The sequence below is a fragment of the Toxotes jaculatrix genome, chromosome 21 (assembly GCF_017976425.1).
Source record: "Toxotes jaculatrix isolate fToxJac2 chromosome 21, fToxJac2.pri, whole genome shotgun sequence".
NCBI classification, from domain to species: Eukaryota; Metazoa; Chordata; class Actinopteri; family Toxotidae; genus Toxotes; species Toxotes jaculatrix.
This window is the reverse complement of record NC_054414.1, coordinates 14124746-14196834: the sequence shown is the minus strand read 5'-3', so window position 1 is coordinate 14196834 and position 72089 is coordinate 14124746. Positions and strand designations below refer to the sequence as shown.

The 72089-nt window shown below is 37.0% G+C and overlaps 3 protein-coding genes across 3 annotated transcripts; 1 reads left to right on the top strand and 2 right to left on the bottom strand.

Annotated features, from left to right (window-relative positions):
* Positions 1-16100: 16100 nt before the first annotated feature.
* Positions 16101-28627, bottom strand: LOC121175418 (cadherin-related family member 1). Its single transcript, XM_041029180.1, has 18 exons — positions 28567-28627; positions 28309-28311; positions 28023-28118; positions 27501-27646; positions 27371-27421; positions 26924-27013; positions 26673-26759; positions 25448-25564; positions 24225-24368; positions 24052-24130; positions 23860-23960; positions 23565-23768; positions 22847-22999; positions 22206-22370; positions 21481-21548; positions 19757-19985; positions 18797-19051; positions 16101-17028 (listed from the first exon to the last, which is right to left on the bottom strand). Exons 1-18 carry the CDS (start codon positions 28625-28627, stop codon positions 16486-16488), a joined length of 2592 nt encoding a protein of 863 aa, XP_040885114.1. The 3' UTR covers positions 16101-16485.
* Positions 28628-31719: 3092 nt separating this feature from the next.
* Positions 31720-36527, bottom strand: ghitm (growth hormone inducible transmembrane protein). The gene is made up of 9 exons (XM_041029591.1): positions 36436-36527; positions 35916-36076; positions 35000-35102; positions 34673-34784; positions 34423-34564; positions 34108-34216; positions 33685-33873; positions 32783-32954; positions 31720-32349 (listed from the first exon to the last, which is right to left on the bottom strand). The coding sequence occupies exons 2-9, from the start codon at positions 36048-36050 to the stop codon at positions 32262-32264; spliced, it is 1050 nt and encodes a 349-aa protein (XP_040885525.1). The 5' UTR covers positions 36051-36076; positions 36436-36527; the 3' UTR covers positions 31720-32261.
* A 746-nt stretch (positions 36528-37273) lies between these two features.
* Positions 37274-47083, top strand: LOC121175760 (carbohydrate sulfotransferase 3-like). The gene is made up of 3 exons (XM_041029592.1): positions 37274-37491; positions 41227-41442; positions 41593-47083. Exons 2-3 carry the CDS (start codon positions 41363-41365, stop codon positions 42818-42820), a joined length of 1308 nt encoding a protein of 435 aa, XP_040885526.1. The 5' UTR covers positions 37274-37491; positions 41227-41362; the 3' UTR covers positions 42821-47083.
* The last annotated feature ends 25006 nt before the right edge of the window (positions 47084-72089 follow it).

Sequence of the window (72089 nt, the reverse complement as noted above, 5' to 3'; positions counted from 1 at the left end):
CCTTAAAATGTCATAAAAAACGTCATAGTATAGTAAGGCGTCAAAATCGGGAAAAAAAAGTCAAAAATTTTTTTGACCTCAAAATGTCATAAAAACGTCATAGTATAGTATGGCGTTTTTTTCGGGCAAAAAAAGTCAACATTTTTTTTGACCTCAAAATGTCATAAAAAACGTCATAGTATAGTATGGCGTTTTTTTCGGGCAAAAAAAGTCAAAAAATTTTTTGACCTCAAAATGTCATAAAAAACGTCATAGTATAGTAAGGCGTCAAAATCGGCCAAAAAAAGTTAAAAAAAATTTTGACCTCAAAATGTCATAAAAATGGTCATAGTATAGTAAGGCGTCAACATCGGCCAAAAAAAGTTAAAAAAAATTTTGACCTCAAAATGTCATAAAAAACGTCATAGTATAGTAAGGCGTCAAAATCGGCCAAAAAAAGTTAAAAAAAATTTTGACCTCAAAATGTCATAAAAAACGTCATAGTATAGTATGGCGTTTTTTTCGGCCAAAAAAAGTCAAAATTTTTTTTGACCTTAAAATGTCATAAAAAACGTCATAGTATAGTAAGGCGTCAAAATCGGCCAAAAAAAGTCAAAAATTTTTTTGACCTCAAAATGTCATAAAAAACGTCATAGTATAGTAAGGCGTCAAAATCGGCCAAAAAAAGTCAAAAATTTTTTTGACCTCAAAATGTCATAAAAAACGTCATAGTATAGTATGGCGTTTTTTTTTTCGGCCAAAAAAAGTCAAAAAATTTTTGACCTCAAAATGTCATAAAAAACGTCATAGTATAGTATGGCGTTTTTTTCGGCCAAAAAAAGTCAAAAATTTTTTTGACCTCAAAATGTCATAAAAAACGTCATAGTATAGTAAGGCGTCAAAATCGGCCAAAAAAAGTCAAAAAAAATTTTGACCTCAAAATGTCATAAAAAACGTCATAGTATAGTATGGCGTTTTTTTCGGGCAAAAAAAGTCAAAATTTTTTTTGACCTTAAAATGTCATAAAAAACGTCATAGTATAGTAAGGCGTCAAAATCGGGAAAAAAAAGTCAAAAATTTTTTTGACCTCAAAATGTCATAAAAAACGTCATAGTATAGTATGGCGTTTTTTTCGGCCAAAAAAAGTCAAAATTTTTTTTGACCTCAAAATGTCATAAAAAACGTCATAGTATAGTATGGGGTCAAAATCGGACAAAAAAAGTCAAAAATTTTTTTGACCTCAAAATGTCATAAAAAACGTCATAGTATAGTAAGGCGTCAAAATCGGCCAAAAAAAGTTAAAAAAAAATTGTGACCTCAAAATGTCATAAAAAACGTCATAGTATAGTAAGGCGTCAAAATCGGCCAAAGAAAGTTAAAAAAAATTTTGACCTCAAAATGTCATAAAAAACGTCATAGTATAGTATGGCGTTTTTTTCGGGCAAAAAAAGTCAAAATTTTTTTTGACCTTAAAATGTCATAAAAAACGTCATAGTATAGTAAGGCGTCAAAATCGGCCAAAAAAAGTCAAAAAATTTTTTGACCTCAAAATGTCATAAAAAACGTCATAGTATAGTATGGCGTTTTTTTCGGCCAAAAAAAGTCAAAAATTTTTTTGACCTCAAAATGTCATAAAAAACGTCATAGTATAGTAAGGCGTCAAAATCGGCCAAAAAAAGTCGAAATTTTTTTTGACCTCAAAATGTCATAAAAAACGTCATAGTATAGTATGGCGTTTTTTTCGGCCAAAAAAAGTCAACATTTTTTTTTACCTCAAAATGTCATAAAAAACGTCATAGTATAGTAAGGCGTCAAAATCGGCCAAAAAAAGTTAAAAAAAATTTTGACCTCAAAATGTCATAAAAAACGTCATAGTATAGTATGGCGTTTTTTTCGGCCAAAAAAAGTCAAAAATTTTTTGACCTTAAAATGTCATAAAAAACGTCATAGTATAGTAAGGCGTCAAAATCGGCCAAAAAAAGTCAAAATTTTTTCTGACCTCAAAATGTCATAAAAAACGTCATAGTATAGTATGGCGTTTTTTTCGGCCAAAAAAAGTCAAAAATTTTTTTGACCTCAAAATGTCATAAAAAACGTCATAGTATAGTATGGCGTTTTTTTCGGGCAAAAAAAGTCAAAAAAATTTTTGACCTCAAAACGTCATAAAAAACGTCATAGTATAGTATGGCGTTTTTTTCGGCCAAAAAAAGTCAAAAAATTTTTTGACCTGAAAATGTCATAAAAAACATCATAGTATAGTATGGCGTTTTTTTCGGGCAAAAAAAGTCAAAAATTTTTTTGACCTCAAAATGTCATAAAAAACGTCATAGTATAGTATGGCGTTTTTTTCGGCCAAAAAAAGTCAAAAAAAATTTTGACCTCAAAATGTCATAAAAAACGTCATAGTATAGTATGGCGTTTTTTTCGGCCAAAAAAAGTCAAAAATTTTTTTGACCTTAAAATGTCATAAAAAACGTCATAGTATAGTAAGGCGTCAAAATCGGGAAAAAAAAGTAAAAAAAAATTTTGACCTCAAAATGTCATAAAAAACGTCATAGTATAGTAAGGCGTCAAAATCGGCCAAAAAAAGTCAAAAAAAATTTTGACCTCAAAATGTCATAAAAAACGTCATAGTATAGTATGGCGTTTTTTTCGGCCAAAAAAAGTCAAAATTTTTTTTGACCTTAAAATGTCATAAAAAACGTCATAGTATAGTAAGGCGTCAAAATCGGGAAAAAAAAGTCAAAAAATTTTTTGACCTCAAAATGTCATAAAAAACGTCATAGTATAGTATGGCGTTTTTTTCGGGCAAAAAAAGTCAAAATTTTTTTTGACCTCAAAATGTCATAAAAAACGTCATAGTATAGTATGGCTTTTTTTCGGCCAAAAAAAGTCAAAAAATTTTTTGACCTCAAAATGTCATAAAAAACGTCATAGTATAGTATGGCGTTTTTTTCGGCCAAAAAAAGTCAAAAAATTTTTTGACCTCAAAATGTCATAAAAAACGTCATAGTATAGTATGGCGTCAAAATCGGACAAAAAAAGTCAAAAATTTTTTTGACCTCAAAATGTCATAAAAAACGTCATAGTATAGTATGGCGTTTTTTTCGGCCAAAAAAAGTCAAAAATGTTTTTGACCTCAAAATGTCATAAAAAACGTCATAGTATAGTATGGCGTTTTTTTCGGCCAAAAAAAGTCAAAAATTTTTTTGACCTCAAAATGTCATAAAAAACGTCATAGTATAGTAAGGCGTCAAAATCGGCCAAAAAAAGTTAAAAAAAATTGTGACCTCAAAATGTCATAAAAAACGTCATAGTATAGTAAGGCGTCAAAATCGGCCAAAGAAAGTTAAAAAAAATTTTGACCTCAAAATGTCATAAAAAACGTCATAGTATAGTATGGCGTTTTTTTCGGGCAAAAAAAGTCAAAATTTTTTTTGACCTTAAAATGTCATAAAAAACGTCATAGTATAGTAAGGCGTCAAAATCGGCCAAAAAAAGTCAAAAAATTTTTTGACCTCAAAATGTCATAAAAAACGTCATAGTATAGTATGGCGTTTTTTTCGGCCAAAAAAAGTCAAAAAATTTTTTGACCTCAAAATGTCATAAAAAACGTCATAGTATAGTATGGCGTTTTTTTCGGCCAAAAAAAGTCAAAAATTTTTTTGACCTTAAAATGTCATAAAAAACGTCATAGTATAGTAAGGCGTCAAAATCGGGAAAAAAAAGTAAAAAAAAATTTTGACCTCAAAATGTCATAAAAAACGTCATAGTATAGTAAGGCGTTTTTTTCGGCCAAAAAAAGTCAAAAAAAATTTTGACCTCAAAATGTCATAAAAAACGTCATAGTATAGTATGGCGTTTTTTTCGGGCAAAAAAAGTCAAAATTTTTTTTGACCTTAAAATGTCATAAAAAACGTCATAGTATAGTAAGGCGTCAAAATCGAAAAAAAAAAAAGTCAAAAATTTTTTTGACCTCAAAATGTCATAAAAAACGTCATAGTATAGTATGGCGTTTTTTTCGGGCAAAAAAAGTCAAAATTTTTTTTGACCTCAAAATGTCATAATAAACGTCATAGTATAGTATGGCGTTTTTTTCGGCCAAAAAAAGTCAAAAAATTTTTTGACCTCAAAATGTCATAAAAAACGTCATAGTATAGTATGGCGTTTTTTTCGGCCAAAAAAAGTCAAAAAATTTTTTGACCTCAAAATGTCATAAAAAACGTCATAGTATAGTATGGCGTTTTTTTCGGCCAAAAAAAGTCAAAAAATTTTTTGACCTCAAAATGTCATAAAAAACGTCATAGTATAGTATGGCGTCAAAATCGGACAAAAAAAGTCAAAAAATTTTTTGACCTCAAAATGTCATAAAAAACGTCATAGTATAGTATGGCGTTTTTTTCGGCCAAAAAAAGTCAAAATTTTTTTTGACCTCAAAATGTCATAAAAAACGTCATAGTATAGTATGGCGTTTTTTTCGGGCAAAAAAAGTTAACATTTTTTTTGACCTCAAAATGTCATAAAAAACGTCATAGTATAGTATGCCGTTTTTTTCGGCCAAAAAAAGTCAAAATATTTTTTGACCTCAAAATGTCATAAAAAACGTCATAGTATAGTATGGCGTTTTTTTCGGCCAAAAAAAGTCAAAAATTTTTTTGACCTGAAAATGTCATAAAAAACGTCATAGTATAGTATGGCGTTTTTTTCGGCCAAAAAAAGTCAAAATTTTTTTTGACCTCAAAATGTCATAAAAAACGTCATAGTATAGTAAGGCGTCAAAATCGGCCAAAAAAAGTTAAAAAAAATTTTGACCTCAAAATGTCATAAAAAACGTCATAGTATAGTATGGCGTTTTTTTCGGCCAAAAAAAGTCAAAAATTTTTTTGACCTTAAAATGTCATAAAAAACGTCATAGTATAGTAAGGCGTCAAAATCGGCCAAAAAAAGTCAAAATTTTTTCTGACCTCAAAATGTCATAAAAAACGTCATAGTATAGTATGGCGTTTTTTTCGGCCAAAAAAAGTCAAAAATTTTTTTGACCTCAAAATGTCATAAAAAACGTCATAGTATAGTATGGCGTTTTTTTCGGGCAAAAAAAGTCAAAAAATTTTTTGACCTCAAAATGTCATAAAAAACGTCATAGTATAGTATGGCGTTTTTTTCGGGCAAAAAAAGTCAAAAAATTTTTTGACCTGAAAATGTCATAAAAAACGTCATAGTATAGTATGGCGTTTTTTTCGGCCAAAAAAAGTCAAATTTTTTTTTGACCTTAAAATGTCATAAAAAACGTCATAGTATAGTAAGGCGTCAAAATCGGACAAAAAAAGTCAAAAATTTTTTTGACCTCAAAATGTCATAAAAAACGTCATAGTATAGTATGGCGTCAAAATCGGCCAAAAAAAGTTTAAAAAAATTTTGACCTCAAAATGTCATAAAAAACGTCATAGTATAGTAAGGCGTCAAAATCGGCCAAAAAAAGTTAAAAAAAATTTTGACCTCAAAATGTCATAAAAAACGTCATAGTATAGTATGGCGTTTTTTTCGGCCAAAAAAAGTCAAAAATTTTTTTGACCTCAAAATGTCATAAAAAACGTCATAGTATAGTAAGGCGTCAAAATCGGCCAAAAAAAGTTTAAAAAAATTTTGACCTCAAAATGTCATAAAAAACGTCATAGTATAGTAAGGCGTCAAAATCGGCCAAAAAAAGTTAAAAAAAATTTTGACCTCAAAATGTCATAAAAAACGTCATAGTATAGTATGGCGTTTTTTTCGGCCAAAAAAAGTCAAAATTTTTTTTGACCTCAAAATGTCATAAAAAACGTCATAGTATAGTATGGCGTTTTTTTCGGCCAAAAAAAGTCAAAAAAATTTTTGACCTCAAAATGTCATAAAAAACGTCATAGTATAGTATGGCGTTTTTTTCGGGCAAAAAAAGTCTAAATTTTTTTTGACCTCAAAATGTCATAAAAAACGTCATAGTATAGTATGGCGTTTTTTTCGGGCAAAAAAAGTCAACATTTTTTTTGACCTAAAAATGTCATAAAAAACGTCATAGTATAGTATGGCGTTTTTTTCGGCCAAAAAAAGTCAAAATATTTTTTGACCTCAAAATGTCATAAAAAACGTCATAGTATAGTATGGCGTTTTTTTCGGCCAAAAAAAGTCAAAAATTTTTTTGACCTCAAAATGTCATAAAAAACGTCATAGTATAGTATGGCGTTTTTTTCGGGCAAAAAAAGTCAAATTTTTTTTTGACCTCAAAATGTCATAAAAAACGTCATAGTATAGTAAGGCGTCAAAATCGGCCAAAAAAAGTTAAAAAAAAATTTGACCTCAAAATGTCATAAAAAACGTCATAGTATAGTAAGGCGTCAAAATCGGCCAAAAAAAGTTAAAAAAAAATTTGACCTCAAAATGTCATAAAAAACGTCATAGTATAGTATGGCGTTTTTTTCGGGCAAAAAAAGTCAAAATTTTTTTTGACCTCAAAATGTCATAAAAAACGACATAGTATAGTATGGCGTTTTTTTCGGCCAAAAAAAGTCAAAAAATTTTTTGACCTCAAAATGTCATAAAAAACGTCATAGTATAGTATGGCGTTTTTTTCGGCCAAAAAAAGTCAAAAAATTTTTTGACCTCAAAATGTCATAAAAAACGTCATAGTATAGTATGGCGTTTTTTTCGGCCAAAAAAAGTCAAAAAATTTTTTGACCTCAAAATGTCATAAAAAACGTCATAGTATATTAAGGCGTCAAAATCGGCCAAAAAAAGTTAAAAAAAATTTTGACCTCAAAATGTCATAAAAAACGTCATAGTATAGTATGGCGTTTTTTTCGGCCAAAAAAAGTCAAAATTTTTTTTGACCTCAAAATGTCATAAAAAGCGTCATAGTATAGTATGGCGTTTTTTTCGGCCAAAAAAAGTCAAAAAATTTTTTGACCTCAAAATGTCATAAAAAACGTCATAGTATAGTATGGCGTTTTTTTCGGCCAAAAAAAGTCAAAAATTTTTTTGACCTTAAAATGTCATAAAAAACGTCATAGTATAGTAAGGCGTCAAAATCGGGAAAAAAAAGTAAAAAAAAATTTTGACCTCAAAATGTCATAAAAAACGTCATAGTATAGTAAGGCGTCAAAATCGGCCAAAAAAAGTCAAAAAAAATTTTGACCTCAAAATGTCATAAAAAACGTCATAGTATAGTATGGCGTTTTTTTCGGGCAAAAAAAGTCAAAATTTTTTTTGACCTTAAAATGTCATAAAAAACGTCATAGTATAGTAAGGCGTCAAAATCGGAAAAAAAAAGTCAAAAATTTTTTTGACCTCAAAATGTCATAAAAAACGTCATAGTATAGTATGGCGTTTTTTTCGGGCAAAAAAAGTCAAAATTTTTTTTGACCTCAAAATGTCATAAAAAACGTCATAGTATAGTATGGCGTTTTTTTCGGCCAAAAAAAGTCAAAAAAAATTTTGACCTCAAAATGTCATAAAAAACGTCATAGTATAGTATGGCGTTTTTTTCGGCCAAAAAAAGTCAAAATATTTTTTGACCTCAAAATGTCATAAAAAACGTCATAGTATAGTATGGCGTTTTTTTTCGGCCAAAAAAAGTCAAAAATTTTTTTGACCTCAAAATGTCATAAAAAACGTCATAGTATAGTATGGCGTTTTTTTCGGGCAAAAAAAGTCAAAATTTTTTTTGACCTCAAAATGTCATAAAAAACGTCATAGTATAGTAAGGCGTCAAAATCGGCCAAAAAAAGTTAAAAAAAAATTTGACCTCAAAATGTCATAAAAAACGTCATAGTATAGTATGGCGTTTTTTTCGGGCAAAAAAAGTCAAAATTTTTTTTGACCTCAAAATGTCATAAAAAACGACATAGTATAGTATGGCGTTTTTTTCGGCCAAAAAAAGTCAAAAAATTTTTTGACCTCAAAATGTCATAAAAAACGTCATAGTATAGTATGGCGTTTTTTTCGGCCAAAAAAAGTCAAAAAATTTTTTGACCTCAAAATGTCATAAAAAACGTCATAGTATAGTATGGCGTTTTTTTCGGCCAAAAAAAGTCAAAAAATTTTTTGACCTCAAAATGTCATAAAAAACGTCATAGTATAGTATGGCGTCAAAATCGGACAAAAAAAGTTAAAAAAAAATTTGACCTCAAAATGTCATAAAAAACGTCATAGTATAGTATGGCGTTTTTTTCGGGCAAAAAAAGTCAAAATTTTTTTTGACCTCAAAATGTCATAAAAAACGACATAGTATAGTATGGCGTTTTTTTCGGCCAAAAAAAGTCAAAAAATTTTTTGACCTCAAAATGTCATAAAAAACGTCATAGTATAGTATGGCGTTTTTTTCGGCCAAAAAAAGTCAAAAAATTTTTTGACCTCAAAATGTCATAAAAAACGTCATAGTATAGTATGGCTTTTTTTTCGGGCAAAAAAAGTCAAAATTTTTTTTGACCTCAAAATGTCATAAAAAACGTCATAGTATATTAAGGCGTCAAAATCGGCCAAAAAAAGTTAAAAAAAATTTTGACCTCAAAATGTCATAAAAAACGTCATAGTATAGTATGGCGTTTTTTTCGGCCAAAAAAAGTCAAAATTTTTTTTGACCTCAAAATGTCATAAAAAGCGTCATAGTATAGTATGGCGTTTTTTTCGGCCAAAAAAAGTCAAAAAATTTTTTGACCTCAAAATGTCATAAAAAACGTCATAGTATAGTATGGCGTTTTTTTTCGGCCAAAAAAAGTCAAAAATTTTTTTGACCTTAAAATGTCATAAAAAATGTCATAGTACAGTAAGGCGTCAAAATCGGGAAAAAAAAATAAAAAAAAATTTTGACCTCAAAATGTCATAAAAAACATCATAGTATAGTAAGGCGTCAAAATCGGCCAAAAAAAGTCAAAAAAAATTTTGACCTCAAAATGTCATAAAAAACGTCATAGTATAGTATGGCGTTTTTTTCGGGCAAAAAAAGTCAAAATTTTTTTTGACCTTAAAATGTCATAAAAAACGTCATAGTATAGTAAGGCGTCAAAATCGGAAAAAAAAAGTCAAAAATTTTTTTGACCTCAAAATGTCATAAAAAACGTCATAGTATAGTATGGCGTTTTTTTCGGGCAAAAAAAGTCAAAATTTTTTTTGACCTCAAAATGTCATAAAAAACGTCATAGTATAGTATGGCGTTTTTTTCGGCCAAAAAAAGTCAAAAAAATTTTTGACCTCAAAATGTCATAAAAAACGTCATAGTATAGTATGGCGTTTTTTTCGGCCAAAAAAAGTCAAAAAATTTTTTGACCTCAAAATGTCATAAAAAACGTCATAGTATAGTATGGGGTCAAAATCGGACAAAAAAAGTCAAAAATTTTTTTGACCTCAAAATGTCATAAAAAACGTCATAGTATAGTATGGCGCTTTTTTCGGCCAAAAAAAGTCAAAAAATTTTTTTGACCTCAAAATGTCATAAAAAACGTCATAGTATAGTATGGCGTTTTTTTCGGCCAAAAAAAGTCAAATAATTTTTTTGACCTCAAAATGTCATAAAAAAACGTCATAGTATAGTAAGGCGTCAAAATCGGCCAAAAAAAGTTAAAAAAAAATTGTGACCTCAAAATGTCATAAAAAACGTCATAGTATAGTAAGGCGTCAAAATCGGCCAAAGAAAGTTAAAAAAAATTTTGACCTCAAAATGTCATAAAAAACGTCATAGTATAGTATGGCGTTTTTTTCGGGCAAAAAAAGTCAAAATTTTTTTTGACCTTAAAATGTCATAAAAAACGTCATAGTATAGTAAGGCGTCAAAATCGGCCAAAAAAAGTCAAAAAATTTTTTGACCTCAAAATGTCATAAAAAACGTCATAGTATAGTATGGCGTTTTTTTCGGCCAAAAAAAGTCAAAAATTTTTTTGACCTCAAAATGTCATAAAAAACGTCATAGTATAGTAAGGCGTCAAAATCGGCCAAAAAAAGTCGAAATTTTTTTTGACCTCAAAATGTCATAAAAAACGTCATAGTATAGTATGGCGTTTTTTTCGGCCAAAAAAAGTCAACATTTTTTTTTACCTCAAAATGTCATAAAAAACGTCATAGTATAGTAAGGCGTCAAAATCGGCCAAAAAAAGTTAAAAAAAATTTTGACCTCAAAATGTCATAAAAAACGTCATAGTATAGTATGGCGTTTTTTTCGGCCAAAAAAAGTCAAAAATTTTTTGACCTTAAAATGTCATAAAAAACGTCATAGTATAGTAAGGCGTCAAAATCGGCCAAAAAAAGTCAAAATTTTTTCTGACCTCAAAATGTCATAAAAAACGTCATAGTATAGTATGGCGTTTTTTTCGGCCAAAAAAAGTCAAAAATTTTTTTGACCTCAAAATGTCATAAAAAACGTCATAGTATAGTATGGCGTTTTTTTCGGGCAAAAAAAGTCAAAAAAATTTTTGACCTCAAAACGTCATAAAAAACGTCATAGTATAGTATGGCGTTTTTTTCGGCCAAAAAAAGTCAAAAAATTTTTTGACCTGAAAATGTCATAAAAAACATCATAGTATAGTATGGCGTTTTTTTCGGGCAAAAAAAGTCAAAAATTTTTTTGACCTCAAAATGTCATAAAAAACGTCATAGTATAGTATGGCGTTTTTTTCGGCCAAAAAAAGTCAAAATTTTTTTTGACCTTAAAATGTCATAAAAAACGTCATAGTATAGTAAGTCGTCAAAATCGGACAAAAAAAGTCAAAAAATTTTTTGACCTCAAAATGTCATAAAAAACGTCATAGTATAGTATGGTGTTTTTTTCGGCCAAAAAAAGTCAAAAAAATTTTTGACCTCAAAATGTCATAAAAAACGTCATAGTATAGTATGGCGTTTTCTTCGGGCAAAAAAAGTCAAAAAAATTTTTGACCTCAAAATGTCATAAAAAACGTCATAGTATAGTATGGCGTTTTTTTCGGCCAAAAAAAGTCAAAAATTTTTTTGACCTCAAAATGTCATAAAAAACGTCATAGTATAGTATGGCGTTTTTTTCGGCCAAAAAAAGTCAAAAATTTTTTTGACCTTAAAATGTCATAAAAAACGTCATAGTATAGTAAGGCGTCAAAATCGGACAAAAAAAGTCAAAAATTTTTTTGACCTTAAAATGTCATAAAAAACGTCATAGTATAGTAAGGCGTCAAAATCGGCCAAAAAAAGTCAAAATTTTTTCTGACCTCAAAATGTCATAAAAAACGTCATAGTATAGTATGGCGTTTTTTTCGGCCAAAAAAAGTCAAAAATTTTTTTGACCTCAAAATGTCATAAAAAACGTCATAGTATAGTATGGCGTTTTTTTCGGGCAAAAAAAGTCAAAAAATTTTTTGACCTCAAAATGTCATAAAAAACGTCATAGTATAGTATGGCGTTTTTTTCGGGCAAAAAAAGTCAAAAAATTTTTTGACCTGAAAATGTCATAAAAAACGTCATAGTATAGTATGGCGTTTTTTTCGGCCAAAAAAAGTCAAATTTTTTTTTGACCTTAAAATGTCATAAAAAACGTCATAGTATAGTAAGGCGTCAAAATCGGACAAAAAAAGTCAAAAATTTTTTTGACCTCAAAATGTCATAAAAAACGTCATAGTATAGTATGGCGTCAAAATCGGCCAAAAAAAGTTTAAAAAAATTTTGACCTCAAAATGTCATAAAAAACGTCATAGTATAGTAAGGCGTCAAAATCGGCCAAAAAAAGTTAAAAAAAATTTTGACCTCAAAATGTCATAAAAAACGTCATAGTATAGTATGGCGTTTTTTTCGGCCAAAAAAAGTCAAAAATTTTTTTGACCTCAAAATGTCATAAAAAACGTCATAGTATAGTAAGGCGTCAAAATCGGCCAAAAAAAGTTTAAAAAAATTTTGACCTCAAAATGTCATAAAAAACGTCATAGTATAGTAAGGCGTCAAAATCGGCCAAAAAAAGTTAAAAAAAATTTTGACCTCAAAATGTCATAAAAAACGTCATAGTATAGTATGGCGTTTTTTTCGGGCAAAAAAAGTCAACATTTTTTTTGACCTCAAAATGTCATAAAAAACGTCATAGTATAGTATGGCGTTTTTTTCGGGCAAAAAAAGTCAAAAATTTTTTTGACCTCAAAATGTCATAAAAAACGTCATAGTATAGTATGGCGTTTTTTTCGGCCAAAAAAAGTCAAAAAAAATTTTGACCTCAAAATGTCATAAAAAACGTCATAGTATAGTATGGCGTTTTTTTCGGCCAAAAAAAGTCAAAAAAATTTTTGACCTCAAAATGTCATAAAAAACGTCATAGTATAGTATGGCGTCAAAATCGGACAAAAAAAGTCAAAAATTTTTTTGACCTCAAAATGTCATAAAAAACGTCATAGTATAGTATGGCGTTTTTTTCGGCCAAAAAAAGTCAAAAATTTTTTTGACCTCAAAATGTCATAAAAAACGTCATAGTATAGTATGGCGTTTTTTTCGGCCAAAAAAAGTCAAAAATTTTTTTGACCTCAAAATGTCATAAAAAACGTCATAGTATAGTAAGGCGTCAAAATCGGCCAAAAAAAGTTAAAAAAAATTGTGACCTCAAAATGTCATAAAAAACGTCATAGTATAGTAAGGCGTCAAAATCGGCCAAAGAAAGTTAAAAAAAATTTTGACCTCAAAATGTAATAAAAAACGTCATAGTATAGTATGGCGTTTTTTTCGGGCAAAAAAAGTCAAAATTTTTTTTGACCTTAAAATGTCATAAAAAACGTCATAGTATAGTAAGGCGTCAAAATCGGCCAAAAAAAGTTAAAAAAAATTTTGACCTCAAAATGTCATAAAAAACGTCATAGTATAGTATGGCGTTTTTTTCGGCCAAAAAAAGTCAAAATTTTTTTTGACCTCAAAATGTCATAAAAAACGTCATAGTATAGTAAGGCGTCAAAATCGGCCAAAAAAAGTCAAACATTTTTTTGACCTCAAAATGTCATAAAAAACGTCATAGTATAGTATGGCGTTTTTTTCGGCCAAAAAAAGTCAAAAAAATTTTTGACCTCAAAATGTCATAAAAAACGTCATAGTATAGTATGGCGTTTTTTTCGGGCAAAAAAAGTCTAAATTTTTTTTGACCTCAAAATGTCATAAAAAACGTCATAGTATAGTATGGCGTTTTTTTCGGGCAAAAAAAGTCAACATTTTTTTTGACCTAAAAATGTCATAAAAAACGTCATAGTATAGTATGGCGTTTTTTTCGGCCAAAAAAAGTCAAAATATTTTTTGACCTCAAAATGTCATAAAAAACGTCATAGTATAGTATGGCGTTTTTTTCGGCCAAAAAAAGTCAAAAATTTTTTTGACCTCAAAATGTCATAAAAAACGTCATAGTATAGTATGGCGTTTTTTTCGGGCAAAAAAAGTCAAAATTTTTTTTGACCTCAAAATGTCATAAAAAACGTCATAGTATAGTAAGGCGTCAAAATCGGCCAAAAAAAGTCAAAAAATTTTTTGACCTCAAAATGTCATAAAAAACGTCATAGTATAGTATGGCGTTTTTTTCGGCCCAAAAAAGTAAAAAAATTTTTTGACCTCAAAATGTCATAAAAAACGTCATAGTATAGTATGGCGTTTTTTTCGGCCAAAAAAAGTCAAAAATTTTTTTGACCTCAAAATGTCATAAAAAACGTCATAGTATAGTAAGGCGTCAAAATCGGCCAAAAAAAGTCGAAATTTTTTTTGACCTCAAAATGTCATAAAAAACGTCATAGTATAGTATGGCGTTTTTTTCGGCCAAAAAAAGTCAAAAATTTTTTTGACCTTAAAATGTCATAAAAAACGTCATAGTATAGTAAGGCGTCAAAATCGGCCAAAAAAAGTCAAAATTTTTTCTGACCTCAAAATGTCATAAAAAACGTCATAGTATAGTATGCCGTTTTTTTCGGCCAAAAAAAGTCAAAAATTTTTTTGACCTCAAAATGTCATAAAAAACGTCATAGTATAGTATGGCGTTTTTTTCGGGCAAAAAAAGTCAAAAAATTTTTTGACCTCAAAATGTCATAAAAAACGTCATAGTATAGTATGGCGTTTTTTTCGGCCAAAAAAAGTCAAAAAATTTTTTGACCTGAAAATGTCATAAAAAACGTCATAGTATAGTATGGCGTTTTTTTCGGCCAAAAAAAGTCAAATTTTTTTTTGACCTTAAAATGTCATAAAAAACGTCATAGTATAGTAAGGCGTCAAAATCGGACAAAAAAAGTCAAAAATTTTTTTGACCTCAAAATGTCATAAAAAACGTCATAGTATAGTATGGCGTCAAAATCGGCCAAAAAAAGTTTAAAAAAATTTTGACCTCAAAATGTCATAAAAAACGTCATAGTATAGTAAGGCGTCAAAATCGGCCAAAAAAAGTTAAAAAAAATTTTGACCTCAAAATGTCATAAAAAACGTCATAGTATAGTATGGCGTTTTTTTCGGCCAAAAAAAGTTAAAAAAAATTTTGACCTCAAAATGTCATAAAAAACGTCATAGTATAGTATGGCGTTTTGTTCGGCCAAAAAAAGTCAACATTTTTTTTGACCTCAAAATGTCATAAAAAACGTCATAGTATAGTAAGGCGTCAAAATCGGACAAAAAAAGTCAAAAAAATTTTTTACCTCAAAATGTCATAAAAAACGTCATAGTATAGTAAGGCGTCAAAATCGGACAAAAAAAGTCAAAAAAATTTTTTACCTCAAAATGTCATAAAAAACGTCATAGTATAGTAAGGCGTCAAAATCGGCCAAAAAAAGTTAAAAAAAATTTTGACCTCAAAATGTCATAAAAAACGTCATAGTATAGAATGGCGTTTTTTTCGGGCAAAAAAAGTCAAAATTTTTTTTGACCTCAAAATGTCATAAAAATCGTCATAGTATAGTATGGCGTTTTTTTCGGCTAAAAAAAGTCAAAATTTTTTTTGACCTCAAAATGTCATAAAAAACGTCATAGTATAGTAAGGCGTCAAAATCGGCCAAAAAAAGTTAAAAAAAATTTTGACCTCAAAATGTCATAAAAAACGTCATAGTATAGTATGGCGTTTTTTTCGGACAAAAAAAGTCAGCATTTTTTTTTACCTCAAAATGTCATAAAAAACGTCATAGTATAGTATGGCGTCAAAATCGGCCAAAAAAAGTCAAAATTTTTTTTGACCTCAAAATGTCATAAAAAACGTCATAGTATAGTAAGGCGTCAAATTCGGCCAAAAAAAGTCAAAAATTTTTTTAGCCTTAAAATGTCATAAAAATGGTCGTAGTATAGTAAGGCGACAATAGGGCTTTGCATGAATTCACTAATTCATTAATAATATTTTACACAAAGCTAGATTTAACAAATGTAGCCACAGGACAAAACAGGGTATGGACCAAATTATTTTCAAATATTTATTCAAAATCAAGACAGTACAAAGACAGTACAAATATGTTACTTAAAGAACCAGGCAATTGTAATTTATAGTTAAGATATATAGTTTATCTCAACTCATTTAAGATAGAAGTTAAGATATTGTCAGATACAAGATATTTATTACAGCGATTAAATTGTTTGCCAACATTTTGAAGGCATTGGAGAGTAATATGGAAAGTAACTGCGTGTGGACCCTAAATGTTCAACACAGATTCTATATTTAAATATGTATATCAATAAAGGAAATTTTGTAGCTGTAAAGTTATATACATAGCAATCTGAGCTTGAAAATCTTAAGCATATAACTAATTTTTTACCAATAATATCCTACTAGTGGAGTTAGATGGTTTCATTTGTACTTCATGTTATTTACTGCTGCAAGATACAACTGGGAAATGTTTATATCTTGTCATACTGTATATCCAAAATAATGAAAATAATACAATGCTGTACATTTAAATTGGACCCATGTAAATTTATATAAAAGCATTTTTCTAGAATAACAGTCAAATAAATAAAAGCAACTCAGCTCGTGTTACTGTGAAAACCTACAGTGGCACATTGTAATCATTACAAAAGAGCAACTTCTCAGCTTTCAAGCGGCTGATGTAACACAGTAAAAATATTAACACACAGGTCCTTTAGCACTTTATATTAAGCAATGGTGTTTCTCATGACCGTGTCATTCAGCTGCATCCTCAAGTGAGATGTATGTATACACAGAAAGTCTTAGTAGTAATCCTCTCCATGGGCAATTTACAGTGTTGGATCTTACTGTTAAGATGAAGTAATCCTCCTCAAGATGGCAGTGTGGTGAATTATCTACAACTGCACCACCGAAAGACTCAAGCTCTCGCCTCTCTTTCCCTAAAGCAGGTCAGCTGAGGATGCAGCGGATCCCGCTTTTTTAATATCTCGTATTAAGACATAAATATCTGTAAACCTTCCTGTTGTAACGTATACTCATGAATAATCAAAAGGTAGCCACCACCCACCAGATCATCACGAGGTTCAGGTGAAAACTCTTGGACTGTAGATGAGCTAAGAGCAGTAGAGTCGTAAAAAAAAATGGATTGGGTGACCTCAAACAAGATGTTTGTGTTAATAATAACCTTGGTTGTTCTCTATGATTTTCTGCTCCAGCTTCATTTTAAGCTCTGAGACTAAAGCAGAGCTGATATTTCCATCTTTGCGGCGATTAGATTTAGCTTTCTTTGAGCCTTTGGAAGCCAGCGCACCAGATATTGTTGGTACCGCCCGGGGCCTGTCACTGGGCCGTGTGTTAGATGGGGGAGGAGGGGGCAGTGAAGGAGCACTGGGGGGTGGAGGCTTCAGCCGGGGGCTGCTGGTGTTTCGCTGGGGGCGGTTCTCTGGGTCACCAATGACAAACTTGTCTCCAGGGTTGCTGAAATGAACAATGGGCATCTTGAAGGTCCAGGGTTGCTGGTCCCTGGGCCGCCTCTTAATGACGCGACGTGCCGGCATGATCCTGTTGGACTTTGAGTTGCGCATGTACAAAGCCGTAGAGATCAAGACAGTCACCCCTACCAGAACGCTAATGATAACAGTGACCATGCCTAGAGCTTTCATAGGATTGTCTCTACTTTTCATTAAAAAGGCCGCCATAGGCCCCTTGAGAGGAGTCTGTAAAAGAGCACAAATAAAATTGTTTAAATCAAGTCCACGTGACTGAATCCAAGCGTTAGCGCAGCATTTGTCCGAAGCATGCAAGCATGAAGGATGGATGAGCAAAGCACTGACAGAGGAGTCCCAAACATGTCTACCAACAATGTAACACTTCCACACTCACACTCAGGCATCCACATTCCTCTGTCCTACAGTACACAAGTGCTCATGCAAAGCTAAGAACTAAGCACAAGACTAATTGTTGGGAATGCGTCTGGCAGTGCGGTGCATAAGACACTGCCTGGACAAGAATGATGACAGTTCACGAGACCAAAACAAAGTGAAGTGCATGTTTGTGTGAGAAAAATAGAGACTGAGTGAGCAAATCCAGGTTTAAATCCCAAGTAAAAGGCTCCATCTTAGTCACTTTGAAAGCCAAATAGTCTGAGTCATGCTCATACAAATAGATAGACAGATAGATAGATAGATAGATAGATAGATAGATAGATAGATAGATAGATGGCCAAAAATTGGATTTTGGTAGTCTAAAAACCCAAACTATACTATAATATTTTCCAATTTAAAAAAATTAAATAAATAAAAAAAGGAAAATAAAAAAGAAACTTATATCATATTATCATATTATTCCTTCACATGTGCTCCAGTACTCTTTTACAGACAAAAGCCAACCAGTAAAAAAATAAATATATTTTTAAAGGTAAATAAATGAGTAATGGTGAAGGTATCAGTTATTTCTCACTTGACTCTGCGGATCACTTTAATATAATTACTCTCAGGGTTGATTCGTGACTTTTTCACTGCGTTACAGTACAGGATTGTGGATATGCAGATTGTAAGAAAAATGAGGGAAATGACAATGCTGAAACAAATTCCAAAAACAGTCAGCGGACGCTTGCTGAGGCCCATGAAGTATGAAATAATTCGACCTTTGATCTGAAAAGCACGATACACAACACAGAAACAAAACCAAAAACACTGAGTCATGTTATCATGAAGAGTGAAGGAATGAATACACAGTGAAAAACATAAAATGACTGAAAACTTTAAAGGATAATGATTCTGTTCATTTATATTTTTATCTGTATTTCACATCTGGCGAAGAGACCAAAACCAGCATTAATTTATCCTACTAATAAATATTGTATTGTCTTTGTAGCTACACCCACCTAGCCTATTTCTCTGTGCCATTATCCTTCAAAACTATTAAAACGCATAGAAGACCAAACCTTTCATAATGACGATCATGGGTACTCATTCTGAAAAGGAAAATAGACCAATGACTGCATGTTCAATGTGTTTTGACACTGTTTGCTTATCTGTGCTGTCAGAGAAGCTGGGATGAAGGAACTACTGTAAACTGGCCATTTTCACTGTAACAAAGGGAAATGTGACACGGCAAATTGGCACAGCAGGCAGCTGCTTTTAGTTAAAAAGCTCTGATAAACCAAATGTAACATAATGTAAAGTGCTTCCATTAGTTATGCCAATAGAGGCATAGCTATATGACGAAACAGACATTACTTGTTAGAAGGATAAATGAATTGCTGATTTCAGTCTCTTCATGGGACTTGTCGATAATGACCAAAATTATCCTTTAAAGAACATGACACAAATGAAATGTGACTGGCTGAAACAGGATGCTAAATTAGCAGCTGCATAGCAATGAAAACAGTGCCTATTATCATATGTTAAACTGCCTCAGTCTATAGCTTAGGCTTGGAGTAGAAAGCTCTGTGAGCATGCTGCGAGTCAGAGCAGGTCTTACCGCCTCAGTGATATCGATATTGACCACGGCTGTTGTGCTGAAAGATGGAGAGCCCCGGTCCCTGGCCTGGACCACCAGAGACCACTTGCAGTCCTTCTGCTTGGTGATGTTCTGCACAATCTCCATGGACTTGATGTATGACTTCAGCTTGATCTCCCCTGTGTCAGCGTTGATATCAAATGCGTTGTCAGGATCTGCTGTCATGATAGAGTACTCAATGACGTTGTTTGGAGACTCTGCATCTTCATCTACTGCCTGTAAAAAGTAGCAGAATAACACAGGATGGTTGAATATTTCAATAATTTCAATAACCTACATACTGGACAGCCAATATTGAGTTCATTTATCAATCAAAAGCCAAGTATTTGTTGTGTTAGTACATCACAAGAAAGCCCACAATATGGCCATGGAGATCAGCGATCAGACTGTAAAAGGGGATGACTGATGATTTATATTTCATCAGTGATGTTTCCGTGTGATAACCGAACAGAAAAAACCAAAGTGCCACAGCCACAAAGCCCACAAATAAGTGAAATACAATTTACTATACAACATTGTGGCTCATTGATGCATTTCTAACAGTTCAATGGAGCTCGATCACACAGAGGAATAAGCTATGTCAGGCTCTGGATATAAAAACAGCACTTGATAGTCGGATCATTTCATTGTTTGTTTTGGTCTTCTGATGTGATTTGATGACAATAAAATAAATATAAGAAAAATACAGAATATCATCAGTCTTATAATCATTTAGGCAGTAAACATGAATGAATTAAAAATACAGTGTCTTTTTTTTAAATATAATTTATCACTTGAAGTTCTAATTATTTTGGATGATATCATTTTAATATTTGCAGTCCTGGACTTCCATACAGTGGTTTCTAAAGGTCAGCATCACTACAAACTAAAAATAGTGTTTTTATTTTCAGTACAAGGGTAAAATGATACAGCATAATATACCTCTATTCTGACAGGTGTACCAATGATCATGGTCTTCTCCAGAAGTTTGTCATCAAATTCTGGGGAGTGGTCGTTCATGTCGAGGACAGTGACAAACACTTCAGCCAAGCTGTACTTCCCCTCCGAATCCTCAGCCTTGATGTAGAAGTTGTATTTAGACCTGACCTCCGCGTCCAGGCTGGTCCACGGCTGTGTGGAGATAAGGCCTGATGACGGGTGGATGGCAAACCTGCAGGTTCAGAGCAGTTCAGGCAGCGCATGAGTCACAGCCACAGCTGCGTGTTCTGCGTTGAAAACATCCCAACGAACCAGGTGTTTCTAGGCATCTTAATTCACAGCACAAGTGATAGTTACATCACATCATGTGAATCTCTACATGACTCACATTAATAGTTCACTGTAAAAAGCAGACTCCGTCAGGGAGCATGCAGTAAAGATATACTGATACTTACTCAGGGGACTGAACTGTCTCTATATGTTATACTTTTTGTCACAAATGTTTGTTAACTTGAATTTTATTGTTGCTAACCTTTAATTTTATTGCCTTTTTAGTTACACTTTTGTCTCATCAGCCTTGTACATTTTCAATTTCACGTTGATTTCTACAAATTGTTGTATATTGTTCTTTGCCGTATTTTTCTTTACCTGATGATTCTATAACTAACTGAACAGATTTCAGTTACATTTTACAAAAAGTTAGGAGAGCCAAAAAATAACTGGTTGATGTTTGGTCTGCGTCTACACTTCATGGCAGGTGATGATGGCAGGTCCACAAAACTCATGGCTACTAGCAGCTGATTCAGCATGATGGTCTTTCACTGTGAGCATTTTCATGCAGACCTGGATCCACAGAATATCTGAATATTTTCTTATTTCAAAGAACTCATGCATAGAATTTGAGATTTCCTGACTTCCAGGTGGGTGTACTAAAAACAGACACTGTGGCAGACAGCAATGCATGATAATACACCCCCTGCCGTGTGACAGACTGCACCAGTGTTCAACAGCGTTGTGCCTTTTTTCTACAAACAAAATCTTTTGCCTTCAGAATGACTTCAAATATGTCATTATCACATAAGTATTTTAAACACATGGTGCTACAATGACAAATTAAAGGATTCTACAGCATTTGGTGGTTTGTGCTTTCAGAGTACTTTCTAGTTTAACATCAGGCTTGCTGCCATCTTATTCAGTCATCTTTGCTGTCTCGTTTTCCACTGTGAAAATTCACAAGTTGCCTTGAAACTGATAACTTTCGCACAATTAACTCAGGTCGCTGCCTGCAGACCGGCATAAATTCTCACTTTTCCTTCACTGCATGCTGCCTTGCTTTTCAAAGCTGCCGTTTCTGTGGCTCCAGCTGTCACATTGCATGTTAATTGGCTCTCCCTATGTGAGACGGGCCAGGATGTCTATTTTTAACCCTCCAATCCAATTAGGAGATTAGCCAGAATCTTGCAGCCATTTTAGAGTGAGCTGTTTGTGCAGCAGAGGGGCCAATCAAACCGGTTTCCTGTTTGCCTCTTCCATCAAAGAGACAAAGATGAATCAAAACTAGTGTCCTGTTGGCAGAGTTTACCAAACACCCTGAACCTCTGAGGAGTGTTGAGTCATACCCTAAAAAATAGTTTTTAATTCTGTGAAACGTGTTTTGTGGAGGTGGAAGAGTTAAGGATCTGATCAGACTAAACCAAAGCTGGCAGGAGTGAAAGGTTTTTACTTACAAATCTGATCCTGATCCATAAATCGTGTATTTGACTTCACCCCAAGACCCTGAATCTGGATCATTTGCCTGGAGGAAAAAAAAAAACAGGTCAGAGATTAGAAGCAGAATGCGTATAGCTCATTTAATAAAGTATGAAAAATATAAACTTTTTAAACAAGAATTTTTTTTACCAATCTGATACTTTTCACAAAATTAAGATACACTGGTGGGCAACAAACTCAAACAAGGTGACTGAAGGTGATCAGAATACTTTTTTACTGGAGCTGACTGAGTCAGCTAGGGTCTTAAGCTCATGTACAGTGGGAGGGTGGGGGTTATAAGTCTCTTCCTGTTGTGAGTAGGGATGAAGGCATAAGTCAGCATGATTAACCTTGGGGCAAAATTAAGCTTTTTACTCCACGTTGCGTAGCTTGGACATATTGCCTGGCTGCAGGATACATACAGTGCAAAAGAAAGGGTGAGACAAATGTGCCAATATTTCTATTAATAATAACCCTCTCTGAGGTATAACAGGAAGCATACGCCAGGATGTCGCATGGAGACATGAATTTCATAATGAGGAACAACAAAAACAAAGCCAGAGACCGCTGAGCTTTTTTTGTCTGGCAACAACCTGCTTTCACCTAATGGACTGCACAGAGTAATATGCATTTATTGGAGGATTGATGGATTATGTAATCACTTTGTGCAGGTTAGAGCAGAGTTTAATCGTGATTGACTTACTGTTACAGACACAACGCTGGTGCCTCCAGGGGAGTTCTCAGGGACCCTGGCGATATAATACTCAGATGTGAATTTGGGGACATTGTCATTTGTGTCCAGAAGGTTGATCACTATGTCAGCTGTCGCACTGAACCGCTCAGGAGTGTCGATCTCCACTGCAAGCAGCTGCAGACAGACACATGCAAAGTGTGATTAAATTAGTGCTGAAACACTGAGTCAATTAATCAATTAGTTTATCAACAAACAAGGCCAAGAGTCTACAGCTACGCTATTGCCTTCATTGTAAAGAAAAAAAGCACTGCTGAGGTTAATGGTATGGTAATTGATCCAACAGTTGATATATTTCATTATGAATCCCAACCTGCTAGTGGCATTAGAGGAAAAATGGTGGATCACCAAAGTCATTAAGAATCATCCTATGTGCACTATGAATGTAAAACTTTCACAACAGCCTATCAATAGTTGTTAAGCGGTGGACCGACAGACTGCCTTTGAGCATGGCTAAAATTTATTGTCAACAATTATCTGAACGTCATCAAATATCTGTTCTAAGCAAAGCATATAAAAAGATAAGAAAAGCTGAAAGGAATCATTAGTCACAACCCTAGATTAAATATTGCTGTTGCTGTCATTAGTCTAACCTTAAAAGAAAGGGTTGGTCCCTTTTCATAGTCGATGCCAGATGTGTCTTCCACGATGATGGTCACCTGTGCTTCATTCAGGACTGTCTGGGGAACCACTCGCAGCACTCGACTAGGCCCCACGAGTCTCAGTTTAAATTTAGCGTTTGCTCCCTGCAAAGGAAAACAAACAGCAGAATGTAGGTGCTGTAAAGGAAATAAGAGTGTAGCTGTGAAGAAAATCAATGAAACTGAAGGTTCATCAGACTCAAGATGACTTCACCAAACCTGGGTGAATTAAAAAAAAAAAAAAAAAAAGATTTGTAAATGTTACATGAGTCATTAAGGCAGGATGGAGAAAATAAACATGATGGGATAATGAGTAACATTTTCATTTTGAATTCATGAACAGATTTGACAAACATTTTTAAATGGTGTTGCGTAACTGCTCATACTTTAAGGCTGGTTGGCAGATATTTATGCAATGTTGTACTCAGTGGTATTAGTACATCTGTCCGCAGAGGAACAAAGTCAACAAGACATTAATTTAAAAACACTCCTATTTTGGTTATTAGAGCACCAGCTTTCCATAAAATTATTGGCAAGTAACAGAACACTGCTGTATGTCTGAAGGGAATGTAATGAATATTTGTTGAAGTACAGCAGATACACACAGACCAATAAACCAAGTGGGAATTGAAGGATCATTGAGACAAGTGAAATCTGGGAATAAACCCACCTGATCGGAGTCATTGACGGTGATCTTAAAGCCCCGGAGGATCTCCCCTGCGGGTGGATGCTCATACATGGTAACCTCAAACTTGCTCTGTGGTCCATTTTCTCCGTAAAAGGTCGGAGGGTGGTTGTTGAGATCCACCACCCGGACTGTCACCGTGGTAACATCGTAGTCCAACAGCTGATCATTTGGTCCTACCTCAGACGCCTGGAGTTAAAAATTCAGTCAACACATTCAGTCATAAAAGCAAATCAACTTAAATGAGATGATGATGCATTTCCAGAGAGATAAACATTACCTTGACTTTAATTTCATATAATTCATTTTTCAGCAGAGATGGATAAGTTGTCAGGGTGATGCATCCACTGGTGCTATTTATGTCAAAGACACCATCACTACCTGAAAGGCGATGCCAGAAATGGTGTAAATGTGATATTAAAATGTCAAAAGAGCTCAAATTGGAATTCATTTCTTGATGTATGTATCTTACCATTCACAATGGAATAATGTATGGGGTTGGGATTGCCTTGATCTCCATCTTTGGCATACACAGTGAATATTTCAGAACCCTGGAAAAAAAAAAAAGTACTTTATGTAAACAAAACCGATGCCCTAATCACTATCACTGTTGTGTAGAGAACTGTGGAAAAGTGGAGGACTTACAGGAACCGAGACTTCGTAGATGTAGCCAAAGTAAGGGGTTCCTATGAAGGATGGAGGCATGTCTTGGGAATCAATTACATTAACTGTTATGGTGGCTGTGGAGGTCAACACCTGATGCCTCCCTTTGTACTTTCCTCCTCCATCCTGAGATTAAAAAATGGCAGAAAGCAAAGTTAGCATTTTATCATGTTCATGGAAATTATTCATTTTCAGTGGATTTAGTTGACACAGCAGTTTATGATAAAATAACAAGGATTTGGCTGATCTGCCACCACAAATTATTTTTAAATAAAAAGCTAAAGCTGGCTAAGAGTAACCAAATGTCTTTTTCAAGATGGTTTGATGAATTTGGTTTCTGCTAACCAGCTAAATAGTATCACAAAATAAAACAAATAAAATTTTGGCAATACATGTTCATTTTAAAAACTGGGCATGGCTTAGTATGATTTTATCAGGCTCATTGGTAGGATGTCTGGCTGTCCGTAAATTGGAATGTAAACCTCTTCATCCACACTTACCAGTCAAATTCAATATGATTGTAAATAGTGGAATCCGTAATTTCATTTGCCTGGCTATGTTAATTATGCTATCATGCTTCAGTGAGTGTGAAAGATGCAAAGACCTTTTTCTGTGTGGACATAATGTGGTAATGTCTTTCCTCAGATTAACCATTAGAGTTAAACTGACTGACAATTGATGGAAAAGATTATACCAAAAACAATTATATATTTGTTTTATCATAACTTTGCAGTATCAATTTTATTTGCCAAGCACCATTAAAGACAGGGATTTAAGTGGTTATACTTTCAGTCTGTTAATTTGCAGACACAGAGCTGAGGCACACTTCAAGTCACTCCCACTATGAGCAACACTTCACCAGACATTCGTTTACTTCACATGTACTGACTGTGAAAACTCAGCAAAAGTGTTGGCATTCAGAAAGCTTAGTCATGACTGAACTTTTCATGACCTTTGACCAGCAGCAAACTCCAGACCCCTGTACTGCCATGTCCCCAATGTTGCCTTGTTTCATGTGCAGAGGTAGACCCCAGACAATTAAAAATATTGTGTGCTTACAGATAAACTTTAGTAATTTTATATTTTTTTCTGAGCATAGATGTGATTAATGCAATATAATCAAATGCAGTGAATGGCAAAGATGCATGACTGTGTGTTTAACCATGGGAAAAACCCTAAACCAAAGGATAACAGTGACTTCTCACCTTTGCAACCACTGTTACAAAATGTGTTGGCGTGGTTTCGTAGTCCAGAGTCTCGCCTGGTTTGACCCTAAGGATCCCACTGTGCCCATCGATGGTGAACTTGGCAAACGGGGAGGTCTGATAATGCAGACAGTCACAGAGACAGAGTGGATTAGGATGACAGTAAACACATTACTTAGTTTTACTTGAATTTAGCAGTACAGTGCAATCAAGCTAATTTCAAAGATTCTTCTAATCACTCTCAACTTGCCTCACTATCAACCTTGACTTGATTTTTCGACACACTTCCTCCTTGACAGTTTTTTCCTCACAGTTAACACATTGACAGTAACAACTACTGTGCTGTCAGCTGTTGGCCCGCACCAAACCTAAGCCCCTAATGCCTTGCTCAAATGTAATTGAAATTTAATCCACTAAAGTAACACCATTTCCAGACTGCTCTCTGGTATGAGATTAATCTTTCCCCTCCACACACTGTCCCATCACTCCACATGGTGCCACAGCTCTCATGATGTCACCTCGACCTCTGGTCTTACCCCCCTGCCTGTTAGCGCCATACCAAGCCAGTTAACAGTATCACTATAAGGATAATAATGGTGCCCTCATAATAACAAGGATAACATGTTTATTTAAAATGGATTACAAAGTGCAAATGGGATCAAACAATAAAAGAGCATCAATAAAAAGCAAGCACAAAAGAGTAAAAAGATTTAGATAGTAAGAAACGCTTGCTCACGCTGTTAAATAAAGTTTTGGAAATTTGTTGGCAGACTTCAGGGTGCATTCCAGGATGCAGGAGGTCAAACGGTGTAAACTGAAGCCAAGCTATTAACAGCTCTACATGTGATTAGCAACATCTTACAATCAAGTCTGAATGCTCATGCCAGAGTAAAGATAGATAGAGTAGCCTGAGTGAGACAACTTAAAAGTATACATTTTTCTTTGTCTCTAAATGATAGGAAATATTTGGTTCTGCATGTAATACAAATTGGACACGTTGATAAATCTTTGCACCTGAGCTTTAAAAAATTATTAAGAACCAAAATAAATGCTTAGATTTAGTGCTTAAAATTCTATATGAAGCATCCAATCTGGTCCTAAAATTTAGTGGTAGCCTTGTTTTAATTCAGTTTCAAAAAGATTTTTCATCCAGCACTAATTGCACAAAGAGATGTCAGGGTCATAGCTGTGCATCATCTGCATAACAATGGAGCTCTAAAGTTACCTGTAGATAATAAGAGACACTGCCTCCTGAGCCTATATCCTTATCCGATGCTTGGACCCTGAAGATGCTACTTCCTGGAACAGAGTCCTAGTAAAGAGACAAGAGATTTTATAAACCTAAAACCCACTGTATTCTCAATTATTATTATTATTGTTTGACTCAGTCGTCATACTTAAAGCTTGATCATGGCATTGCAAGACCTTTAGAAGGGACTCATTGTATGGATTAGATTAGGTGATGATATACTGTACCTCTGGGATATCAATGATGAAAGGCAGGTTTTGAAATTCAGGTGGTTCATCATTGGCGTCAGTGACAAATACTCTCACTGTCTCAACAACCTGAAAGCACAAAAAAGAACAAAATATCAATCACAAATAAAAACAATTCAAAATTAATTTCCAGGTTACACAATTTAAATGCATTATTTTATTAAGGCCACACTGTAATCATAGTAAAATTTCCTGCTGTTGGTTTTCATTCTGTTTCACATAATTTTGTAGGAGCAGATATCACATATCTTTTGGCAGGTCTATCTATTTTTGTTTTATTTCACAATTACAATGTAGTGTTACCGACACAACTGTAAAAAGATAATAGATTGGAAGTTATGAAAGCAGAAATGGTGCTATTAATGCAGTGAATTCTTGACAAGTCAGTATAAACAAAAATTTATCACATAAATGGTAAGAACTTACTTTATTTCGACCATCCGTTATGCTCACGAGTACAGAGATTTCATCTTGTTTCTACAAAGAAAAGGTAAATGTCACTTTGAGCCACAGTGGTGACAGATTTTCAAAACAAGATTCTCATTGACAGGCTCACCTCTCTGTCGAGCTCCTGAATTAAAGTCACATTTCCAGATTTGGGTTCCACCTTAAAATATTCTTTAGAGCCCTTTTCGAAAGTCAGACCGTATCGTACTGGGTCCCCCTCTGGATCTGTGCCATTCAGGGTGTATATCTGTGTTCCTATATGGAAACATATGACAATAGTGTAAAACAATAGTTTCAAACTATCAAATGCAGGTAAAGCATGACATTTCTAGCTGGCTTTGTTAGCTGCCTTTATTTCTCCGTGTTTCTTATTCAGTGTAAATGGCATGTTTGTTAATCAGGTCAGATGAGCCACCACCCATATTGTTTTCTTCCTGTAAGTCTTGATGTACGTCACAATCCAAAAGGTATTACAGTGATTAGCTGGAGCCTCATAGCAGTGCGATCATTTCATCGTGACACTTACACAGTTAAAATAAACACATTTAAACTAGACTAAACTTCATCTCACGATGAAATTAACTGGACCTGTGATAGTTGAAGTCATCATTAGATTGCATGTGAGACTTACCAACTGGTGTGTCCTCAGAGATGCTTAACAAGGCCATATTCCCATTTGTACTGCTAGGTCCATTATCATAAAAATATGGAGCATAGTCTGATTGCCCTTTAAGAGAAAACAAATAAACATGATCCAAGTTATCTGAGTAGAAGAGAAATGATAAAATAATGACATAAATAATGACTATAAACAAGCTACTCCATGTGATGTCACATTAATCATATAGATTTGTCAGTATTTTGTTCTGTTTCTAAAGGAAATGCTTATGTAAATAAGTGATAACTGTTGCACTCACTTGCTAAAAGGAGCAGGAACCGAAAGCAGGGAGAAGGATGAGAAGGGACATGAATCATAAATATATTTGGATTTAAGTTTATACTACCAAAATACAAACAAAGACAGAACTACACATTTAAATATGAAGCACAAGCAACAAGAGCAGTCTGCACTAAGATGGACATGCCCTCTGTGTGTTAGAGGATTAACCAGATAAGAGCAAGGCAAGAAGTCTTAACCACAAAACAAAAATGAAAAAAAGAAAAACAAAGCCTACCCAAGGTGAAGCGAAGCAGGAGCAGAAACAGTAAAGCATGCGTTTTCTTTTCTTTCTTCATCCTGGTGGTGAGGTAAGGCTTGGCTGGCTCATGTGGAAGGCTTAGCGGAGGGAAAACGAGCAGCGAGTGTCGTGCCCTTCTGGAGGCGTCTCAGAAGCTCAGGAGGAAGAGACTGGGACAGATTCTCAGGCACTAATCCAGTGACGCATCCCTTCCCTCCGCAGACATCTTCTACCAGGCTGCTCTCACTCCAATTTCTCCTGAAGAACTGCACGGAGTTAGGGTTTCGCACAATGTGGTGTGATCATCACACCTATATGCACATGTGACACTGTACACCCGAGGCACTGCACCCATGATTGCTGTTAAATCAGTGACTTTGTGACATAACACACTTCTTTGGACTTATAATGAAGTGTTTGAAATCAGTGATGCTCTCACTATTATGTGTGCTCAAGTTTACACACTGGAAACATCAAACAAACATCCTTTCTAGTCGTGTGCTGCACATATGTCTCTCTTTCTTTACTTGTAGACACATGACACATTTAGCTCCTCTCTCTGGTGTTTCAAAGTGTTTCAGCAAACTCATTAGTCGCATGTAGCAGGTCCCACTGGCCTAAGCTTCCCGTGGCTGCTCTCCTTGGCAGCTCGGTGACCAACACAAGCCTGAGCTGTACTTGTGGGTCTCTGATGGACTTATAGCCAAGAGGCTTTCTTTGGCCTTTGCAGTTTACTTTCCCTGGGAAGCCCAGTGACCTGTCAATCACCACGTCTCAAGATACAGAGCATGGCTCAAGAGGGTGTAACTTGACAATAAGTATTGCTTGATCTTAAATTTGCTCAGTTTGATTTAAGTATGTCATCACCTCTAAAATTGTAAGATGTCCTCTTGGTATGATTCACTTGCAGATTAAGCAAAAAGCTGAGCTAGAATTTGAGAGTACAGCCCAAAAATAAACAGCTGATCTGATTAAAAAAAAAAAAGGAAGAAAGAAAAAAAAAGAAAAAGACAAACACTCTCTGAAGGCCAAAACTGAGTGTGACGTTTTGATCTTGTTGCCTACCCCGTAGCTGATGACAGTCAGAATCCCAAAACGTCATGCTTTTTATTTTTGAACACAATTTCCACTGTTTTTTAAAAAGTCAGATCCAGTTACAAGCAGGTGTTGTGTGAGTGTACGTTTGCCTGCCATTTCAGTGAGATGTTTACTGTACTGACTTACTCACTTTGAGGTGCAGACTTGTGTGCTTCCTGTATTCACAGGTATAAAAATAGTGTATGACGTTCAGTCACACTTGTACATCTCACTGCTTGGTAGCCAATGATAAATCTGCTCTGTTCACTAAAATAAATGCCAAATCCATGGACTTCTCTGTGTTTATAGTAGAGTTTGAGTGTGAAGACACAAGATTAAATGTTACTCAATATTATTGAGGCAGAAAATATAAACATGGAAGAACTGTGAAAATTAAAAAAAAAAAATTCAAATAGACAACCTATGTTCAAAATATTACTTTAAGTAAAAGTCTGAAAGCACGCTTATCTGTTGTGTGTTTATCTATTAAAAGTACTCATTCCACTCAAGTCAGATGTTCCCTTTTGCAGTGTTATATAGTGTTTTGTTATTGGATTATTATCACTGATATATTATCATATAAACAACATTTTAATGTTATAGTTGTATAAGGTAGAGCTACTTGTATACTGTGGGGAGCTTTAATTTATAATAATAAATCGAATTTCACAAGCTGCTCATTAGGTTTTTCCCCAGAAAATCTGAATAACAAAGTAACTCCTGTTACTATAGCTGTTGGATAAACATAGTGGAAAAAGTCACCAGATCACCAAAGTTATTAGGATTCATCCTCATCATTCTGGGAAACATGGATGTCTGTATAAAATACCAAAGCAATCTGCCCAAAAGTTGTTCAGATCTTTCAGTGTGGACCTAAGTGGTGGACTGAGGTTGCCAAAATCAATTTTAAAAATGAAGTGAAACACTGCACAGTAAAAGATTTAGTCTGATATGAAAACAATGTGCATGTCTATGGTATTATAAGACAAAGTGCTTATGAGGTCAGAGCTCTTAAGTATTGTTGGTTAAAATGGTGAAACTACAACCATAACACAACATGCACAGACTCATTGTTTTTTTTTTTTGAAGTCTCTCTTTCTCTCTCCCTCTCTCTCTCACAGACACACACACACTCACAGTGACTCAAGCCTATGTTAAGCAGTAAAAACCTTGGACCCTAACCAAATATTGGTCATCAATCTGAAAATGACTGACAGAGGGCAACTTTTATCCCCAGTAATGGCAGATCTCTGCATGCTGAAGCTTTCCACAATCTCATCCATTATTGCCCTCTTTATCCCTCCCATCTGCAGGGTTTTTCTCCCCCCACTAACAGTATATATGAATCATACCTGTCACAAACATGGACATGATCTGAGAGATTGTAACACTGTCTGGCAGCTGTGTGCTCCACGTGTATGTGCTTTAATGAAGCACCTGCACATTTACAGATGTTAGCATCTGTTACAAGTGCCCTGGTTTGGAGGTTTAATTTTAGAGGAGCAGCCAGATGGTGGACAAGAGGATTACTACGCTAAGCCTTTGTCATCTGCTGCTACACACTGACTGTTTATAGGGAAATACAAGGTGGACCCCCTCTGGTCCCTCATAGTCTGGTCAGAACTGCAGAGTGTGTGGATGAAAAATGGTAAAATAAATAAAACTTTAAACCAACAGCTCCTCACACTGAGTTTAGACACCGCTCACTGTTAATCTTAGCTGCTGCTCTAGTTGTTTGAGTGTTGGTGGTTACTTTTGCAGGTTGCTGAACTTGGGCATGGTGTAAAATGCATTATTTACTTTTTAAAATGTGTTTTTCATCTCACTGTGACTTGCTGCAGTAGGAAAAGGACTGGTGCTACTACTAACGGCAGTCCCAGCAAGCCATGACATTAACAATACCAGGACCCTGACCCCGAAGCAGCTAAATGGAATTTAGTCATAACAACATTTACTATTTACACCTGTGATTATCCTACTGTGACATGTCAAAATGTGGATGTCAAAAATCACTTTCCCAAAATAGATAAGCTACAACTTACCTAACCCAAAACAAAACATCTGATAAAAACATAACTTTTTGCTTGTTTATTGAATGATTCCATTGTTGAAATGACTGTATAAATATATGAACTAATGTCAACCTCTTGAACCCACAGCAGAAGTGCAATATCAGTGTACAGTGGAGCAAGTACATACAGAACAGTCATTTACTGTCAGAATGGTTGATATATGTGGAATTTCTGTTGTATATACCAGAAAATAAATAAAAAACAAAGAAGATACAAAGAACATCTGAGACAAGCAAAAATATGCTGGCAGATTTAATCTGTATTCTGTAACTCCTTGGATAAACCAGATACTTCCATAGTCAAGGTAAGAGCTCTGTCTGCGTGTTATTAATGTATGACTATTTGTCTTCTTCACTTGGACTGGCAACATGCACCAGAGAGTGCAATCCTCACCTTCGCACACTTGCAAAGCATTCTTTATTTGCTAGTTAAAGAAGAATTGCCACTAAAAGATAACACCTGGTGTATGCTGCTAGTAATAACACATGACTTTGTTAAGCTCTGTGAAAGGTAAAACTGAAGCTGAAGACAGAGTGCAGCTGTTTACTTCCTTTTACCGGCACCGCCGTTTGCCAGAATCATCACCAGCCTCATGAAGATGTTCAGTGTGTCCATGTAAATCCCCATACACCTGTAAATTTGTAAAGAACACAATATCCACACCTTGGTACGTACAGTAATGTGAAAAAGTATGTGAACCCTATGGAACTACCTGCTCCTCTGCATTAATTTCTCATAAAACATGATCACCCTGATATTATCTTATGAAATACTTTGATAAACTTGAGAATTCATTTCCCCTTGATGATGGCGAGGTTGGTTACCTACACTGTGAATATTCAAATGATGTATTAATTACATACAACAACAATAATGACTTGTGTGTAATTAATTAAAAGATTGTGTTTGTTCATAACTTAAACGAAGAGATGACCGCATTTTAAGACAAATTTACACATTAATGCAGGTTATTCCAAAGGATTCACTTTTTCTTGCCATTGAAAGTAATGTTGCTCTGCAGAAAACATTTGAAGTGTACAATAACATTTCTTGGAGTGACTTACGCATTGATGGGGTCGTATTTCTGTACACCATAGAGTGGGTGTGTCTCTGCCCTCTTGATCACCTTCTGTGTGTCGTAGAGGAGGAACATGCTGAACAGGACCAGGCCTCCATAGATGGCCACTGAGTAAAGCCCTGCTCCAAACGCTGAGGTGGGCGGCAGGAACATTGATCCTGAAAAAAAAAACAAAAAAAACAACAGAAACATAAATAAGCACAGATATTTTTTCACATCTTTGCACAATAAAATTTGACATTCATATATAGATACGTCAAGCCTGTACATTTACATCTGTAAATGAGTATGCCCCATGGTAATAAAAACACAATACTGTTAATAGTTAGTTTATGCAAATTATTCATACAGAACACAGATATGCACCTATTGTGTGACGTCAAGCAAATCAATTTGCATAAATCAACTGGATTGGTTGTGTGAAAAATAACACTTCATGTGTGATTTACTCATCAGATTTGTGGTTAATGGATTTTGATCTGGAAGACACATCATCATAGTAAAAACCCTCTGTTCCAGAAGTTAAATTAAAGACATTTTGCTAAGATGTTCAGATTTCTATATTTTGAGTGTCATCAGTGGTAAACACTGCAACACAGAACCACTGTAATGCAAATGGACAACTGCAGTTTACATACACTAGACATTTGTCTATATAGCACACAGAGATTGTGCAGACCAACAACACTGCAATGGAAAAAATGCAGCCTTCTCCTTCATTCATTCATTTCAATGAGACCACTGACTGTGATAACACAGCGAGGGTACTGATGCAGAGGCACCCTCACATTCTCAAATATTTGCAGTGTCTTGATCATCTGTAACATTAAGTGTTATCCGTACTGGAACTGAGACAGGATTTATGAAGTAAAGCTGCATTATACTGACCAAGAGAGGAAGCGAAGACCACTCCAAAGCCCACAGCCAGTGGCCCACCCATATTGAGGAACTTCTCGCTTGGGGCACACATGGCCACAGTAGACAGACCTCCCACGATGCCTGCTGTGTACCAGGCGGCCCTCATCATCAGAGGCCCACCCAGGAGAGTGAGGGGGGCGATGACAGCACCCATGACACCTTATCAATGAATATAACAAAAAGGCAGCTAAATATCATATTCAAAACCAACAACAATCAAACAGATCTGTGACATAAGCACTGATGTCCTGTAAGCATACAACAGCAGCAGTTTGTCACCGAGCCTTTACATGACTGCCATCTAGTGCTAAAATGAGGGAACTACATGATCGCACTAAGGAGGAGAGGAGCAATGTAACAGAATCATTTTCCACAGGTCAGTTTTTTACAAACCTGCATGGAGCATCCAAGCAAGGTGTTTGGGCACTGGACTGTGCTCATATGAAATGGACCTGACCAGCATGCCAGCACCAATCATGGCTGCAAAAGTCGCTCCAATTGCCTGGGTTAGAAAAAGCAGAGGCCATTCATTTTAATAACCAGCAATTTCACATAAAAATGTCATATACTACAGAGCCACAGCAGAAAAGTACAGATATTACACAAGAAGCTCTGTGGTGTATTAGCCTTGAATTTAATGTTGCACTATGGTGAAGACTTAAAAAAAAAATACATCTGTATGTGAGTGTGTTGAGCTATAAAGCTTACCAGCCACGATCCTCTCATCATCAGACCCATCAGTGCTGGGGTCCTACTCACAGCTACAGCTGACAGAGCAGTCAGTCCAACACTGCCTGCAAAGTACATGTAGGTTGAGTGGATCCTGTCCTTCACATACTGAGGCCAGATCCTGCACAGAGAAGAAAGAGCCAAAAGAAGGTTGATCATGAACACTTTCGACTGACCTGTGCTTTACAACAAAAACAAACAGCTGCTGGTACAAAAAGCCATTACTCACACTGCTTTTTCAATGGCACCAATTTCATTAGACATGCCGAGTCCATAGTAGCACAGAGCTCCAAGACCAACTGCTGCACCTCCAGCTAGAATCATTCTTCCCATGCTGTCAACTAGGGACAAAACAACAATTATTGCAGACATATTTCTATTTTTTTTTTCATTGCATCATACCATATACCTTGATTACAAAACATGTTGAGGACTGGGACTGTCAGAGTTAAAAGGATTTATTTGTGCTTCAAAAGAAAAAAATTGTGATCATGTAAACTTAAGTTATCTAACAATTATGTAACAGAATATGTAACTTGTATGTCACAGTATTTACTTCTAATGGCGGTATCTGTCGCTGGTTCAAAAGCTGCTTCTTTGAGCTGGTCTCTGGATGTCCTCGCACGGCGAAAACCAAATCTGGCCTTAGAGGAAAAACCCTGATAAAAGACGAACAGCCATTAAACAAACCTGCAAACACTAATCAGGTGACTAGGTTTTCATGCCCAGCTTTAATCACACAAAACTAAAAACAATCAGGGATTTAGCAGTCATTTGCCCTACTTGCAAGGCATGGATACACCATTTTATTGAACTTCTAGCATTTTACATTTTAAATATTGAGCTGGCTGTCTTATTGAGGGCAACTTCCATTGGGAGCAAAGTTCAGATGCACTAATGAGGACACTAATGGGACAAGACTGGTTACTACAAGGCTCAAAGCTGCACCCAATCAGTTTTTAGCCTTGTCTGACAGATCTGAATCACTGCCAACACATTCGATTTTGTAATGACAAACCCACTCAGGACCCTGGCTTTTGCAAATGGCACAATCTCTGTTTACAAAACAGCATAGTGGAGTGGAGGCATTATCTGACATTTTGTCTGTTTCTAGTCAAACTGAAGATATCATAAAAGACTGAATGACTAAGTGACAAGTCACATCAAGGAAACACTGTTTTGGATGTATGTCACAAAACTAAGGACTTGACACTTGATGTATTAATGTAGCATGGAATGTTTTAAAGGGTTGTTTCTCTGCGTTCAAGGCCCAATACAGAATGTAGTCATTTGTGTATTTTGGGATCTGCTGATGTGACCCAAGATTAATATGAGCTCTATTGTCGTAGTAGTGGTGGTGGTGGTGGTGTCATCTCAATGAACAGTGGATGCAGCAATCAACAAGCTTGAGACAAGTTAGAGAGCCGTGAGCGCCAGTCTTGTGCGCCAGTCTTGTGTTAAGTTTACTGTACCTGCGCCTGGGGCCTGAGCAGGGGTGGACAGGCCTTCAGGATGGGTGATCGCAGGGCCGGGGAGCCCTGGGTCAGCACGGGACGGAGCCCGGCTAACGGGAGACTCCTCAGGCATGTCAGCCTCGCCACCAGCATGATCACTATTTATTATCCTGTATCAGCTTGAGAGATAAACACAGTAGCGGAGTATGACACGATGAGTTGGTAGAACACTTTGTCTGATTGTGTGAAAGTCACGAAGCCATGGCAACGAGGTTTAAGTAATACAATAACAATAACAATGGCGCGTAAGTGAAGAAAATTAACTTGGACATCATAATATTTCACTATGGTTAAGTAAGCTAGCTTAGCTTAGCACGATGTATCTACGTGAAGACGCATTTACAGCTACAAAGTATTTTGAATACTGCAGGTATTACGGTTTTAGATCAATGAAACGAACTAACCATTATCATTACTACTACCTCTCTTAAATGATTGCTACTTTTAAGAAATGTATGTGTAGGATAAAGTTACATACCGAGAGCAACGTTCGTCGTTCACCTTTCCAGATTCAAGTGCGCAGGTTTCTGACGCAACTGTTTTGCAACCTTCTTGAAAATTCTGATTGCGCGTCATCTCTATGCGACAGGTTTGATGGGAATTGTAGTTCTTAGACAGGTCTTTGTATGCCTTTAACACCGTTATCAGTGGTCGAAGAGGCGTTCAGTTCCTTTGCGTACGATAAAACAGCAATGGCACAATGTGAAAAAAAATCTCCTTTACAAGTTACAAGCAAAGTCCTTCATTCAAAGATTTAATTAATAATATTTAATTAAAGTGTCTGTAATGAGTGTTACATCATTACACACTATATGAATATATTAATATTATTGATGCAGTAATGAGTAAAGAGTGACGTGTTAGTGTTGTAACTGGTCAAGGTGGAGTAAATTTATTTTTTACAAATCTATTGAATCACATCGTACGGACTGTAATATAATACAAATCATGTCAATTTTTCTACCCTATGCACCGACAGGTCCATATAAAAGTTGAGGCGTAGGATGTGTTTTTCTCCACTAGATGGAGTGCTTGCCACTTCTTTTGTTGTGGCCATATCAACAACTACAAAAAGCATAAATCTGGCCGAAATAGTTGTATTTTCAGGGCCAAACCCCATTGTTTACTTTGACACTATTTATCATGTAGTGTAAGTTTGTTTAGTTATCTTTTATTACAGACGGTAAACTGAGGGTCTGTGAGGGATTACGGCAGTGCGCCTCCTGTCTGAAGCTCCGCTCCTTTGGACCAAACTTTCTCATGTGATTCACTGAGTCGCAACTTGTTGAATGGATTTGTCTTTCAGTTCACCGGGCGGCCTGACCTGCAGCCTCCTCAAACATGAGCCCGTCTGACCTACAGGTTTTACCAACTAAAATTAGTTCTGTTGATACCTTTGCATTGGATTGTTCTTTATCACACATGTGAAGTAGTCTCGGGAAGTAATGGAATTATTCTCGGTCCGGAGTCACTCTTGGAGGAAAGGCTGATCAACTTCACGGATGAACCGGAGCGGGACGCCTTCATCATGATGGTGAGTATGAAGAGCAGACAAACTGGTCGCTCATAAATCTGAATGAGACTTCATAAAAAATCTATTCTATCAAATGAGAGGACTGTTAAGCTTTAATGAAATCAAACGAATAACTACCACATAACGTCACTCTACAGTTACGGTTGTGAGTCTCTGACAAGTTATTTAAGGGAAGTGACTTTTCATTGAGGGTCTGTTTTATTATGAAAGCATGACTTCAGTTTGGCCGGTTTATCCTTTTGGCCTTTAAATGCAGTGCATGATTTCCAGAGACCTTAACAGCTATTGCATTAAACAATCTTTTTCCTCACTTAAGTATCTGTTCTACGAGAAATCACTTTATAAATTAACAGCAAAGCCGCTCCTCTAGATGTACAGTATTGGCATCCATGCACATTTTGACTTGCATGGTGTTGTGTTGCATGGTCACTACATCTACTATCCCAGTGTCACCACATATCATGAATCCTCACCTACTCTACTTTTGTAATTAAAGATGCATGCCAAAGGCTACTTCAGCCCCACACACACCCTGATGGGTATGGCTGAACTGCTTCTTTTAATAAAATGACTCGACCTGCAAAGAAATATTCCCCATATATGAAATGACTACTTATTATCCAATATTATCAGCCAAAATAATTTATAGAATTTTAGACAAGATCATTAATTAATGGTATTTATAACCCCTCCCCACCTCCCCCAAACATAATTTAACCAGCTTTCTAAATGAGTGCACTCATTAAAGTGCTGGTAACCATAGCAACAACAGTTCTGATATCAGATAGCCTAATAACTCACTCTGAAACTGATCTAACCATCAATTAGACTGACCCAAACAGACCTTCCTGGTTTTTCTTTGGTAAGTGCCCAAGGTATACATGCAATAATCATTATCCCACAATATACACAGTAGTATCGCCTAACCTTACTCTAACATTAAATATCAAACATTTTGTATTTTCTAGTCTGTTATTTTTGTATATCAGGATACATCCTCCTGTAATTATCAAACTTAAATACTATTTTTCTGAGAGGATCTAAGGGATATTGTTTATCCCATTATGGGGCTGGAAGGGGATATTGTATGACATATAGTGTACATCTGCAATACAGTCTTAAGCAAAATGGGTTTGGCTGGCTGGTGTTTAATTTGTCTTCACATGAGATTCACATTAAATAAAAGGCAGCTATTAAAATCATTTGTAACAAGATGATAAATGGTGCAGTGGCGGTTTTGTTATGAGCAGATGATCAAACGTGTCATATGCCTCAGTGGTTTGTGAATATTCAAGAATGTCAGCTCATGTATGTGGATTTTTTTTTCTTTACCCAGCAGATGCAATAAGCTGAGATAATTGGTGTACATCTAATTTACCATATAAATGACAAAACCTCAGACCACTTATTTTCTTGATGAATTGTTGTAGCTTTTTTTGTTGTTTATTTGAAATCATAAATGGAGAAAACTAAAACAGCTTAAATACATGCTCCATCCCACAGAACTATAGGCCAAATCATTTTTGGTGTTTGTCTTAATTTGTTCAGGAACATTCACAGTAGAAAATAAACTGCAGAATAAATATGCTGTATGTTAACTTTAGACCTACTCAAATCCTCTGTTGCTCTACTTACTTTACAAATGGTGACTGTATTTGCGCAATGTGAGATGACCACAGAACGCTTAAAGACTTAGTAATTTCCTCTGATGCAGCTGACTATCTGACCAGTTCGACATGACTTGTAACATCCAGGGGCTTAGTCACTGACCCTTTGACGTGTGAATGACCTGGGAGTTTATGTTCTGCAATCTCAGCCCAAAGGGGGTTTAGAGTCACTCCTGTGTAAAGAGACCTTTGTGGTTGTGGCATGCGGCAGGGTGGTGCAAGACGGAGCTGATTTTTCCTCCCGGTGAAAACGTGTCTCAGTGTACAGGCTGTTCACCTTTTCATTACATGCCGTTCCACGTCAACAGTGCTCTACTGGAGCTCTAAACTTCCCATTCCCTCCCAGAGAATTTCACAGGCAGCATCCAACCATGCCCCGTGTTTAGACTGTAGTCACTTGGACTGGCTTCTGTGCTCAAAATTGGCACGGGACAGAGGTTACAACAGAATGTGAGAACTGGACCTCCAGATGTGTTACACAGAAACCCAAAGACATTCAGGGTCATCAGAATTCAGAAAATGATCATGTGTCAGGGTTTTCACTTTTTCACACAGTGCTGCTTGTTTCGTGTCAAACGGAATACCTTGCTGTAGTGAGTGAAAAGGCTGGTCTGTTGCTTGTGGCTCTGCTGATTAATAGCAGAAGTTTCACTAATGTGTCGGCCTCGAGGCTAGGCCTGCAATGGCTTAACAGTGATCCATAAGGAATCACAGACACACTGTTTGTGGCACCTGACAGATGCAATAACCAAATGTTTTCACAAACCCAGACGTCTAATTCAGGATACAGAAAGGCCTACGGTAGATTTTCTGTGTGCTTGCTTTTGAACTACCTAATGGAAGCATTTCTGTGGGCACACATCAAACTTAAACTTTGCCAATTTCCTCAGAGAGGAGACTGTCTCATTTACTCCTGTCGTGTTATTGACCCTTTCACTGGCAGAGGAGGCAGGCAGGATTATGTTAAAATCCGAAGATTAGTCAGGGATCTGTGCCAAGATGCTATTATCTTAAAAGCGAACTAATATTAATCCCACAGGAATGTACAAGATTTTTCCAAATAGGCATCATTAAAGCCACCCTTATCTGCCTTTGACTACCCACTGTCTGCCCTCTACAGACTTATAACTGTACTGAATGGCCTCCAGGCTCACAGCTCTACAATTTATGGCTTTGTGACAAGCAAGCTTTCCCCTTCAATTTCAGCACTGTGCAGTTATACCTCTTAGCACTTGGACATGTGTCTCCCTCAGTCTCAGTCAATCTTCTAGAAGCACAAAGGCATATTATGGGGAAGCAGCAAGTCATTAGCTCATCACCAGATGGTCCACTGTACCAGTACCCCATGTCACTGAGGACTTCTGTTGAAAAGATCTCCTCCCAGTGTTGACATGGAGGAGCAGCTGGTAGTTTGGACCACTGGCTGCCCTGCTACCTATCAGTGGGAGGTATGATTATCACTCTAACCCAGACGTCTTTTTAAGCAAGCAGCTTTACAGTTGTTGAATTATAGTTTAATTACAAAATTGTGCTCAATAGCAGTCTGTCACTCATTTCATTTTTTTTGCCTTCACAGTTGTTTTTCAGCTTATTTTTTAAAGTAACATCTACTTAGAACCACCTCATAAAGTCAATTCACCAGCTTTCAGTTTTGTATGGTGGGTGGGCATGTTCCTAAAATGCACTGGTGCACTTAAAGATAACAAGGACTTCCTTGTAGGAGGGTCTGGCTTAGATTCCAGTGCAAAACTCACAGCTATTTTCTATTCTTACCTTTTTAAGATATGGTATTTTTGTCCCTGAGTTAAACTTTGGTCTTACAGATCAGTACAGTACAGTAATGTTTTGCACCCATTACCAATAAAGAAAGAAGAATCGAAGAAAGGAGAAGAGCCTATGTCTAACCACTACTCTGACTCAGACCTTCAACTTCCCAATTTCAATGAGTAGTCAAAATAAATACATAGAAGTGTTCAGACAGAAAGAATTGAAACCAAGTAGGTACTTACAGTTGCACTCAAATGTGCAAAATGTGTAACTGACAGGTTGATGTTCATTTCATTTACAGGGTGAAACATCGCCTGCAGCGAGGAATACAAATAACTGGAAGGCTCTTTAAGCAGGCAACTGGAGATTTGCGAGATTGGCAGAACCTATTAAGAAGAAGACTGTAAAAGCATATCGAGACACAGCTACATCCAAGAATGAGGATCAAATACACAATATCCATTGTCTTTTTTGTGGCACTTGTTATCATTGAGAAGGAAAACAACATTATCTCAAGGTAAGTCCATTTAAGCGACCAATGGAGCACATTTGTGATTTTCAGCAGGTTTGTGAACGTTTCTCTTTTCCAAGCTTTAAACAGATATAAAAAAAACTCTTATGCTGACTTTGAAAGACAATAACTCTGTGGTGCCTCATGCATTTTCAGGGTGTCAGATAAGCTCACCTTAAAGCAGACCCCTCAGACCCCTCTACAACCCAGTGGCTTTTCCCACATACTGCTGAAGCACAATGGTTCCTTTACATCACTCAGCAAGAAGGACTCTGCCTTCATGCTGATGAAGCGGCGCCTGGAGAACTACAGCGAGCACCAGGAGGTGCTGACAAGGGGAAGGAAACACATCCTGCTGTTAGCCACCACCAGGACGGGCTCCTCATTTGTTGGGGAGTTTTTCAACCAGCAGGGCGACAACATGTTTTACTTGTTTGAGCCTCTGTGGCACGTAGAGAAGATGTTGACACTGGAGACCGGAGGCACCAATGCCACAGCGGCAGCCAAGGCGTACCGTGACGTGCTTCAGCAGCTCTTCCTGTGTGACTTCTCCCTGCTGGAGAGCTTTATTGACCCCCTCCCTGTGGACCATATCACCACCGCCCTCTTCCGCAGGGAGTCCAGCAGCTCTTTGTGTGAGGACTCGGTCTGCAGCCCCTTCATCAAAGGGGTCTTTGAGCGCTATCACTGCAGGACCAGACGCTGTGGGCCCCTGAACCTGACCATGGCGTCTGAGTCCTGCCTCCAGAAGGACCACAGGGCCATCAAGTCAGTGAGGGTGCGCCAGCTGGAGACCCTCCGTCCTCTAGCTGAGGACCCACGTCTTGATGTGAAGTTCATTCAGCTAGTTCGGGATCCTCGGGCTGTTCTGGCCTCACGCATGGTGGCTTTTGCAGCAAAATACAAGAACTGGAAGCAGTGGGCCATGGATGGGGATGTACCCATTGATGATGACGAGGTGAGAAAGCTGAAAGGGAACTGCGACAACATTAGGATGTCTGCAGAGATCGGCCTCAGGCAGCCACTGTGGTTGCGTGGGCGTTACATGCTAGTGCGGTATGAGGACATCGCTCGGTTCCCCATGAGAAAGGCAACAGAGATGTACAGATTTACTGGAATCCCTTTCACGCCACAAGTGAAATCCTGGATCCTAAAGAACACCCAGGCCTCCAAGGAGACCAATGGTGTTTACTCTACACAGAAAAACTCATCAGAACAAGTGGAGAAATGGAGGTTCAGTTTACCTTTCAAAATAGCCCAGGTTGTACAGAAAGTTTGTGGGCCAACACTGAAGCTTTTTGGGTACAAATTTGTAAGCAGTGGAGAAATGTTAACAGATAAGTCTGTTAGTTTGATTGAGGACAAAGTGTTTAACTTTTCATAGACTCTGATGGACATGAACTCTGAACGATGATGCAGGAAAAATCAACCTTTCTGAAAACTCTGGAATGACTGATATTTATTAGGGTCTTTTGTCTTGATACAGAGAGCTATATATTTTCTGATAGTGTGCTATTTAAAGATTTACTATTTAAAATAGCTTGATGGAGACAATGTATGAACATAGGAAGCTAGAGTATCTTTGTTTTTGCACTCCAGACTGTTTTCTCTGTCCAAATGCAAACTGTGTCGTCGGCTTGTCCTGCCGATTTAGGCAAAATCCTAAGGGAGATGGCTGTGGGTTTGTGAGCAACATATGAGTTGTTTCAAACACTTCCAGGAACGTCATTAGCTGTTTTTGTCCAGCAGTTCCTGAGTAAGCAACACAAGCTGCTTTTATACCAAAGAAACTTGAAATGTTATGCATAGCCAAAAAAAATAAAAAATTGCTTTGTATAGCAATGTTTATGGCAGGAAGAGGAAATACCAGTGTTTTTCAGATAATTTCTTCACATGAGATTTAGAAGTAATGCTCCATGCTAAATTTATTTATTTCTTCTTGTTGCTTAAAAGGCCATACTTACTCCAGGTCTGAATGTGCTCAACAGGTTCTTTTCCCCTCTGCAGGGGTACTTTTCTTGCACACGTATATAGTATTTTGCTGTACACGTTTGTTTGTAATTGGCCAAGATTTGTTTGAAGTTGGACTAGTCCCTTTCTGTAAAAACAGATGTTTACACTGCTACTGTATGCAAATATTCCAACTGCAGCTGGTTTGCAGGATTGTGCAAGGTTTGTCAGCAGGTCTTCTCTGTTGACACAAGTCTCTTGGCTGGTGATAAAAAGGGGCCCCAGTACTCTGGCCTGGCAGACTGTTTGATAATGTTCCAGTCTGTTTGTTCTTTTTGCATTTTGTTTGTTACAATAAACCTTTTACATTAACTGTAAAAATTCTCATTTTTAGTTAGGACACATTTTTTTTTGTAAATATAGTTAAACTGGTAATGTTTTAACTTGTCTGAAAGAGTTTTTACATCCAGCTGACAGCAGCACAGCTTCCACATTCTGTCATCAGATATCTTTTTTAACAGTCATAGAGACTAAGCCATAACAGGAAGCATTTGTGGCAGATCAGTGATGTCAGTGATAGCACCTGGGTATCAGGTGGTATCATTATATTAAAGAAACAGAAGCTGAGTGAACAGTTTCCAATAAATACCACCTTTGTAAAGCTTCTAATAAAACAGCCCACTTCAGCCTGTCGTGGTGGGGGGTGGGGGTCTGCTTGTGACTAAAACCAGATTTTGACAATGAAGTCACACCAAACATGAGAACGCAACACAAGCAAACAGGAACAGTGGTTACAAGTAGATTATTGTTGCTAAGCAACAATACAACGGTTGCTTCAACACCCCCACCTTCCTGACTCAGTCTCAAACAGGTCATGCTAGCAACTCTGTGAAACTGTTCTTCATGCTTTGCAGTGAATACAACATTCTAACATGCTCACTCTAACAGACAGATGTTTAGGTAGTATAATGTTTACCATGTTCACCGTCTTATTTTAGCATGTTAGCATGCTAAAATTTACTAATTAGCACAAGTAATTTCAAAGTTATTTGTTTTGCAAGTATTTGGTCATAAAACAACATTTAGGACTAACTGAAATTTTAACCGGATGTTGGCACTAGATAAAAGGGTTATTATTCATCCTGAGATGAATAATATGATGTGTGTTCACCTAATAGTTGAATTTTGTTTTCACTACAAACATCAAATGTCAACTGTGTGGTGGCACAAGGGGAAAAACCAGGGGATTATCAAAGTCAGCAGGTGACTTCTCATAATAATTCCAATGGTAGAGATAGTTCTGTCTGGAAATTGGCCCACGCAAAGTGGTGGACCAATGGACTGACACTTGTATTGTTGTTGTCTTCTAATGTATGGGACGGGTTTTCCTAGAAAAGAACTAGTTCATACAAATTTGACATGGTGTGGGTGGAGGGGGTTTCCAAAGCTGTTCAACCATCAGATACCAGTATACTGGTGCCTTGAGATCTGTCTGTTATTTGGTCCATTACCGCCAAGACTGCTCATTACTGGTTCACATTTTATTTGTGTGCATATAAGAGTTTGTTGACCTATTTTGTGCTTTGTGCCAAAAAACAGGAAATCTATAAAAGAAACATTCAGAGTTAATTTTGTAGCTTTAGTTGTGAAACACAACCACATTGATTTCCAAGCCTCTTTACTTTTTGTTTGACTGGTTAATTGAAGTGTCTCTTGCTTTTTTTTTTTGTCTTTACCAAACCAAATGTTTAAAGTTTCTGCACACCGACTGGTTTGTCTCTGAGGAAGCAAAAAGGAGGGATACTGTGGAGGCAGCTGCTTTGACTTTCAGTGTGTTTACCACTGTGGGCCTGGCTATTTAAGTCTCCAAACCTAGTAATTACCCCAACTTTACATATAATGTGGTCCAAGTCATTTTCGTCCACCTGACCCCACCCGCTTACAGAAATGCAGATTTGCTGTCATTTAAACAGTCCTTCTCTCTCTAATGCTCTTTTCATTTAGTGACTTTTTTATTTAAACATTAATTTTCTCGTTCTTCTTACATACTACTAAGCTAAGCCACCTCAGTGCACTTGAAGTACACTCACTCATATCCACAGATCATTATCTGGTTAGTTCGGGCTGGCTGTTCTATTTTAGTCTTGCGAGGTCTGCGTCTGAGCGTAAACCTAATGAGAGAAGTTCAGCATTCATAAACTCTTATATTGGAGTGGCTTTATGTGAGACGTGTGGAGGGTGGAGTCATTGTATGGTTGCGGCAAATATAGAATAACCACTTTCCACTTAATTACGCCCCCGCCCCCCCGTGGTAAAATGAGGGAATTTAGGTAACCCCACCCTCCTGCCCTGCCACATCAACCATGAGGGTTTGTAAATATGCAAAACAGCCTGAGCAGAGGAACTGGATGATACCATGCTTGTAAGATCTGTGATAAACAGACACAAAATTGAGGCAATTCAGACGTGTCTCAGAGCTACACATAAAACCTGTGCTGTTGTAGGCGATAATGATGGCTGAGGAGGAGACATAAATCTAAATACACAGCAAATTATCTCACACTGAGGAATGCAATTCATAAAACTCAGGTTGTTGCATGTGATAATGAGTGACTGTGTGGAGAAGGAACAGGATTTCAGTATACAAAACTCACTGCATTCAACTTATGAGTGTCGAGGGGTCAAATAAAGCAGTTTATTGTACAGGAAATATCACTGTTATTGAGTTTTCTGTCATCTTTGATCATTTTCCATCTATACATAAAATCCATATGAGTGATTTTCAAGTATATCAGCAGAAGCTGCATTAAGCTCTGTGGCAATCTTTGCATAGGAAGCACTTCTTGGCCAATATCACGCTGCTTCAAATAAAATTCAGGCAGTAAAACCTGTCTTTTTTTGTTGGCATTTATTGACACCGGATCAAGTGCCACGTGAACTGTCTCGCTATTATTAAAGCCAGACATTTTTCTCATTTTGAGGTAGAACAGGAAATGGTAACCTGGGGATTTACGAGTGCTGTTGTATTTGTTTTTCTTCACATACAACCATGGAGAGACATCAAAGATCTAATGTGGTTTTTGAGGGTTTCTCAAAGCTGTTTAACACCAGTGTTTCTCAGATACTAAATGACCATAACATCACAAACTTATCTGTGCCCATGCCTTAACATCCTTTCATTCTTATCTATGCATCCATTAATCCATGTAAGGAACTGTTTATGCACGCCGTGTCACAGAATGCTCTTGAAATCAACTGGTCAGTTTTATACTGAAGATAACAATACATTTGTATCATTCACTGACATACTGAGAAACATAAAATTTCTTTGTGACATAAGACATGACATTTTTTTGTTTTGTCGAGTACTTCATTGTGGCTGACCACCCCATAAAAGCTTTTGAAGGAACGGAAATGGAGGCCCATTTTCTCTGGATTTAGATTGAGCAAAACATGTGAGATGTGCCTATGAGATGTGGGCAGAGGCTCAAGCTGTCTGACCATTACAGCCACCAAAATGTATAAAGAGACTAAATAACAATAATTGTGATGACTGTGGTATCTTAAAAAAATGCTGTAACTGATTTTGATCCTCACAATAAAGTCTAGATGTTCTCCGAGGTGCTTGCCAAACTTTATACTGTTAAAAACAATTTGAAAATCCAACTTCTTAAGGAAAAAATATCCACTCATGAAACAATCTGAGTTTAATCTCAGTTTTCAGCTCTGTTTCTGCTACTTTGTGTTTGGATTTTGTTGATGCTTTAAGGCTGAAAGGTCCCCAGAAAAGGCTCAATAGAGGACTCAAGGGTATATGATGTCATAAACACGGGGGAATTTTCTGCCCAAATACAGTAAAATCTTTGATTTTCCTTCTTGGTTTGCATTTGTTTTCACTGCAACACACATTATCATTTTGATTATGACCTCAGTGTTTATGAACAGTACTGCCAACCCTTATACCCAGTCCCACAAGAGGACATAAAGCATTACTTCCACCCTAAATTTAGAAATCCATTGTAGTTTGAAATAACTTAAACATTTCATGGTTTTAGCATAGTAGCATGGCATTTTGTGTCTGTCAGCCCCCTGCAACACAAACAATGGCTTTGTGGTTGAGGGGAGAGTTTAAGTAAATACTTAGAGTTAGGTCAGCAGGTGGTGCAAAGAAAACAAGATGACAAAGCACTGCTCTGATTCTCAGTGAATAGGTGTCATTCACATATTTGTTTTTGTTCTAAGAGGAAATACACTTATCATGCCTATATGTTTAACCCAGACTCACATTACTTCATGAGGGCATTTAAAACCACAAAGTTCATTTTGGCCATGCCAGAAAAGCACAGAACATTTACAATTTTCTACATTTTTGTGCATTTTGTTTGTTTTCTTTCTTGTTTTAGGCCTCTGAGAAGATGACCGGGGTGCTGAGCATTATGCTACAGTTGGACAGAAGGAATGTGTGCATGGACATTTACATTAAAGCGTATACAAAACAATGAGAACTGCCAACAGAACCACAATAACTGGAAAATTGGAACAAACAAAAACAAGTAGTATTTGCATTTGTGTGCGTCTTATTTCTTACATTTTTGTGCTGTGTGTCACTAAAGTACTGCACAGCCCAAATAAAACAGGCCTACTGTAGGGTTCTTGAGTAGAGAATGTGCCACCATTTGCATTTTGAACTAAGGTTTGTAAAAAAAACGTTTCCTCAGCCAGATCTGGTGGGCATACTAACACAAAGCTTCAGTCTTTCCTTACATCAATACCTCCTTTTGTGTCAGCACCAAGCTAGAGCGTAGAGGTCTTTAAAAAAAATTTAGAGCTGCTGAATGGGTAGCTCCATTTGTCCCACTCTGATGGCTTTGCTCCAAATTCAGAGTAAGTGCCTCTCTACTGCCACTACTAGTCACAATAAAACAGACATTACAGTTTAGGGCTAAAAGGAGCTGAAGGAGCACGCGGTGGCTAATGAGAAACATTAAGCATCAGTAGAAAATCTCCTCATTTCCCATAAGATGTGGCGATGATGCATTTACCAATTATAGATTAATCTCCAGCCTCTACAGTGTAATGACAGGCCTTTTCCTTTTTGATATAACAGATGCCATGTGAGCACCAACCATGTGATGCTGTTACATGGCTGCCACAGATAAAAGGATCCAATAAAGATGATGGGAAATGTTTGTACAGCAGACCAGAGTGACTGCCGGAAGCTGACAGCAAGTATCCATTTTTACATATGGGAAATGGGAGTGGAGAGACTGAACCGCAGCCATTCAAAGAATCAAAATTGCGGGCTTTCATTCCCACCTTTCTGCTCACTCTGATGTTTGTTTTTTTTTCTTCTTAAGGCTACAGAAAGAAAGAATCATTTGTGTTACTCATAGCGTAACATGCACCACTGGCCGAGGAACGGAGAAAGTTTATTTTGAGTTTAAGTTGAACAATAATTACAGACTGTGACGCCCTGCTGTTGGACTCAGAATTTGGAGTTGTCATAGCAAAGATTAAATAGATTTTTAAAAATATTTATTATACTGTGATAATTTTAATATTGGTCAGTGACAAAAATAGAGCTGTGGGCTGTATTAATGATATGCTTATGTCCACATCTGACCACAAACCACAGTGCTAAAATAACTGAGCGCACCCCTGAACTGTGAGCCACGCCACAGCAGGCCAGTGTGCCACTCATAAAAGAACAAAATGAGGATCATATGGTCATTTGTTGACTTTAATGTTACTAACACGCACTTTAAAAATGCTCTTTAAATTGTTGTAAGTGATGATGAAAATAAATCAAACCATCTACACTGTGGCCTAAATCCGGGCAGGTATTTCCAGGACATCCATCAAATTCAACCTAACAATGAATCTATAAATAGTCATATACAAAAGACAGACAATGAAATCCTTCATGGTTTTCTTCTCCTTTTGTCTTTTGTCCTATTCTATCTCTGCCTCCTCTAAACATACACTATATAAAACTGTGAGAAGAGTCAACACCACAGGAAACAGGTCAGCCCTTTCCAGAGTGGCTACTCACTCCCTCTGATCGGGGCAGCAGGAAGGGAACATTTTCATACCTTTGCCTCTGCAATTTCTTGTACACAAAGCTGCTCTATTTCTAGTGCACAAGGCTGTGGTCTTATATGGTTGGTGGATGCAGACAAAGTATGGGTAAAATTCCCCTTGGAGAAAAACATGTTATATAAAGAGGCCAATACGTCTAACAAGCTAACATTTACCTTCTCTGATTGCAAGATTCTTATCAAAAAAATGAGGTCCACTCCCAAAAGGGCACCTGCAGTATGTACCCACATTGTTCTTGTTCCCATCCCAAGAAGCAGTTACCTTTGTCTTTGTGTAAGGCCTTTTTTCTAACCTTCAGTGCCTCCATAGTTAGTGCTTTCTGCCTTTGTGGGACAGAATAGTAAAAGCTGTTGTTTTACGGTGCAGTGCACCTGTGTGTGTCAGTGAGGACAGATTCAGGTATGCATACTTTAAAAAAAACAAAAAACAGAAAAGACTTATATTATCATTATCACTACAGAGGCTGGGCAAACTGGACAGGTGCTGCACATACCAGGCAGGACAGCCACCAATGGCCTCGGAGCGACGTCCCCTGCAGTTACACAAACATCTGTGTGCCACTAGAATGTGCAGAACAGGTGGCGAGGCCAGGACCCTTCATTAATGCCTGATGACAGATGAGCACCAGTTGACTGGACTGAAAGCACTTCTTTTCTTATGGCTGACAATGTATGGTTGTTGTGTTACATCTCCCTGTTAGTATCGTAAGTGAATATATACTCAACTGGCCAAGGTACACTTAGCAATAAATCCTCCCTCTTAAAGGTTCTAATGTTCAGTTTGTGTTAAACAGAGGTGTTGATTCAACTTTAGGGTCATTTTGGGTGAACTGGTTTGTGGTGCTGTTGAATTGTATTGCGTTACATGGACAAGAGTTTCTATTATTTTGTCCACCCCATTTATATCAGAAAGATTAGGATAAATAACATAACCACCACTCTGTATAATGCAATACAGTACAGCTGCATCACAAGCTGGATCTTCCTAAATTATCATACATCATTATAATCATATTTTTTTCCCACATATAAACACTAATCTGGTCTAATCTGTGGTTCAGTTTCTTGCTTAAGGACAGGCTGATTTCTATCACCTTAGCTACAGACACCACTATGTTATATCTTTGGTCCTTGGCCAAAAAAAATTTAAGAGCCCCTTGCCCCGACTCCTATTTACCCTCTTTCAACTATGTTGGTACTTTGTTAGTTTCTGCAGGAAAGAGGCCCCTCCGAGGGGGGAGACACACCTCTCTTTACTTTTCCAAGGGCAGTAGCTGAGCTTTGAAGATGATGGAACACCTAGTCTCTTGTATTTAGCATTTGGGAATTTGGTACAGTTGATCTATGGTGGTAAAAACTCTGATTTAGGGTCATCTTTATCCAGGTTTTATGTAACTCAAAAATGGGTTTAAAGTAGAGTAGGATCACATGTCAGATTTCTCAGATAATACTCTTCTATTTTAAAATAGTGGCATTAATAAATTTAATTCATAAAACATATTAGAGGAGATTTGTGGTTAAATGACATAATACATAATCCACATAAAGTATCCACACACGTGTGCCTCTCACATGGCTCGTAACTGGCCAGTTGCTCAGAGGCAGATAAGTCAGTTCCCATGCTCGCCCTTGACTTTTCTGTTTCACAGATGCTGCTAATCAAATGTCTGGCAGACTGACGTGTACCCCAGCAGCCGATAATCTGATGGCAGCAGCTTGAAACAGAGGGAGCTGTGACTGTGGCTCCGGGGGCCCCTCCAGCTGTGTCACATAGTTGGCATTTGCCTAAAAGAAAGATAACATAGCGTGATTGTAGTGACTTGAAGCTATGATTCACATGTAAACACAGAGGTCAGTTCTTTGGGAACCAAGAGCTTTACAACTGCTATCTTTTCACATTTGCAAAGCCATTCACCCAATAGACCACAAATGGTTTATTTACTCTACTTAATGTTGTAACTAAAAGTAGACACTGTACTATACTAATATTGGACTATTGTTCTCAATTCTATTTTTTTCAAAAATGAATACATCTGTATGTGTTTAGATATACACGCAACTCTGACACACAATTTGTTTTTATTTTCATGTTTGTTAAATTCATACCACAGAAGACAGGGTATAGACACAAATGTACATTTGTCTTTTTTTTTTTAATTAAATGTGTACATTTTGTAGGGGTGAAATGTTTCATCACAAATTGTATGTTACTGAGTATTGGGCCTCCTTTTAGTGTGGTTTTGATAGTTAAAATGATTTGCTGTGTTTATCATTAAATTACATGTTCTTTCGCAGTTCACAACGTTTACCATTTTATATTTAATTTTGCTGAGAACAACCTAAATTTTAATTTAACATTCAATCTCATGTAGCTGCAGATGCCAGATAAGGGATGAATTAAAAACTCTAGCAAAAAGTAGTGTATATGTACTATCTAATGAGTGTAATCTGCCATATATAAACACAATATAGGATTTATGCATTAAATTATACCTATAATATATGTAAAAATATGTCATTTATATATTTTAATAACGATTGACATAATCTAAAAACATTTAAAATGGCAAGATCAAAACAAAGATAAAACACATGCATGTATGGACTAAGTGATTGCCTTCACAGACTCGTCACTGGGAGAGACCAAAGTCGACTCTGTAAAGGCAGAATTGCACCTCATAAAAGAGATAATTCATATGTTTGTGTTTTGACTTGCACGTCAAACTAAACCAAGTAAACACCCACTGCGAGCCCCACAGCACAACTGCAGCCCTTAAAACTACCTCAAAACTCTCAGTTTACGTGCAAACTTTAAATACAAGTGCAATCTCCAACCTTCAATTTAGCTTTGCAAGTAAAACCGAATGGCCCCTGGTTTTACAGAGTCAGTGATTTTCAAACAAAAATACAGGAACAGCTCTGAAAGAGTGAACAAACCCTCAGTGCTATATACAACACTGTATGGTTGGCTGGGACAACATGCTAACAATTTACCAGAGAGACCACTGGAGGAAACCAAAGGGAAAAGCACAGCACACGAGACAAGTTAAAATGTGTTTTAACTTGGGAATAACTGTGAAGAAGGCAGTGAAAGTAGAGAAACATTACACATAGATCATTCTCCTTTGTTTGGAAAATTCATGTCGATAAAAGCTTAGACTCTCTATAGAAACATTTGTCCAGTAACCTGAAGTCCCTGCAGAGGTCAGTGTGCTCCAACATAACCCAGCAATGGCTGAAACTTTGTCTTTTTTCCAGTGGCAGTACAGTGATTCATACCCAGTTATCACTCTCACTAATATACAGTATATTCTTAACTTCTCTGAGCGTCTCTGTGTGACATCACAATGCTCTCTCTTCCAACAACTTTTATAGTCTAATTTACCGCCCTGCACACGCTTGGATATATTGTGTTGACAGATATATGGGAAACTGTGAAGTGAATGTGCTGAGTTACAGTGACTCCACAAGCTTGTAAACAAAGAAAAAAAAAGATTTGATCTCACTTTTACCCTTTTCCCACTTCAGTTTAAAGCACGAAGGCATGACGGCTCAGGAGCATTTCCTACTAATTCTAATGTCCCCTTGAATTTTCTGATGTGCTAAGTTTGCAGAATGGCAGTAGCTACTCCAAGTCTTAATTGTGACTGAAGAAAAGTGGTCATGGGCTTCCCTGTCTGGGCCATCTGCATGGTGTTTTCTATGATTGCTTCCTGATTTTCTATAGCAAGGAAGTGTGAGGAATTGCCTCTTCAAAGGCATGTGTGCCCCACCAGCACTAATCCCCAGTTAATGGCCAGTAGAAGCAACAGACCCCAACAACCTCACATCCTGCAGAGGTTTCATGTTCATAATTCCTTGCCAGGTTAAAAGAAAAAAAAAAAAACCTCAGCAGCCCAATTTGTAAAAAAACAAGTGTAACCAAAGCTGTAATCATGATTGCAGAAAGAAAAACAAGTAATAGAATCTGTATTCTCTCTTTGTGAAGACATTTTTTTATAAAGTTCAGGGTCAAATGTGAAGGTACAGTTAGAACCTCATTCAAAAAAAGCTACGTCTGAAATTGCTTTGGGTGATTGAATAAAATACCTCTTTTACTGTTCCTATTCATCAGCGTAACCCATTAAAAAAAAAAAAAAAGAGTGCAGTAGTGATTAGTGATAACTTTCCTTATGAGGCTCTGTGAACGGTTTGTTCCAGTGACTCTGAGAAACAGGCACAGCTCTCCCTGGTGGCCTCAGGCTGAACCAACAGACTGTAATTGGACTCACAACCCTTCAATTTACAGAATTAAGGAGACATCGGCTTGCCTTATTCTGCTGATTTGTGCTCAAGACAAACATGTCTTACAAGAAAACCGAGGTTCAGAAATGCAGAAGACTGCTACGTTCAAAATCACTGATTTTAAGCAGGAGTTTTGCATATACCATTTAAACGATTTCTCATTAAATAACCCCCATTTTGCTGTGGAATATTGACACAGATTTCTTTGCAGGAAAGGACCCCAATTAACGCTTTAGCGCTTCAAAGTCAAATATTTACACTAATACAAGCACAATTAATTGGGATTAATATAGTGAAACATGGATGTTGTTGCTGCACACATGTAGAACAGATGCCACTGAGCCTTGGGGAAGCGCAAACACTTCACTTTCACGTCGCTGATCTCTCTGGCTGCTTTGCAATGATTTAGCATTTGTTCAAATTATTCAGACATCACAGTTTGTGCCATGTGACCTGTCAACGCTCGTTACAGAATGGAAAAGCCTGAAGAGATCTGACACGTCAAGGCCACTGTAGGCATTTGGATGGTTTGAATATACACGGATGTGTAAAACTAGTTTTGTTCAAATTCAAGGTAATGTGTTAAGAAAATGCTTGTTAATGCTGATAATTGTGGTTTGATGCTAATATTAGTTAGAATCAATCTTGGGTAACGTATTAAAAAATGACATCTGTTGAAATATTTCCACAATTACATTACAAATAATTTAACAACCCCATGATTCAACTCTTGCCAATGTGTTAATCATTTATTAATGTATACAGATGAACGGTTGATTTTATTTATTCTACAGACAGTAATTTCTCTCTAAGGTTGCCAACACTTTGGTTGGTAATTTCTGGATTATTTGTCCTCCTCTTTCAATATTTATGCCTTCCGAAATGGATATCAAGACAGTTTTCAACTAATGGTTGAAGATATCCCACTCGAGCTCAGCGAAGAGACCGTCAATTGGTCAAACCGCAAAAATGTTGAATCTTTAATCGCATCACCTTTTGGCTAATTCATAATTTAGTGAACTGGGAGTGAAGCATTTAGCTTTTCCTGGCTATGGCCCGCTAAGTGAAATGGTGTGGAAAGTGTGAGGTCATTAACCTGTTACAGGTATGTTCTCTCCTAATATTGGGGATAATGTATTCCACCCAAGTGTGACAAAAAAGAGGGAGAACTCATTCACAGCTAGGTGCCAGCTATTCGTTTTCAGAAAACTTCATTTTAGAACATTAGGTTATGAGAAGTTGATATCGTTTTTAATTAGAAGAGATATCCCTTCATATCTGGGTGAGATTTCCACTCTGCTGCTCGTGCACCGATAGAGGAAGAGTGCGAGATAATTTCCCATCATCCTCCAGTGCATATCACAGTGCAGTGAATTCTTTAACCCAACCATTATTTCTTTGCCATTATCACTTACAATATTCATCTAAAGATAAGATTGCATTCAAGCACCTTTGTAAAACAGAATGAAGATTCATCTCTACACGTTTTTTCCGTTTCATTTGGTCTTTGCATATTAGTGACAATTCACCTCAATACTAATTTGTACTAATCTGGGCCTGGGAGATAATTTAATATGATCGTTTATTGACTTTCATTGTTACATTAACATATTGTGTTGTTATTTTAGAGCTCTATTGTTCAAATTAATCATTCCAAGCAAACTGTAATAAAACTGAGTCTAGGTTTTGTTTAACATACAGTATATGAAGAGGTTTGTCCAATGTCCACTGCATTAAACATAAATTTGACTATGCTGAATGTGATGTGCCTATTTGTACAGCAGATTATATATTGACACAAGAAAAATATTCATATTGATATTTTAATTTTAATCATATTTTCCATATGTTTATATCTCAGTTACATGTGACTAAAAAGTTCAAACTAAAACTACATGCAGAAACTCTGAAACAGTGAACATTTGATTTTCAATTGCGACTCTCTTTTCAATTTGATTAATTTATTCTGTTTTGGTTCTTGTATATTATTCAGCTTTTTGATTGTATTCTGGTTCCTACACACCTCATTTGTTTTTTTAATTCATGTGACCTGACTGCTGCAAAACTACAATTTCCTTTTAGGATTAATTAATTACTCTATTTATGCATATCAGTAATAGTTTCATATATGGCAGATGATGCAGACATTTTTCCATTATATATATAAATATTTGTTTTTTTTGCATCTGATGTTTGACTCCAACCCTTGCATACATTTCACTACACTTAATGTTTTCAATGACGCTCTGTTTGACTCTGTACAGACGAGGCCATAACTCCTGATGTTTATCGATCCTTCAGCCTCTGTAGAATTTATTTCTACAAGTCTATACAAATCTGTTTCTGTGCAGCCTATTGTACCAGAGGGGTTAATGTATTATACAAAGTGTTCAGATCAGGGATTAGATTTTCCCCCAATTCCATCAGTCAATTCTCGGTGCTCTCCGGGGCATTCATCATTTTGACAGTTGCAGATAAGGCAATTATTTTCCTCGAGCAACTACAAAATGTAGACAAGTGCTTCTGTGACAGTGTGTCTGTTTGAGGGGGGAACACAAATATTATTCCACCAGTCACTGATGGCACATATTGCTTGCTACAAAGCAATATCCTCTGTAACACAAAGGAAACAGATGTTATGAGCATTTGTGTGTCCTAATGTACTTCAGCGTTTCGTCTTTTTACAGTGAATTCAAGCTCTATACTGCGGTTGAATAAGACATTTATTGTTGAAGCCTTGTTTTCTGCTGCTGGAGTAAATGTTTACTTGGTAATTTAGGCCATGACTGTTTTTAATGGCACTGCACTTGCTCTAATTGTCATTTAAATACTACTTTGATTTATTTATACCGACTCTGCTGAAAATCAGCTTCAGAGAAGCCACCAAAGAAAACGTTGTCTATGTTATACTAATGCATTATGTGCACAATTTTTCACTGTAACATGACGGAAGTAAAAATGGAAATATATGAAAATGTAAAGAGAAAATCTGCAGCTGTACCAATCACAGTGTAATGAAATAATACAGTTTCACAGATATCGAAAAAAAAAAAAAAAACTGTGCTTATGTGCCTGGAGTTAGCTACACACATTATTTACATTATTTTGAGCATGATATTCGTATTAAAGCACACAATGTCCACCCTGCTGACCTGAGATCTGTCCCTCAGCATGACCGTACACACATATTAAAGCTGTATTACATCAAATAAGTCTTGTATGAAGCACAGAGCTGTCTGTGATCTCCTCTGTAAACCCCTGGGGGGCAGCAGAAGACCTTCATTTCTACACCAGTACAGCTGCTTATGGCTGACTTACACCACTGTCACCTACTGCTGAGGCTGAAGTCAGGACACGACTCAGGCTGCTGATAAATCCTTCCAAAAGAAACAATAAAGTTTGCTTCTGCAAACAAACACGGAAAGATGTCACAGGAACTTCTGTGTTTCTTTTTGCTGCCTTTGTCTTTGTCGGATACACAAAAAGCCAGCCTTAAAAATCTTAACTACTAGTCTTAACTACAGGCAAGGGCTTGTTTAATGTAGATAATTAGAACTGTCTGTTTATACTCAAAATAACATTAATAAATTAAAATTAGTCTGAATATTTATGCTAATGTTAAAACCTGATACATGAGATAATAAGTAGAGATCACTGTGGGATTGCCAAAGATATCGTTTGTTGTCATCCATTGTATGGAAAGACGTTAATGAGCATGACTGTTTCATGTCATATGCTAAATACAGGCATCTTGGGGATACTGATCTATAGAGAGAAATATCTACATAATGTCAGTATCTGTGGTTTTTATCTTGCAAATCTGTGACGCAAAAAAATCCACACAGCTCGTAAGCGCACTCTTGATGGATTATGCTCCTTATATGACTTAATACCTTTCATATAAGTATTATAAGTGTGTATTTGCCAGATTTTGAGCGGGAGGCGTTGTTGTCTGAACCTCAGAGTTAATAAAGGTGAGAGAGCAGAGGCAGAGCAGGAGGATGACGTTAGGCTGAGCGCAGGTCTGTCATCGGATCAAAGTGGGAACTTGTTCTCCCATCGCTGTCAGCACGTTTTAATGATCGCTGAGTCGGGCCAAGCTGTTCCTCCCGAAAACTTTCCCATACCAAGTGTCTGATAGATTCATAGCTTAATCATTAACTTGCACTTAATTCGTCTGGAGCAACATTGTGCTCAAATTACAAGGGGATTTTGGCAAAGGTTGGTTTCATGCAGCAACCATTTATGCCACTGAAAATAAATGAAGACATACATGAATGACACAATGCCAATAACTAAATACTGAAAATAAATAGAAATGAAAACGTAATTTCACAGAGAATTTCTCTTGATCTAGAAGTTCAAGAAGAATTTAACATATTAAGCCCAACTTTGAATTTGCTAATGATTTTGACAAGTGGAAAGCATAACATCACTTGTAACATAACTGGTGATGTTAATGGTCTAACATCACTGGTCAAACAGGCTTATTTCGATGTAATAAAACATCATTATTCAAAAGTACAAAGAGTAGAGAGACTAAAGGAAGGATGTGTAGGATGCCCCTACGGGGTATGTGATAGTAAGTATGTAAGTTCCACATCCTTAAACTTGAATCATGTACAATAAATGTATAACTGTTAAAATAAAAATCTTCAGGTATAGGGACTAAATTATATCCAACAGTATGTCTGACTCACAGTGTCAATGTGTACACTCAACTTTATGTACAGTTTCAAAGACATCATTGCTCATTAACATCAAAATACTGTGATTCACTTTTTTGTTATTCCCTTCTAGTCAGACAGCCAAGACCTCCTACAACAGAACTGTTCAATTTTGCGATTTGAAAAACCATAAAATATAGAATATAAGCAGAGAAACCATTTATGCAGTTTTCCACAATATATAGCAATCCCTCTTCATCTGCCATCCCCATTTTAAAACATATTATATTGCACAGGTATATAGAGGCAGAAAAAAATGACAGGGGCAGGTATATAGAGCAAAAAAATTAAAGGGCAGTAAATGGGCAAAAAGATGATTCAAATAACAAAAACAGTGTCATTAGTGAACTGACAAAGGTTTCATGAGGCCGTCAGAGCTGAGCTGCTGTGACAATAAATCAAACACAGAAAGAAGGCCAAAGCCTTTATGGGGAGTGCCACCCATATATTGACTGCACATCATAGCAGCCCTCATGTTGTAGGCTGGATTATAAATCCCATTTCTAAAAGATATATGGGACTTTTGATGTGTCAGACCTGCCTTTTCTTCAGCCTAACCACGTTTGAGTTTACATTTACATTTCACATTATTTCCAAAACAGTTTCAAAGTCAACTTTAAAGTCAACAATAAGAGCTTTACATGTATAACAACTGAACATTTAATTCAATTTTTCCATGCAAAGCCAATAAAATTGTAACTGTACAGTGTTAGTACTACTACTACTGCCTAATATTCTACTAGAGTTTGTACTTTAAATGATCTTACCCCCATTTGTGTGAAAGTGTCCTGCCCGTCTGTACGCCTGACAGGATGCATGGTGCATGTAATGAATGAGCTGGCTGGTGTAGGCCTCTATAGGTCTGAAAAGTAGTTTCAGGGAGAGAGAGAGAGAGAGAGAGAAAAAGATCAGCCAACAGATGAGGCGAAGAGAATCCAAGCTGAAGCGGGGATCAGCCCCTTCAAACTGTCCCAAACAGACCTCTGTCCCAGCAGAAACTCTCATATCTCAGCCCGCCAGGGACATAGAGTGACCACGTTAAGGCTTTTTGAATATGAACCAAATGTGTCTATCACTCAGGGTTTCCAAAACTGGAGACAAAAACCATTTACGTTCTCCAAATAAAAGTAAAACAACATTATGGTTTATTGACCACTGACTATTTTAGGTGAAAGGAAAGATATAAAATCAAAGGAATCAACTCAAAATTCCCCACAAGAATATTATTCCTGAAGCATTCAGATGGCTCTTTGAACACAGTAGTTAGACCATCACTACATGTTCAGACCGGAGATCCGGCATTGAATTTTCAGAATATATAGCTGAAAAATAAATAACACAATTAAATTTGAATAAAAATGCAAATTATTATGCTGCTTCTGGCAAAAAATTTTCTAGTTTTGTTGTGGTGGATGTCCTCACTGTTTCGAAAAATCCTGCAGTCTGCTATTCTTTCTATAACTTCTCATCACTGAACTCTTGGGCGGCAGTGCACATTTGTTCTTTCAGACAGGAAGACTTTGTGACACTTAATGCCTCTACGTTGTCTTTGCATGAGGAAAAATATTTACATTTCCACTGCATTGGATTGTGGTGAAACTATTACTGTGTCTAGAGTGACTTATGGTAAGTTTACAGTCAGTGCTTTAGAGCACAAACAGATATACACACATACATGCAGAAAGAGCTGAACACAAGTGCATGACCACGCGTGCACACACACACACACACACTCATGCACACACACACCATCCTTCAGAACCATTGATTCTGTTTTGAATAGTGTATTTTCTCCTCAGTCTAGATAGTCTTGCCACTGCCCATGCTGTTAGTGCGCCAGGCATTTTCAAACTCTTTACATCCATTACATTCCACTAGGTAAATACCTAATGCTGGAAACATTTGTCAATGTATGCGCCTGGCTGAGCAGAATAGATTATTGGGGGCTGAGTAAAATACACTGCATTTCCAAACAGCACTATGCCTGTGACATATTAAAAACTTCACATAAGACTCTGTGCAGTTTTCCCTCTGCACCAAGGATATGTAATATTTCAAGGAAATAAAGCTTGCAAACAATAGTAAACATTCTTGGTGAAGAATGAGAATGTCAGTATTTCAAATAACATGAGCAGCAAGGCTATTTCTGCCCCTTTAGCAACAATATATACCACTTTCAGACCCTCCTTATGTTTGGAGGGATAATTAGCAATACCCAATTTATTTAAATGGAAAGCACTGTTTACTATAAGATCATTCTTCAACTGAATCACCCCTGGTTGTAATATGCAACCATTTATCCCAAGTACAGTGTACTGTGACTCCTTGACTTTCACAGGTTAAGGCTTAAGACTTTTCTGTTTGCCAATACCTTTTACTAAATTATATTTAGAACTATTCATTCATATATTGCACTGCACTCTAGCTGTACTGAAATTTACCTTCAATTATCTTACGTGCCTTCTTAAATTGCCCAGTGTTTCTTTCTAACTTGTCTTACTGTGTTTTATGACAGCACTCTTAGACGCTTTTCTGTTGAAAGGTACTAAGCAAATAAATTCGCTTTGGCTTATTAACTTTTTGAAACATTTGTCACCGACTCTCAAGATTTTATTGTTTACACTTTGGGGGAAAAAAAGGCCCTAAAACTCTGGATTGCAGAGGGAAGTAATTTCTCCCATTAAAACCAGATCGGAGCAGAATTAGACCATTTCGTAGAGAAAAACACTGCATTACCTTTTTCCTCTATTTTGATGGAGCCTGTTGCAAAAACATTTCAAGCCTTTTCCTTGAATTACCACAATATTCAAACAGGGATAACTGGCTCATCTTGGGAGCCTGAAAACACCTAAGTAGTAATAGGAAAAGACCAGTTTGAGCCTCATTAATTGGATTAGCGCTTTCCTAAAATGGCTGGTATGAATATGCATGGAGCTGTGGGAAGTCTCTCAAATGTAATATAAAAAAAAACAACGGAAAACAACGCAGATTTTTTTTTTAACCCCAAGTGATTGGAATCTGTTCCACTGTCACACCTAAATATGGAACAGAGTTGTACATTAAAATGTATAGTGTTTTATAGGGCACAAACATATAAATTATATGGCATTTAAATTAATATATGCCATTACAGAAAAAATCGTGAATATGTAGCCTTTTCTACCACTCTGTGTTTTCATGCAGATACAGATCAAGATGCAGAACAAAAAAACTTCTCAACATTTATTTAATATTAAAATAATACGTTTAGAGAGAGGATTGTGCAGCCTTGGTGGTGGAGTATTTCTTTGACAGTGTTGAGTTTACTGACCAGTTTAACAGCTATAGCTTTAAAAAAAAAAAAAAGCTCTACGTGAAACTAGGCAGTTCTTATTTGCTTGTGACTAAACATATTTTCACAGAAAAGTAGTCTTAAACAATTTAAAAACTCAATAATGGCATTTCTTTACATCAGCATGCCTCTTCTCTATGCCTCTTTGATCTTCAGTAATTGATAGAGAATGGGACTCCTGTGGCAAACCCTCTTCAACAAAGATACACAATAAAGAGCAGGGACTAAGAGTGGACGGGGTGATGTCGGGTCTCTTATTTGGGTGCGTTTCCATTCATTCCTTCAATATTCCATTCCTGGTTCTGCTTCATAGGTTAGTCTATTGTGGCGAGCTGAATGGGAGAGCGCAGGAGCGTCTCTGCTTCCGTTAATTAGAGCATTTTGCAGCCTCTGCTCCTTGAGGAGTCAAAGTTTAAGAAGCGGAAAAAAAGGAGAAAGAAACCCTCTGTGCCCCAACTTCAGTCTTCCATTTTGGCTTCCTAGACATGAAAAGATATAGTTTGGTTTGGGTGTAGGTGGCTGCCATGTTGGAGTGGCTGAGGCAAAGACAAACAGTGAAAAGTGAGATTTCTCACTACACATAAGAGGATATTATGATAAACTACAGGGTTTTGCAGAATGTTTTTAATTTTAGAAGAATAGCTGCCAATTAAAAAACTAGTTGGGTGTCACATCTCCACTTTATAGTATTTCCTAAGAGCTGCAGTGATAGTAAAGTGCTGTACCTCTGATCATGATCATCAAGTTCCTATAGAGTTAAAAGTGATGGGACATTTCAAGGACTATTATATGCATACTGACTGTGCAGGAACCCCTGCTTGTCTTTACACATGAAATGACCAATTGTTCGTGCAGGCTTAAGTGATGCACGAGGAAAAAAAAAAAAAAAAAGTCCTGGGGTCTGTTATGACATGTGGCTATGGGTGTCCTTTTATACCTTGAGATTCCCTTTGCCTCATTAGTTAACACACTTTCTTAGTTTTGAACAATACCTTAGCTTGAGTTCTCCCAGCAGAAATCCCCCAGCTCAGTCGATATTTCCAGGGCCTGCAGCAGAGTTTCAGAGAGAGGGCCCTTTCCCCCCTGTCCTAACAGCTTTAATACTTGTAATTATCTCTTGCTGGGGGAGGCTGGAAATTGGATTAGGGTGGTGAGTCTCAGCTGAATGAATTACCTCCATCTCCCCACTTGGTGGGCCACACACTGATAAAGTGCGGAAAAACGGATTTGGATTCAGCCTTAGCATTCATGGCTTCCTTGTGGAAAAATGAAATTTTCCAACAGAAGGGGCCAGTGTGCCAGCAGTATCTGTCCACAGCATGTTTCATCTGCTCCTGCTCTTCTGGAAATGCAATTACCTGCGTTATCGGGGCCTAAATGGTGACAGTTTGGCAGGGGAGCAGTTCCTGCCAAAGGCATCATTCGACAGTGTTTTTGTTGCATTCAGTTTTCTTTCGGTTTGAAATTATTCCCCCTTATTTCCACCTGTCAGAAGTAAAACAATCTGCTGACTTGTTTACAGGCAGAATGATGCTGTTGGTGACAGAAAAGGAAAAATGAGACAACCTTAACTTTGGAATTTAATTATGCTTATATGTTCAGTTTCATGATGATTCATGTTATTTATCCTTTAACTTGTGTACTCCTGTCATTCTCAGACATTTTTGAAAATGTTTAATTAATAAAAAAAAAAGAGACAATAAAAACTTTGGGTAGAATAAATGATTTGGTGTGGTTATAATATTTTCTAAAGAGCCACAGTGTAAAGTTCAAAGTAGCACAAGTACAGAACAATGAACCAGAGAGAAGAAACAACAGGAACAACCAATAACATTATTTTATTTCTGTACTGTACCTCAGACTTCACTTGAATGACTACACATACAGTATAGCTTGATACTAAATTATTTAACAACATCAATTCAGCTAATGTTCTACATGTGTTGTTTCTCTCGAAGGAGAAAAGCTAAGCTCCTTCCAAAGGTCTATTAAATCAATATGTGGGAAGGCTTGCCACTGTGGATAACTCACCTCCAATACATCACACAAAAACTGAAGTGAGTAATTAACCTGCTGGATTTTACACTTCAAACCATCAAAAGTCATTGTAGATTTCATGTTCTGTGCACTGTTTTGGGGATATATTTGCAAGATAAATGGTTTTAAATTAGGATTTTATTACAAATCATCAAACACTTCCCTAAATGTTGTGTCTAAATGAAGCAAAAATTACCTCAGACTAAGCTGAACTAAAGAGATAATGCTCTGAGGGGAAGTTAAAGACTTTCACTTAATTTGGAGAAGAGCCAACTTTGTTTTCCTGTTGTTCATTAAGCAGTGGTTTAAATTCGGTTTCATATTTAATTTCCCGCTGTGTCATTGTAAGGAATCAGATCAAACAGAGGACAAACTAGCCCTACATACCCGGCGTTCGCTATCACACACCCCCCTCGTCTTTTCCACTTCCCATTCTTTTAACCCCCCACTGAGGACAATCCTTGAAGGTAGATAAAAAGAACAACAAAAGATAATTAAATCTAAAAAAGGAGGGAAAAATCTCTGCTTTCTCACTCAAACAGTTGGGGATAGATTTCAGCACAGTAAGGGTTTGGCTAATTTATACAATGGCCTGATGGGAGTCCTTCAACATTTACACTCTGCCTGAGACATGGATGGGTAAAGAGAATACTATACTTTCCTCTTGTTGTTATATGTTCCTATTTTTACAGTCTTACCTTATCACACTTCCCAGCACAAATAAAACAAACTTTATTTGCATTTGTCCAATTGCAAGAAAACCAAAAGCCAAATTCATAATAATTTATGATAAGATTGTCAATTTACGGCTCCACCGTTATCAGAAGAGTAAAGATTTCTCTGACGTGCCTTGTTGTTCCAACTCAAACCTGCATCCCATCGGTGACAAATCTAAAATTATAATACAGTAATGCTTCACATAGAGCCAGCTATTTAGGCGTGAATTTAATATTCATTGCTTTTGCAGCTTGGTTGGTTTTAAGGTGCTATCACCCTTATCCACCCTCCTCCCAACCCCACCCACTCCCCAACATCGCTGCCATCTACACTCCTATATCCGCCAAACAGGGGCAAATGGCAGTCACTGGGAAGGATGAACACACACATCCAGTCTCTTTGTCCCTCCCTCCTTCACTCATTTCCCCCATTCTCTTTCTCCGGCTGCCTCTCTCTGTCCCCCATCACTCTCCCTGTCCTTGTTTTTGATCTTCAAACGCTGGTAGGGATAATGACTACAAATCAGGGATGAAGGTGAGTGATCACAATGTGGCCCACCCATCCCAGCTGGCCTTTTTACTCCCCTCATATGATGCATCTTCCTGACTCTTTCTGAGAACCCGCTGAACTGCAGCATGAGGATTTCATATGGAGTTCACAGGGGGCTGAATACAGTTAGATGGACCCAGTGTTTAAGGCTTCCAAAGTGCTCTGATTGTCCATTAGCAGCATAGAAACAAATAACTAGAACATAACTTAGAAAAATAACTTAAGTAGCTCTCACATTTACATAACTTTTTTTGTGAATATTTAAAAACTGCAGGACCACTACACACACCTTTACAATCCCAGAGTTCTCAAAAACTTCCTTATATAATTATATTGTCTTAACTTATTTCAGAGTGAAAAAGATCATTTTAGACCCTCAAAATTGACTGTAAATGTATGTTAAAGTTAAATGAAAAGACAATAAAAACATGGCAACAGATCTGACAGACAAACTGCTGCAGTGGGCATCCAACCACTGGAGTCTAATAAAACATGCAACAACTTCAAGATCTCCTTTCTGTTTAGAAGACAAATTAAAAAGTCTGCTTGTACCAGGAGTCCTATCCTTTCACATCATAAGTTTCTAATAGGCAGTTTAGGTGATTCATGCCAATCAAACATCTGGTCTGCATTCCCCTTGTCAAGAGGAGCACCTGTTGACCTCTACCTGACCTCTGCCAGTAAGCAGTGTGGTGGGAGAGAGGGACTACGGTTTCCTGTTTCAGGCAGGAGGACAGAAGAGACCAGTAAGAGGTAGTTTTATGACCACTGTTTACCTTGGTGGAGGCCTGCCTCTTTTCCTCTTTTTTTTTTCCTTAATGTGCCCGGCAAAAAAATGTTTCACTAGGGAGCAGGAGGTGAAATTTTTCTCATCCAAATGGATGGCAATTTCCCACCATTTAGCACCTGAAGGTAATTAGCTTGAAGAGATTGCGGAGTGAGAAACACGTTCATGGAACATTAACTCTCGTACATTCTCCAGTTGCAGGGAATTAATAGGAAAGATTAAAGTTTAAAGAGAGCAAATGCCATTACCACACAAACCACCTCTCTGTGGCACCATCTTGGGCTAACTTTTCCCCCTCTTTATAATAAGTCTGTATTTCACGATGGCATCAGGGTCTGGATTACAATAGCAGGTAATAAGTGGTGGAAATGAGAGAGTTCTGCAGGTTTGCGATGCGGTTGCATATGAGACAATGAAGAGCCTCAATAGCCTGCAGCTTCATTTTTCTCCATAACAGTTTCCTGCCTGCTTTTTCTACTCTCTGATGTGATATGCTAATGACCAACTCGGCATCCTTTCTCTCTACAGCATGTTAAGCAAATGTAAATGCAAACTCCAGCTTAATGAAGGTCTAAATAATAAGTTATTACCTCAAATAGCACATCTTGTTGATTACACAGCTTTTCTTCAAGCAGTTCTATCAGCAAAACTATGTCTGATAACAAAAGCTATTTTATGTGTTCATGTATGTTGGGTATGATGTGAATGCACACTTGTGTTTGTTCTTAGGGTAGCAAAGTTGACTACAGCCAGTGAGTGTATTTTTAAAATGATCAATACCATGCCATAAATCATACCCTCAGATTTAAGAGCCGAAAGAAATTAAATTGAGACATGGTGGAATTTATTGCCCAGAAAATTCCATTCTACTATCTGATTTGAAAAGTCCAGTCCTCCAAGCTCTCGAAAATCTATTTTCCACATTTTAATACCCTGCATAACAGTCCTCATAATTCATTCGAGTGTGTTAAGCACAGTTTTATTAGATCTGAAACAAATTTTGGTGGGGGATCCTATAGGCCATTAACCATGGAGTAATTTTATCCTTGTTTCCTTAATGATGCCATAATGGCAAGTGAATTTCTTAACTAAAGACCAAAGAACATTTTGAAGGTCAGCTTCATCTGCAGACTCCTTCATGCGCTTCTCTGAGAGATTGGAAAAGTCGGAGATTTTTGAAGAGTCATTAATAACGCTAAAGCTGAAAGCCTATTTGCGTTCTCGCTTTCTACCTTTTAATGTTACATTTTCTTCCTGCTCTTTCTCTCCTTTTCCTTGCTTCCCTCTGTTTTGCAGTTTCTCTCATGCAGAAAGAATGGAGTGCTGAATGGGAGGGTAAAAATGGCAGCGCAGTGACATACAGATCCCAGATGTGGTGCCTCAATAATTTAAATTTTATGCCTTTGTTATCACTTTAATCATTTTCTTTATTCGTTTTGTTTCAGCGATCGGAGAAACAGTTGATAGGCCAAAATGCCATGGGAACAATTTTTATTTGGTGTGTGGTGCAAAGTCTAATTAGAATTAGAATTTTGCTGAGCCTTGAAATGGTCGGTACTTTATCCTGATCGCCTTAGATATTGTTCGAAGTCAGTCATTTGTCATAGTAGAGCATGCTGGGAAGGCTGCTGCTAATCAAGGCTCCATCTCCTCCACTCTTTTTCTGCTGCCATTGCACCTCTGTCCAAATAAATGCTGTTGGGTAAGGATGAATGCAGTCTTGGCTCTGACACTGAATCTTTCAGGAGCCCTGTGATGCAGCTCTCATGCCATGTTAACCCAGACAACTACAACTTTCAGAGAAAGAGTCAACTTTAAATGTGTTTAGTAACATCTCTCACTTTGACTATCTCAAGTCATTTGATTAACTCTCTGTAAAACTGTAAATGATGGATGGAAGAAGAATTATGTGCTCCAGTGTGATAGGTGATGTACATTAGTATGAACTTTTAGGGACTTGATTTGAGACAAGAGGTGTCTCTTCATAATCCTTGTTTATGTAATTGCAAGCTGAGACAGATCTTGTGTGCTAATTGAAATGAATCAGGCGTTTATGGCAATGTCTCTACAAGGTCACTGATCCTTCCTGTGGGTCCCCTGCTCTGTAAAATGACACACCTCTGAGCATGGCCGCTCCACCCCCTGAAGATTAGCCACATAAATAAATTAGACCCAGGGACAAAGGAGCACTCGCTCCCATGTGAAACCTCAGTGCTAGTGGCGGAGGCCACAAGCAGCAACGTTTTTGTCATTGTCTATCAGGGAGTCAGAGGAGTATTCCCTCAGAACATCACAGGCATTTTATCCCCCAGGTGAGCCAAGGGTCTTTTAAGAAATTGAAGCTGACAAGCGTTAACATTTAGAAATGTACCAATAAATGGCTTTTATGCAGACATATCCCAGCACACACTGTCAGGGCCAGAGCTGCTGTTCAGGAGTGTCAGGTTGAGTGAAGCTGTCAAGAGTCGGGGAAACCCTCCCAAAAATAAGACCCTCTCTAGACCTAAAGCATCAGTCCTTTAGTTAAAACACTCTCTGCCTCATTGTGTGTGGAAAAATAAAGAGGAACCATATTAAATTTATTCACACACTGTATATATTTATACACTTATAGCCTCTGTACCATTTGGTAGAAGGGAAAGATTCCTTTGTCACCTGCTGTTCTCATAACTAAAAATACTTTTTCACAGTTTTCCCTGTTTAAAATATGAAAGGCATCTATGTTTAAGTATTCATTTTAACACGTTGCTGCACATAACAATAAATTTAAAAATGATGATATTTAAGTGATGTTAGTATAACTAGAGAAAATGATAAAACAATGGTAACATTCCCATGTTGTTCACCAGTTACAAAGATCTACACAAATTATGTAAGGCTATGCACATACATTAATAGACACCCAGTGCCAACCTGAAAAAGTCTGATTCGTTCAGATCAGCTCTACATGAAGAACTGCCTGGAAGCCATAGCCTCCCTCGGGCTCCTTTCTTCCAAATGTTCAGAAATTACCTTTGATGGAAAAAGACCTAACATGGCAAAATGTGCCTTTAATAGCCAGAGACATTTTCTTTTTCAGCAACAAGTTTAATTGGAAAGAAGCAGAATTCACTTTGAACGGGCAGAAAAAAAATAAATCGGTGTGACAAGATGATCGATTACCTGTAACTCTACCTGACACAGAAATTAGGGTTTTTTAATGATGGGCTGCCTCTTCTTGGACATGAAATTCAAATGCTCTCCCAAAGTCTACCTTCAGCCATCACTTGTCTCTTGCGCTTGTACGCTCCAAACGCAGGCACTTTGTCTTTGTCACCAAAGAAAGGACATTGTTATTACCGACATGCCTTTGTATTAACCAATTTCATTCCTCTACAAGTAACATCTCACTGGTTTTACCTATGCTGCCAGTTCACATTTATTCCCAGCACACATGTATAGGAGGGTATTTTTTTTATGAATTTTGTTAAAAATTATTCTCAGATGTATGTTTGTTTCATCTGTGGCTTGTTATCCTTAAATTTAAATATCTTTAAAAGTAAATGTGTGAAAAAATAAACAACTAAATATAGAGCAGTGCTGACTGTATGGAATCAGAGATCAGGTACAGCCTTTCCTTCCTATGTATTTAATATATTTTGACACTAAAATAACCATCCATGAAGGGGCACTCATTTACACTTCATAAAATCCACATATTTCTCATTTATGACCGTGAGATCTGCTTAATGTGACATTTTTCTTGATCAAATTATAAGATGAAGTGTATCAGAGGAGTTGTGAAGCTCTCAGTCTCAGTAGGAGGGGATGGGGTTTGGGGGGTGGTGGTAGTGGTGGTGGTGAAGTGTTTGCTTGCAACTCGGTCGCCTGTGAGAGTAGTGAAGCAGCTCCCAGCCGGCTGTCCACATGGCTGGAGGTATTGATCCAGTTATCATTGCTAGATCATCACTATATAGACTCAGCAGCAGAGCGAGCTGGGACTGACTGAACTGATGGGAAGCTCACTGACTGAGTGACTGCCTGGAGGAACAAGCCAAGTTGTACTGTGGTCTGGACAAACAAGAGCAGCATCCCAGCCAAGGCCGGCTCCAGCATTTTTAGGGGCTCTAAACAGGATTTGAATCCCACCACCACCACCGCTATCCTGAAACGTGCCCAGCAAGAAATAACTATAATTTATTACACTCTCCCTGATCATATTGCAGTTCCCCCCAGTTACAGAATTTGATACAGCATCCACAAAATATATCGCTTGTTATAATCACAATATATATAGCACACCACAAATCTGGGAATTTCTTATATTCCAATCATTTTTTAGAGGACTCTCCAAAATCACAAAACCTAAATACTTAATTTTTTTATAGAGCTCCAAAATTCTGTCTTCACACCTGCAAAATCTGTATTCTTTATAATCCTTGAAGTTAAAACTTAGTATGGTATAATTTTGTTGTCATAATTAACTTGTTTTAACTTGTTTTTTGAATTCAACAAATTCTGAATAGCATATGCAAATTTCCAAAACCTCTTATAATCCATAAATGTGTTAGAATTCCCCCAAGTTTCAGAATTTAGCTTATTACATCCCCAAAAATTGTGTTGACATAATTCCAAAAATGTGTTGTACTGTATGTGGCACTACAGCAAAATCAGGTGGTTATCCTTAAACACTTAAAAAACAATAAAAAACATACAAGAATAAAACGTATAAAAGATGAACATAGATATTTTATGCTTGGAGGTGTACACAGCTCCTGTACATATAAACAAACCAATCCAGTCTTTATTTTTATCTTTACTTTGACCATCTACAAGTATCCAAACTACAACATTAGTAAGCCCTCAAACATGTAACGCTCACACTGCCAAACCCTCTCCCAGTAAAGACAGAACATGCAATAAGAGGAGTAAATTGCCCAGGACATGCAAGGTATGGCTCTCCTAGAGCAAGGGCTATAAAGCTCACCTCTCCGAGTTATATGCTAAAGCCCAGATATTTCATTTGCTTGATCACTTTGCCTCATCATAATCACTTTTATACAGATTTATTGCAGCATGGGTCACAGTGCAGTGGAGGTGCAGCATTCTCCAGCTGTTTATGCCTCCTAAGAGCTTTTCGCTCACCCAGCTCACATGGTCTTTGTCTTATTTAGAACGCAGAAAATGTGAAATATGACAGGCGATAGTGCCCTCATTTGTTCTGTAGATTGCCTCACACACACCTCCCCACATGTCGGTGCCAGTCCCAGTCTACCAGCAACTCCTATACCCCCCTCACCCCCCCAACCTCAACCCCAACCCATAAGAGCCCCCTCCCCTCACTTCCACCCCACGCGCCACTACCCCCACTGCTCCCCGACTCTCCCGAGTGTTGTGTGTTGTCCCTGGCCTCCACAATGAGGAGGAGGTGGGCACAGGGCCGTGGAGCACAGCCGCCACCACCAGCATCGCCTCTGAAGGATAATGCTGTTTATTGCATTTGTCAGGCGAGCGCTGCAATACTTTGTAAGTCTATTGCCCTCTTACTGCCATGTACTTTAAGCTGGTACTGATGTGCCTCTTTTGTGTGGTTCTGCTTGTGTTATTTGGCAAATTGACTCACGGCTGAAGGCTGGAAACAGACCTCAAAGAATTATAACGCGTTACATTCTCCTGCTCTTTGTCCCTTTCTGTCTCCGTCTCTCGCCATTTTTTCTTCCCTTCTTTCATCCCATCACATATTTTCCCTCTCTCCATTTATACACCACTTTCTCCCTTTTTCATTCAAATACCTAAAGACTGGACTAGGACTGATGATTCAAAATAAGTAATTCCATTAAATGTTTTTTTTTTTAAACCACAGGAGCCCTAGTATGTGAGCCCCTGTGTACCATTATTGATGATGTCATTATTATGTATAGGATCTCTCAGTGAATAATAACCCATTATCTTTCATTTTTCCTGTTTTTGTCACTGGATGTTGAAAAGGTTAGGCAATTTATTTTAATGTTAAAACTGTCAAGCACTTACACAGCCATGTCCTGGCTCCCAGTACATTCTGCACTTGGGGCCATGATTGGTTTTAAACTAGGCTACATCTTTGAACAAGCTATTCCCACAAATCTCAATGCAATTCTTTTGCTTGGGTTTTTATTGAATTGACTTCACGTCACACTGAGACAAAGTACTGCAGC

Excerpts from the sequence above, each read along its gene's own strand:
- LOC121175418 (XM_041029180.1), bottom strand. The coding sequence starts at position 28,627 with ATGAAGAAAGAAAAGAAAACGCATGCTTTACTGTTTCTGCTCCTGCTT. Across the intron at positions 27,014-27,370 it reads TAACGGATGGTCGAAATAAA|GTTGTTGAGACAGTGAGAGT; the intron begins GTAAGTTCTTAC and ends TTGTGCTTTCAG. Across the intron at positions 19,052-19,756 it reads GTACACCTGTCAGAATAGAG|GCAGTAGATGAAGATGCAGA; the intron begins GTATATTATGCT and ends TACTTTTTACAG.
- ghitm (XM_041029591.1), bottom strand. The coding sequence starts at position 36,050 with ATGCTGGTGGCGAGGCTGACATGCCTGAGGAGTCTCCCGTTAGCCGGG. Across the intron at positions 35,103-35,915 it reads TGCTCAGGCCCCAGGCGCAG|GGTTTTTCCTCTAAGGCCAG; the intron begins GTACAGTAAACT and ends GTCTTTTATCAG. Across the intron at positions 33,874-34,107 it reads TGCTTGGATGCTCCATGCAG|GTGTCATGGGTGCTGTCATC; the intron begins GTTTGTAAAAAA and ends TTCATTGATAAG.
- LOC121175760 (XM_041029592.1), top strand. The coding sequence starts at position 41,363 with ATGAGGATCAAATACACAATATCCATTGTCTTTTTTGTGGCACTTGTT. Across the intron at positions 41,443-41,592 it reads GAAAACAACATTATCTCAAG|GGTGTCAGATAAGCTCACCT; the intron begins GTAAGTCCATTT and ends ATGCATTTTCAG.